This window comes from Schistosoma haematobium, chromosome ZW (assembly GCF_000699445.3).
Source record: "Schistosoma haematobium chromosome ZW, whole genome shotgun sequence".
NCBI classification, from domain to species: domain Eukaryota; kingdom Metazoa; phylum Platyhelminthes; class Trematoda; order Strigeidida; family Schistosomatidae; genus Schistosoma; species Schistosoma haematobium.
The window spans coordinates 10,295,757-10,367,845 of NC_067195.1; the positions used below are offsets into that span (position 1 = coordinate 10,295,757).

The 72,089-nt window shown below is 32.7% G+C and overlaps 1 protein-coding gene across 1 annotated transcript; it reads right to left on the reverse strand.

The window, feature by feature from the left end:
- Positions 1–25,654: 25,654 nt before the first annotated feature.
- On the reverse strand, positions 25,655–51,192 carry PDE5A_2 (cGMP-specific 3',5'-cyclic phosphodiesterase). The gene is made up of 6 exons (XM_035733587.2): positions 49,716–51,192; positions 48,143–48,340; positions 46,114–46,380; positions 45,114–45,188; positions 39,632–39,715; positions 25,655–25,763 (listed from the first exon to the last, which is right to left on the reverse strand). The coding sequence occupies exons 1-6, from the start codon at positions 49,827–49,829 to the stop codon at positions 25,674–25,676; spliced, it is 828 nt and encodes a 275-aa protein (XP_035588919.2). The 5' UTR covers positions 49,830–51,192; the 3' UTR covers positions 25,655–25,673.
- Positions 51,193–72,089: the final 20,897 nt, after the last annotated feature.

Sequence of the window (72,089 nt, forward strand, 5' to 3'; positions counted from 1 at the left end):
AAATTAGTAGATGAAGAATCGGGTAACCTATCGTTCATTTGAACAACCACTATTTATTTGCAGTTAAATAACAAATAGGTACCGGCTGTATTCAAAGTTATTCCTCAGTTTTCATTGGTCTTGCAATTAGGACACATCGAAATGTTCTCACTATTGAGTTGTAGCTTCACAATTAGAGGTTTCTCTGAAACCCTGTTTACAATATATAAGCCTCTTCAAAATACCACGAATGTAGCCCACTTCAACCAATAATTTATGTACAAGGTCTAGTTCTTGATTTAGTGCACCGTTCAAAAATAATTTTGCTTAGATAGACTTGTAAACCAACTTATCATATTTCTCTTTTAACAAGTTAATAGAAAAAGATATGTGTATAAATATACAATTTAGCTTTTTATATACATACTATCCCAATTTCCTGTAGGAATATAACATACTATCGCCACATTCATTCTCACAAGAGTTAGTTATTGGAAAATGTATATCGTAAGGTTACCGTAAAAGGTTTTCTTTACTGAACTTCTGATTGACATCAGTACGACGATTGTATAAATCAAGCATCTGTTTAATCTTGAGAAGTATATTTTCCAATTACGGGTGGAAAAATCAACTGACATATAAACTAAAGATGACTTTACTGTTAATCCATAAGTTTGTCTAAAATAAATGTTACTGGAAAGAAACTAAACGTAAATGGCTATTTGGAGTCAGCTCTCACAATATGCACCAGGACGTACAAACTGATCAAAATTTAGTTAATGATATCAACAACGGAACGATTCAAACCTTTTCTGATAATTATACTAGATGCCACTTTTTCAAATTCATATCTTCTTCTATGAAACTGAAGCCAAAAATATCTTTAACCTTAGTACTTTTTACCAATTTACCTAAAGCTTCCAAGATACCGGAAAAGCTGTTTTAAAGTTTTATGGTTTAAAAGATTATACACATATATTATATACATACTTAAAATAGACTATAGAGTTTGTAGTGCGTTCATTACTTTCAGCAGGTTCAACTGAATCATGAATAGCTGATGTAATAGTTTCTATGGGACTTCTAAGCAGTGAACATCCACGATCCCGACTAGTGCGATTCAAAACCTGGACCTATCGCGTGAACACTTAATATCTAGACCACTGAGCCAGCATTCAACAGTGTTAATGTCTAACTTTAACTAATCCACGAAATTGAGCCACCGTCCACCATTGTCTTCAGTGAGTTCCCACCTCACGACAGATCTGGTTGAACTCCAATGGTCACGTCTTTTCACTAGAACTCCAGGAAATAACTCCTGGAGACCGTCACTAGTGAGCATATTATGATTATATCAGAATGAGTTTTGTGGATATTATAGTGATTTAATAGTTGACTATTATTTATTTTTTATGATTATGATCATTATGTTTGTCGTTGTTTCTTCATATCTGTCAATTAGACAATCATCTGACCCGTAAATTTTTTTCATCCTCATATTCCTTCCTTACTCCTTGATTACGGCGTAACGTTATTTGATAATAATAGTCTTGAATCAATTTATGATGCACTTTTTTTCATATCCTTCTATAGAAATATATTTTTCATATGTCTAGAAATACGAATGTACAGAATAAGTAGACGATTTCATCGAAAACAAAATTGTCTTCACTGAATTCTCTGTTATTGTTATTATTATTATTATTAAATGTGTTTATTACTGTTCATGCCATTCATTTTAAGAAGTTTCAGTAGATTAGACTTGACTCTGGATTCCAATTTTCTAATATTAATATTAGATGGAATGTCCTGCAGGAACTTACTCTGATTGCCAAGTATAGATAACACTTTTTTTCTTTATAGTCACATTTATTAATAACAACCACTCGTGAACCTTTATCAGAAAGAACAATAATTAGATCAAAACGAATAAGAGATCCAATTTTATTATTGAACGTGAACTATCTATTGAAATTATTAAATTTATTTGAACGTTACGAAGTTTATTATTATTGTCAATTTGCAAAATTGACTAATTTAATTAAAGTTTATTTGTATACATAATTATTTATTTTAATATTTTATCTAATCTAATAATAGAAGGGGTTTTTGTGGATATTATAGTAATTTTAATGGTTGAATTCATAGGTTAATTAGAGCTAGACCACCATAGAAAACCTGGAGGCACTAGAAGCACTGTCTCTAAGAGGTATTTCCCGGAGTTCTAGTAAAAAGACATGACCAGTGGAGTTCAACCAGATCTGTTGTGAGATAGTAACTCACTAAAGACAATGCTTGACGGCGGCGCTATTTCGTGGATTAATTGAAGTTAGACATTAACACCATTGGATACTGGCTCAGTGATGTAGAAGTTGAGTGTTCACGCGCGAAACCGATAGGTCCTGTGTTAAAATATTGCGGGGGTCGGAATCGTGGATGCGCACTGCTGAGGAGTTCCATACTTGGACGAAACGGCCATTCAGTGCCGCCAGGCCTTCCATGGTGGTCCAGCCTCAACTATTAATTTATTATAATATCCACAAAAGCCCTGTTTCATTATAATCAAGAAAAATTGTACTATGTAATAATAATAATAATAACTGATTACAGTTTAAAATTACAAAACACTAATTTCAAAAATCAATGATTATCAAATGAAAATTAAAAAAAAAGGAAAAAAAGAACCAAGACATACTACTTATGGGAATTAGGGCCAAGGAAGAATGTGAAGTTGAATGAATTGTTTTTGCACACACACACAATTTATAATCTAATCTATATGAGATTTGTTTGTTTAACTTAGATTTCATAAATGAAAAATAAATAGTTTTCTATTTGAAAGAATAATCACTTCTAATTAAATAACAAATTTAATCGAGTTTTTCACTATTCAATAAAGTTTAATAATATTTTGGAATAAACTACAATGAATCCATTAAGAAAAAAATTTATCTTTCGTACATTTGTTCACTCAAAAAATATTATCGAAACATTACAGTAATTAGATTCACTTGGTATTGTTTGCTTGAATCAACCCATTAATGTTTTGCACTGCAATTGATCAGTCTGTTACTGGCATACGTGCATCCTCTACGGATTGCCTCGATATTGCCTCAATTCACAGGCTTTATAAGCATAGATGGATAGTGGATAGCAGTGAAATCCAGTTTGATGCGTGTTTCGTCCTATTTGGAACTTATCAGCTGGATGTACCTGCATCACAGAGTTGATGTTCACTCTGGAACTCGAACCCAATACCATTCGCTTCAAACGCCATCGTGTTATCCAATTAACTATTGAGTCCTGATAGCCACTTGCTTGTACAATGGGATAGATTTAAATTCACTTGGTATTGTTTGTTTGAATCTTCCCATTGAGGTTTTAAACTGCGATTGATCAGACTGTTATTATCATATGTGCATACTGTGCGTATGCCTTGATATTGCCCTAATTCATAGCAATTAGTTATTAGTAGAATTCTGCTTATTCTTTTTTGTTTTAATAATACTAACTATGAGTAGTTATCTAAACTTTAATCTATTACGCTCATATGATTGTGAGATGATGGAGAAGATTTGTAGCTCAGATTGATGATTGTCACAGAGTTTTCTCACAATCAACTAACATAATTTATGTTATAATCAGATTACTTGATAGTAGTTACCATTAGTCAAGTAAATATTTCTGTGTTTTTAACAAAAAAATTAAATTCTAGACATTATTTCTCAAAAGAACTATGTGTAAGTTGGAATGATTGGTTTCAACATGTAACTGTTTGCTTACAATAAGTGTTTTCACATACTATTATCTAAACGTTTACTATTTTGAGAAACTGAGAGCAGAAACATTCACATTGATGGGATCGGTAACAATGTAACATAATTTGTGAGCATTATATTTGGAATAATCTCAACGATTGAAATTCAAATAATTCCAACGTTTCGTCCAATAAACTTGTCTGGACCTTTTCAGGGTAATGATTCAAGTCATAGTTATTAAACAATATATAACATTTAACAATAAAATAGAAATATATGCTATGCTTATTTAATCATATTCAGAAGTTGACTTGAGTAAGTAGGACAATATGAATCAGTTATATATGAATCATGTGAAAAGTTGATGCTGTGCAAATTAAAAACTTTTTTTGGAACGTCGATGTATATGTAAAGTGGGAACCACGAAATGCATAATTTTAATGATAAAATATTCATATTAATTCTCATCAGAATTACGAGGGATGTGAAATAAACAGGTTGGTTAGTTGAATATCATTTTCTCTGTTCAGGCTGTTCTTATTAGTACATATATACAGCACTTTTGCTGTTAATCTTTCATCATGAGTACCAAAGCATTTATGAAGTATTTTAGTCCTTTTGAAGTTAATCTTGTATTCTGTTTCTAATGCATGTAACGCTATTACTGACCTGTTTCAAGCAATGTTTGTGTTCCTTCAACCACACATTCAATTGTCTAGATGTTTCTCCCACATAAGTTACATCAATCACGACAATTTATTTCATAGACAACATTCTGTTGTCCTCGTTTTGGTAACCTATCATTAACTTTTACTAATGCTGGTATCACTGGCCCGAAAATTTATTCTTTTTTGTGTTTATCTAGAATCTTTCTAATTTATTCTGATCATCAGAAAATTATTCTAAGCACAGTATAGATTTTATTTTATTGTTAAACGTTATATATTCTTTGATAATTTTGATTTTGGTTATTACCCTGAAGACGTCCAGACAATTTGACCGGATGAAACGTTGGAATTATTTGAACTTCAATCGCTCAGATTATTCCATATATAAAGTTCAATAAACAACGTCTTCTCTTTACTCGTTGGCAAATTCCATCAAATTATTCATTCAAATATTGACGAATATTCATATAAAAGTTACTTACTTTACTTACTCCTGTTACCCCCAATGGAACATAAACCGCCGATCAGTATTCTTTGACCAACTCTGTTCTGGGCCTTCCTTTCTAGTTCTATCCAATTGTTGTTCATTCTTCTCATGCCTGTCTCCATTTTTCGGCGTAATGTGTTCTTTGGTCTTCCTATCCTCCCTTGGAAGTGAGGATTCCAAGTGAGGGCTTGCCTTGTGACACAGTTGGGTGCTTTCCTCAATGTGTGTCCTATTCACATCCAGCACTTTTTCCTGATTCCTTCCTCCACTGAAATCTGGTTTGTTCTCTCCCACAGTAAGTTGTTGCTGATAATGTCTGGCCAACGCATGCATAGTATTTTGCACCTGGATGATGGCTGTCGTACTTTTCCAAGTTTCCGTCCCATACAGTAGTACTGTTTTGAAATTTGTATTGAAAATTCTGACATTGGTGTTGATTGACAGTTGTTTTGAGTTCCAGATGTTCTTCAGTTGTAAATATGCTGCCCTTTTGGTGATTTATATCAGAAGGGGTTTTGTGAATTTTAAAAGTTGAGATAATGATTCAGTCGAAGCTAGACCACCATGGAAAACCTGGAAGCACTGGACGTCTGTTTCGCCCTATTATGAGATTCCTCAGCAGTGTGCACCCACGATCATCCCCTCGCGATTTCATTCGATAGCATATGGAATTCGCTAAGTAATAAGATGAAGTCTCCACTAATTAATAAATAAATAAGTAAATAAATAAATTAATTAGTTAATTAATAATTTCTCATTGGAAAGTTAATGCATATAAATCATCCAAAAGGATTTTATACATGACAAATAAATTTTATTATTATCATGTAATTAAAGTTACATCTTTCCATAAACTATTACTTAATAAAAATAATTAATTAATTACATAATCAAATCAAATTCATTTATCCCTAATAATAAAAAATGAATGACAGTTATTAAATAAATTACAATTATATTGATGATTTTGTATATAACTGAAGTTTAATAAAAATAAACTTATGTAACGAAGAATATCGATTTAATGAAATTTTAAATTTAGCTCATTTATTAATAATTATTTTGTAAGAATAAATTTAACACAGACCATATTTATTACTAAGGTAACTATTTGATAATGAAAAAACAACTAAGTAATTGTGTATAGTGAACGAGAATACAAGTGGGGGTAATCAAATATAATTGAATACAAAATTACAGGACATTTCAGTAAAATCTAAGAACCATACAGTGAATATTTCAGTTGAAAATGTCAATCAATCGTTACAGACTTTATTGTTACTCTATGCCTACACTAATCATTCTTTGTTCTCGTTCACTTTTCAATCTTATCAACCTTCCGCCTGCAGACATCTGTCCACATCATTAGCACACACTACAATTGTACCAAAAAATATTTAATATAAATTAACTTTTCGTTATACATTTAAATTAAGTTTTACAATTAGGAATAGAACAAATTTCAATCAAGTTCCAGTTAGTTAAATGCCCCTAAATGCTCTAATACGGTCGAGAGTGGGGAGAGTCAGCTCTTTCTCTCCCTCAAAATGCTCTCACATGCCCAAGCGTATACAGTCACTCTGTCAGGGAAGTCCTACTCACTGCGTTCTCGCGGCCTTACTGTTGTTTACGAAATTGAGAGGAAGATAAGCGAGTGTCCGGCGCTTCAATCGGGTCGGTATATATAAAGGACCCATCTAGTGGAATTGGAAAACCCTGATTCCAAACCAATGGTGCACATGGGCTCCAGTATCCTGCGGGAACAAATGGCGTACGAACTAATCATTTGTCACCGACTGCCATGGGACCGCATCTCCTTACGATGCTCCACTGCCTTGTGGATTAGACCTTTAGGTCGAAGGCTTTGGTTGTGGTCCCCTCAGAAAAGCACAGGCTTCGGTCTGGGCACTCGGGCAGTATCACAAGTCACACACAAATGAAGTGACTTGTGTAGCGCATATGTATTCGGTGCCTCCTTGTAACAATATTTATGTGTTCAAATAAATAAAATAAAATAATTAATTAAATATATTACAAGCTCGAAAGTATATGAATAATAGTGACAATAAATCCCTTGGTGTAGTTTAACTTGTGTATTCCCATTGTTATTTAGGATTGCAATTGATCAGTCTCATGTTGACACATATGCATCATCTACGGATTGTTTCGATACTGCCTCAATTCACAAGCTTTATAAGCATAGATGGATAGTGGATAGCAGTGGAATCCAGTTTGACGCGTGTTTAGTCCTATTTGGAACTTTTCAGCTAGATGTACCTGCATCACAGAGTTGATGTTCACTCTGGAACTCGAACCCAATACTGTTCGTTTCAAACGCCATCGCGTTATCCACTTAGCTATTGAGTTCTGATAGCCACCTGCTGGTACAATGTAGTGAGGTTTTAATTCACTTGTCAACAAGAGACTGATCAATTACAGTCCTAAATAACAATGGGCAGTTACAAGTAAAACAACACCAAGTGGATTATTAAACTTCCGTTGTTTTATGAAAAAAGTTTTTAATACCTTTGTTTATCTAACCTCACTGTCACCATGACTAACAGAAGTTTATTATCAATATTATTATCATCCTGTAAAATAAGTATATATAGTTGCTACTGTACAACGTTAAAAATGAATTCACCGAAAACTGAACTCTTTGCTGAATTAATCTTTCTTGTTTAATACACTTGAAATCAATCAGCTAATTCTTAGCATATCCATTCTATTTATTTGATCAAATAATATTTTCCAATTTATGGTAATATTTTTTCAGATCATGAATTGACAAACGTCGGTTTAAACATTTTGAGATTAAATATTAGAAAAAAAAATAGTGAAAACTTGAAACAAACTAATAGATAGATTAGAAAACAATTCTATGTAATGATAGGTATCTTTTACCATAATAATGAATGTTTGATGTTTCATTCATTAGAAAATTTATATTTGATACCTAAACTACAAAATGCGATAGATTGTTTATTCATTTGAAATTGTCAGTTTTATGTAGAAATTATGAGGGAAGAAAAAGATGGTTACATAAAATTTTCAATCGGTTCTTTTTTTTTTCAATTTAGCTAATCCAAGAAAATCGTGCATCAAATTGTAAGTTTTTTTAATTTGTAAAATATATGCAAATACAAGCAGGTGGCTATCAGTACTCAGTAGTTAAGTGGATGACGCGATGGCGTTTGAAGCGAATGTCACTCGGTTCGAGTTTCAGAGTGAAAATCAACTCTGTGATGCAGGTACATCTAGCTGAAAAGTTCCAAATAGGACTAAACATGCGTCCTGGATTTCACTGCTATCCACTATCCATCTTTGCTTAAATATATGCAGAAATTTTGCCGTGAAGTTCTTGGATTAGTGAATTTTTTTTGAATTTTTAACCTGAGTAAAAATGTATTATAATTTTTTTAAAAAAAAAACAGCAATCATTTCAATTTTTGTCCCATGGGCAAATTGTATTAATTAAACGTTTAAAGGTCCTCATCATATTAAAAGACTAATTTTCGAAATAACAATATTCTTTTCGACAAATTCTCTTCAGGTTCTACACTTCATATATCCAAATTAATAATCCGAAAAATGACCAGGTTTAGGGCAAAATACATCATTTAAAGCATGTGAATTTAGGATTGTGTTAAACAAAATACAATAAAATTGTTAATGTTGATATGACTCAGAATGTTAACTTGAATCTGCGTATATGTTAAGTGAAATTTAAGATCCATGATCAGAATAAATATAGGTCAGAAATAATGGTACAATTACAATTCAGTCAAATGTTTAGTGGAAGGCTATATTGTGTGAAAAATTAGTAAGACGTGTAGTGTCGGTTCTTATGTTAAGTCCATATATCTTATTCTCGCTTTCGGACAGCCCAATCTATTCATTCTGCTTGAGTCACATTTTAACCTTGTTAATTATTTGCTTATCAATCTTGAATGTTTTTATATGACCGCATATGTGTGTGTACTCTACTTATCCGCTACTGACTAACGCGATTTAAGTCGAGGATTATATACGAGGATAGGTGATAACAAACATTCATACGATCTATTTGAAGTCAGATCCTGGACCACTAAAGTGGAGAGCCCTTTCGACAACATCGTTCGATATAAACGACGACAATATAAAGGGCCCCACAGATGCAATAAGGATGGATAAATATAAAGTGAATGAATCATGTATAGGGGAGATCAATAATCATGTTTAACCAATGGTAATAATAATGCACTGCTGAAGAGTCCCACAATAGGACGAAACGGTCGTCCAGTGATTCTGGGTTTTCCATGGTGGTCTAGCTTCAATTTATTCATGATCTGAACTATTGAAATAATACAAAGGTTTGTGGATAAAGATAACAGAGACAATTAAAATTGACTAAAAAATGTAGTCAAATTAGGTCACTCAATAGCTTAGATTACTATTGATTACTTGGCCGTGATGTTGGCCAGAGGAGGAGGAGGAGTGGTCGGAGATATTTCTTCAGTTCACATAGCTCTGGTTTGTTCATCCGAATGGTTACTGTTTCAGGCGTTTGAAGGACTTTAAGTCTGACAGGTTTTGACAAAAATATTCCTTGCCTTATAGTTCAACAAACTGAAATAGATAATTTACTAAATATTTTCAGAAAGAAATGTAATGTACTGTTATGTTCTTATCACAGAGTTACAGATAATAAAAGTTTGAAAAATGATATTTGTCTTCTTTGACAAGACGCAATAAATTTTAAAGCTACTGAAATCTGTGGTTATTCGGGTTTAGTATTTAAGTGGATAACACTTTGACGGTTTAAATTAAAAGACATTCGGTCTGAGTCCCGCTCTGAACGTTAACACGGGTTCAGGTACATCCAGCTTATGAGCAGTATTTAGAACAAAATACAAATCCTGGAACTCTTTTCTGCCTACGACTGAAACCGATTAAAGATACTTGCAACTTAATTTCATTATTAAGGCAATATTTCCAAGATGTTCATATACCATTAGCGACTGATCGATTTCAGTCATTAATGTCAACAATAGTATCTATTTCCGTTATTTAAGTTATATAAAGTGAGATAATTAGACTACAGCTTAGAATGAGTTTATTAGTGTTTACTATTTAAAGGGGACGAAGTTTTTCTAATTTTAGAATAATCCAACTCGACAAACAACCTTTTTCAAAATTCATTAAAAAGAATTTAATAGTTGTTGATTGTTATAGTTTTCATTATGAATTGACTTAATTTAGACAGTCACTGTAAAACAAGAATCATGAGACATCTATTTCATCGTTATATGAGGCCATTCAGTATTATGCATCCACAGTCACACTGACGACTGAACTTTCTAACTTAAAGTTTTGCAGTGACCACCTCACTTCTAAATCATTGGATCAATACCAAGTGTATTAAACTTCTAACTTTAATTAACTCGCAATATTATAAATGGGCCAGATTGTTTAGCAGCCCCAAACCAAGACAAAACAGCTATCCAATGCTCTCTAGTTTTCAATAACTGTATAACTATGGTTGATTTGTCATATAAATATTATTAACTATATTAAAATAGTAAAAAAAAATACTCTTCTGTTATTCATTTCAAAGATAGTTGAACCATCTAAAGTACAAATTATAATCAAGATAAACTTGTGATAAAAATAATTAATCTATAGATAAGGTCAAAGTACAATGAAATATATGCTGACTATTTAATCAAATTGATAGTAAGTTTATCTTTAAATAAATCTAAATAAAGGTCTTGACCATAAATCACATTTAATCTCCACAATTGAACTTTCGAGTTTATTTTAAAAAAATTATTTGTGTTGTTTTGATTTTGTTTTAATTTTAGTAAACATTTTAAAACTTCTGTAAATATTTGTATAAGATATTACTGACTTATTTATTTACGCCTGTTACCCTTCCTGGAGGAGGATAGATCGCCCACCACCACTCTCCATCTAACTCTGTCCCGAGCAATCCTTTCCACTTGTTCCCAGTTGTTATTCATCCTTTTCAAATATACTTCCATTTCCCAACGTAGTGTGTTCTTCGGACTTCATCATTTCCACTTTCCTTCAGGATTCCAAGTTAGGGCTTGTCTCGTGATGCAGTTTGATGATCTCCTCAATATGTATCCTATCCACTTCCAACATCTTTTTCAAAAGTCCTTTTCAGATGGAAGTTGGTTTGTTCTCTCCCACAGTAGGTTGTTACTGATGATATCTGGTCAACGGATGTTGAGTATCTCACGGAGACAACTGTTTATAAATACTTGTACGTATTTGATGATAGCTGTATCAATTATCCACGTTTCCGTTCCGTACATCTGAACCGTCTTGACGTTCGTATTGAAGATTTTGACTTTGATATTGGTTGACAGTCGTTTTGAGTTCCATATGTTCTTCAGTTGTAGGAATGCGTCCCTTGCTCTGCTAATCCGTATAAAGTATACTTTTATAAAATTGTTTATTAAAGTTGTTAATATTTATCTAATAATTAACATAGTTGAATTCACCTGTTCATTACTTCTCTCTAAAACTTCCAAATTACAGTTTAACTTTTTTAGAGGGGTCTATTTTCAAGCAAAGATGGATAGTGGCTAGCAGTGGAATTCAGTTTAACGCGGATTTCGTCCTATTTGGAACTCGACAGCTGGATGTACTTGCATCGCAGATTTGATTTTCGCTCCGGGACTCGAATCCAGTACTGTTCGCTTCAAACGCCATTAATAATCGTTTGATTGTTTTCACCTTTTTGGATTATGCCTCATGTATTTTGGATCCGATTCCCAGCCTTATTCCATTGATTAAATTACATATGCAATTACAAAGTTTATTGTTTATACGATTTTCTATGAATAGTACAAATTTCCATGGATTTTTCAACATAGAAACTATTGAAGTGTAAAATTTTATATTTAATTTTTTTGTTATTATACAGATTAGAAATATTTACAAAGTTTTACACTCCGTTTGTTTTGTTTTCACAGTGTCTTTTTTAGTATCATATAATACATCAATCAATATTTTGTTTCCTAGTAAATGAATGGAGAGGGAGAGAGAGTATTGTTTTACATTGAAAATGTGTTGTTACAATCTAGATTGATGGTATATTTTATTCTAAGAGGAATAAATCATAAGACTACAATCTTCTTAATCATCTTATATTGCTAAGGAGAGAAAGGATGTTTGTTTACACTAGTTAAGAAGAAAACTATGCTAATATATATATTCTTAGTCAAATTGTAATGTGGATTACTTATATCCACATAAGTAGTATGTGAAGGTGGTCAGGAATAGAATGTATTTCAGTAGAAGATCGATATGGAAAGAACAGAAAGGAAACACAACTCCTATGAAAATGCATGAAAAGTGAAATCTGAGACGATGAAGTAATATTTACAAAAGAAACAGTCAAGTTTGAGACAATGGATTGATATTTTGTAAATTAAGTATTTACTGTATGGTAAATGATATACACACATCAAATTACTGGTCAACGAATGTTAACCACTGATCATTCAATACAATCACACTTGTCGAACGACTAGATTTTTAAAAATAATATATAATTCATTATTATTTTTAATGTAATAATAATAATTAATAATGAAGTCAGTGATTGGTGAATAAACAAGTCTTCATATGTAGACTTGTTTTCTTTCTTAAATCATGATTCCTTTGTAATAAACACTAGGTAATAGTTATTCCACGATCAAAACAACAAGTGTACCAGTAGCAGTAATCAATAATTCATTCATGTCACAACAGAACTGATAGTAAAAAAACGGAACAAAAAATAATAAGCTCATGAATTTTATTAAAACAACATTAAATCATTATTATATGCTTAAAAGATATGACTAAAATACTAGACATATAGATCAGTGACAGAAAATTGTAACATTATGGGCTACATATAGTTCAATGCTTTAATATCAGTCAAATATTTCCAACTAAATTCTATAGATGTAGCTAAAATATGAGATAAACACCATGAATGTTTGAGTACTTGAGAATTCCTATATACAAATAATCATACAGAGATTAAGTTAGAATCAATAAATATTTTATGAGGCTAACTGGAAAAATGACTGACTCAACTTACATGTTTTTATCAAATCAAATCAAAATCAAATAATATATCTGGAAAGGGTTTTGTGTATATTATAGTAGCTTAATAGTTGAGTTCATGAGTTTATTGAAGCTAGACCACCATGTAAGGATTGGATGGTCGTGTCGTTCTAGTATGTGACTCCTCAGCAGTGAGCATCCACGATCCCGCTCACGGGATTCGAACCCTGGACATACTCAATCCCACTTTCAGACGAACCAGGCTTAAACTTTATAACCCGAGCAGTACAGCTCAACCCCGCTCCATAGGAGAACCAGACAGCATATAGGCTTTAACGCTACACTCTGAATAGTACAGCTTAGGTACCCGGAATACTGGTGGACCAGGGAAAAATTAGTGCCTATTTTCCAGGTACAGTTAACGTTTGATCAAAATTAACTGCTTTATCGAAAATTGAAAACTAGCTTTCTGGTTCAATAAACTTTAGGGCAAGTAAAAATACGTTAAAATATATAACATTTTAAAATTACCATTCACATATGTTATACCCTTACTTTTTATAATTTCATAGAATGAGCTTCATTATTACAGATTTATTAAGCATTCTTGAATAGATTTTTTAGTCTTAAAAATAAGGAGCTGATGATGGATAACAATAATCGGTATAAAATGAATTCATATACTATAAATTTAACAAAATTCAATGAGATTGCAGCTGAGTGATCATTTTCTGCTAAACATGAATAATACATCTTTCAGTAACCAAATATTGGTGATTAATAAGATATATGAGACTATCATCAGTCACTCCGGACAGAATTAACAATCCGAAAACAATGTGGTGTATGCTACATATGCTGACAGATATAATTAGCGTCAACTGTGAGTTGAATGCCTACTAGTATAAGATTGAATTGAAGAGAGCAGAAAGGAGAGCGGAGAGTAATCTGAATAACAACAGAATTGGAAGAACCATGAAATATGTAAAGGACAACTGAAGTAGGATATACAAATAATGTATTTAATGTATGATTTTCATATTTTATGAAGCCACTGTGTAATTCCATAGAAAACACAATAAATTGGAATTCCCCATCTCAGTTTTCTTTCACTACAATAGAACGATATCATTTATCACAGATTAAGCAATTAAGATATCTAAGGTCAGATGGTTCATTAGTTTCTAAATGAATTGTCTCCTGATGCAGGAAAACGAGTATGATATCGCTTTAGAATAGCGTTACTTTTTTGCTCTATAAGAACCTATCTTCCAAACAATATATCTTAGGATACCATATGAGTTAAATAAAACAATAACTAAGTTAAACAATAATTTATTTATTCAGAATTGCAATTGCAATTACAGTTATATTGTGGTGGATGCTACTGATGTCGACAGATATAAGTAATACGCATCATCAATCAAAAGTGAAATGCCTGGAGACGGAAGGTTAAGAAGATCGAAGAAAAGAGAACTAGAACAGTGAATGATTGCTGTAGAAAAAAAATGAACAATGTCGTCTGAGACGATTGATTGACATTTGCAAATGAAGTAATTACTGAATGGTTCTCAGATTTTACCAAAATATTCTGTAATTTTGTATTCATTTACATTCGATTATCCCCACTTGTGTTCTCGTTCACAGAACTATCTCAAAAATGTATCATACAGTTTTCGTGTATCTAAAATAAACTTATCTGTACTCAAAATAAATCTATTTGAAATTTATCATAATACAAACTAAAAACTGACTAATATTTGAGGAGTCCCACAATAGGACGAAACGGCCGTCCAATGCTTCCAGTCTTTTCATTGTGGTCTAGCTTCAACTGACTCAGGATCTCAACTATTAAAATTACTGTAATATTCACAAAAACTCCTGATATAAAATCTTAAATTTTAGCTGCTTTCCGTAGTTCATTGACATTATTTTTTTCATAGAAAATGATAAATAAATTCTTTATTATTATCATCATCATCAGCAAGGGGTTTTGTGGAGATTTTAGTGATTAAAAAGTTGAAATAATGAGTCATGATTGGTGGATGCGCACTGCTGATGAGTCTCATATTAGGACGAAACGGCCATCCAGTGTTTCCAGGTTTTCTATGGTGGTTTAGCCTTAATTGACTTATGAATTCAACTATTAAACTCTTAACCTGAATTAAAACTACTTATGAAGTTTATTACTTAATTTCATATTCAAAATGTATGATATTTGTTATTCACTTTGTGTAAAATGAAATTGTCAACCATATTCAAATAAACGTTGAGTAAATAAGCTGGTATCTAATTTAAGTATGTTTATATTATAATAAATTAACTTAAAGATTCATAGTAAAGAAGATTAAGGGGAGATTTGTAAGACTGATGAACATTATTCATCACTTATTATATGCAAAACTTTATTTCAATGTGTATTTTGTATTTAAAATTATGTCAGTTATAGATTGGACTGATATTAACATTTCGCGTAACAATCAGTATATGCTAGATCAATCCCAAAGAGTAAATAACAGGTATTGATGAATCAATGTTACCGGTCAAGATTTGGCTCAATTATTAGAGATACACATGTGGATTCATGGATGTGTTTGTGTTCATAATGGATTCTATCAGCCAATATAGCTTCCTATTTGTTCTTTATCATCTCACTCTAGTAACAGGTTGAGCTCACATATAGGAAGTTTGGAAATCGTTTACAGAATCAAGTGGCTGCTCAACATAACACTATAATTAGAAGGAATGACATGACTAACAAGACGTATCACGCCAATCTTATATCATAAATTAGTTTCTGTAATGATGCGATTCAAATCGCAATGTCTTTTCGGTAGCTGTCTATATCCTTTATTACAAACAGCACTTACCTCAATAATTCTCCAACACCTAGTCATCATATTTCGTCTCAGGTTCATATCCAATAGTAACGAAAATGGAAATAATGAACTTCGTTAGATTTCTCAATATTATTGTCAATATACTCACACTTCAAGAGTTCCCATAATATTATTATAGTAAGTCCTTGCTTGATTTATGTTTCAACAATATAGTGATTAGAGGGAGTCGACAGGAAACCTTGACTTAGGCTGTGTGCTATTTGATGCTTATCATGAAGATGTATCTGTAATCTTGAGCAAACTGATATACTTTTGCAGATTGAACAACGTGTCACCCAGCATCCCAATTACAGACATAACAACTGCACGCGATGTCGAACCACTTAGACTAATGACTACATTACAACTTGATCGATAGAAATCGGTCGGCACTATGAATGACTTGAAATACACGATATTAGTCATTACTCAACAATCAACTGATTCTAACTTATGCTTCTACAAGTTTGACGATAAAACTGTTCTGCTCTCTTATGAAGCATATTTTATTGTTACCGAAACAGATCGATAATATAGTATTGTTTAAAGTGAGTAAAAGGTAGAGCCATTCAGTTGAATTCATGACGTAATACTATTATCCATAATTTGTAATCAGGTTTTGTTTGACTCGTATCAATCGACAGTTAACTATGTGTACAAAATTATTTGAGCGAATTCATTTTCAAACTGGTCAATTTAGTGAAAAAATGACGATAATTAGTTGAAATAGCAAAATCTGATGCACAATGTTCTCCTTCAAAAGAAGCCAACAAGTTACTACAAGATTAATACTGATTATAATTGTAGCCAGTAATTATGACTGTCGTGATGTTCTTTCCCATTTAATTGACGATTTAATAGCAATAAAATTGAATATGTCCTGCACACAACCTCTGTTTATTTAGGCCCAAGTTAATATCGTTTCAGTCTTAGACCCAAAAGTATTCCTCCTTCATTTTAATTTACGTTCTGTTTCAAGACATTCCTCTTATCGTTAATTATACTTTCATCTCTCTGATTTTATACAAACCTTTAATTATTAATCCCTACCAATCGTTATTATTAATTTTAATACCATCATTATTATTGCAGTTATAACTATTATTGTCACAATGAATACGACTCAACATCTATTTTTTACATTTTAAGTCACGAATCAATCCTTAGCTAAACCACCATTAAGGACTTAGAGGCACTAGATGGCCACATGACTTAGCATGAAACTCCATAACGGTGCTCGTTCACGACCGCTCATTGGGGTACCAAACCCTATGGAATACAATTTGTGTCTAACATGGAACAGTTATACACCACAAAAAATGGATAAGGGTTGCTCATTATCGTGAATTGGTTGAAGGCGGCTTGCTTGAATATCTGGGCTACCTGTTTCTGGCATCAACATATCTCAACAAGTTACCTGTCTTTTGTTTGTTTTAACACATCCTTATGTCTATTAATCGCACAACCTATTTAGGCGCGTTTATTAAAGGTTTAAGATCTTTCGCTGTACAAGTTATAAAAAAGTACAATCATCAGCGACATCATGGTGTCTGGCAATATGTACCGAAAAGAGTGAAGATTACTCAGATATCGATTCCTGAACTGCTAACACCTAACTGGTGATCACTCAATATTTATCGTCCGGATAGGTGCAGAAATAAAAAAACTTATTGAAGTACTTTGCGCTGAGAATTCTATATTTACCGAAAATATAATATTGAATAAAGTCATTAATAGTAAAAATAAACAAATAAACAAAAGTTATACTTTAACATCTTTAGATGCCAGCCCGGTGGTCTAGAGACTAAGTGTTCGCGCGCGAGGCTGAAGTTCTTGCGTTTGATTCCTTTTGAATGGGTCGTGGGTGGGCACTAGTGAGAAGTCACATACTAGGATGAAACAGCTGTCCAGTATTTCCAGTTTTCAATTATGGTCTATATAAGATTGGTTCGTAACTTAAACAGTGAAAATTTCTGTTTCATATCAATATTTTTTATATGATTCTAACTTAATGATTAGAATTCATCACCTAATTAAGGCATATGGTTTTCCGTATCCTTCATGTATAACCCTTTCTTAACATTATCAATGACGTTATTTTGTTTTGTTAGTGTTTTTCAATGTTTAAGGCTCAACTGACGTAAAACGTATCATTTCCAATCTGTAAAATTGATTCACTTTAATATTTCTTAACGATAATATAATAATTCTGGATTTATCACTGTAGACCCTGAACGGAAAAGATCTTTCATTCTATTATCCTCGTGCTGTTTTGTCCTTGAATAAGGAATGTAACGGGATTATGTAGATACACAAAAGAAATGAAAGCAACTAATCTGAGTTCAACCCACTTCCTAAGACTATCCACAACCCTTTTTTAATCACTCATTCTGTCCTGCTCATCACTTTCGTTTATCTTTCAGACCACTTATGGAATGAGTTCTGTATTTTTGGGTGTAATTTTTATTTAAGATTTTATTATGTACATCATATGGAGTTGTACTTTATTACATATATTCATAGAAGATTGTAGCAGGTTGCTCCAGCTTGTTAAAACTTTATCAATAAAGCAATGAAAAATACGTTACTTTCTATTATATTTATATTGATTTCATGTTAAAAACGCACAATAACAGTGATTTTTATAAAACCCAGTTATAAAACTCACTATACTTGTCATTTCAAATGTTTTGGAAAACGTTAATTTTATCTCTTGTGTACACTTGAATTTATAGGATTGTTCTTGTAAATGCTTGTTAACTTTTCATGTATTGTACTTCCAGAAAATCAACAGGGAATCTTTTTAAAATCCCTGTCGGTCATCTATAGTTGATTCTTCATGTGTATATGAATATGTATGAAGATTTAATAAAATACGTGAGATAACTAGCTTCTTTAGGTCTAACTTGATTAACAATATCCTTATGATTTTTAAGTTTTAGTGTTCAATGTTTTTTAACTGTAGTGATCATCTTTAGGTGATCAGTGTTTTCAATATATGTATCATTAAAGTAACAAAATGATATCCATTGATGGTGGTCTAGCTTCAATTGACTCATGATCTCAACTATTGAAATTACTGTAATATCCACAAAACCCCTTCTGATATCAATCAACATATGCTCACTAGTGACTGGCTTCAAGATATATATCCTGGAGTTCTAGAGAGAAGCAGTGATCAGTGGAGTTCAACCAGGTCTGTTGTGAGATAGTAATTCACTGATGACGATGGTGGATATATCGCTCAATATCGTGAATTGGTTGAAGCTAGACATTAACACCGTTGGACGCCAGCCGGCTCAGTGGTCTGGTGGTTAAGTGCTCGCACGCGAGACTGATAGGTCCTGGTTTCGAATCTCGCGGAATGGGATCGTGGATGCTCACTGCTGAGAAGTCCCACAATGGGATGGGACAGCCGTCCAGTGCTTCCAGGTTTTCCATGGTGGTCTAGCTTCAACTGACTCATGATCGCAACAATTGATATCCACTGAGCCATTAAACCAAATATGGACATTTCAAAAGTTATAATTCTTTTTTTACTGATATCATTCATTAAAGTTTTATAAATACAACTGTTTTATACACTGAATGTTTTATCGAGGAAATTCCATGCATCGAACATAAGTTGCGTAATATTACAAGAAGTAATAAAATGAAAATAATGTACATTGATTACGTATGAAAGATAATTGTACGCAATGAAAATCTGTGAATGAGGAATTCGGACAACGATAAAATAAAGAATTGAAAATGATATTTATTCTATGACTAGAGTAGCATAGTCTGGAGGTTTGTTTATTTTAACAATATTTTACACTTTCGATCAACATAATACTGATTTTCTCATTTCAGTAAATTAATTTATAAATATAAAATTAATATATCGTCAAGTGTTATAGATTATTATTGGCTTTATTCAGTATAGTATTTTTGGTACAATATAGAATTCTCAGCGCAAAGTATTTCAACAAGCTTCCTTTTCCTTGTTTCTTGATCGATCCTGACGATAAGTATTAAGCGAGCGCCAGTTAGATGTTAGCAGTTCAGGAATCGACGTCTGAATAATGTACTTTACTTAAGCCCTCGCTCTGAGACCTAAAATTCTCAAGTTTGACCACTAATATGATAGTGGATGCCCGTTATTAAGCATTTTCATAATAATGAAAAATACTTATTAAGTGCTTACAATGATTGTCTGATTAAAGCCAGTCCGTAATATGAAAATTTAAACAACGTGCTCTGTTATACTATTCATGAATAAATGGTAACATATCAGTTTGATGTAAACAACTGAAATTTCTTCGTTATTCAATTTTACCAGTAATATATTTAAACTGTCCCCAAATGCCCTGGTACGGCCGAGAGTGGGGAGAGTTCGCCCTCCCTCTCGAAATCCTCTCACATGGCCACGCGTATATACTAGGGAAGTCTTACTCACTGCCTTCTCTCACGAAGGGTATTGTTTACGAAAATGAGAGGACGAAAAGCGAATGTCCGGCGCTTTAACCGGATCCCAAACCAAATCAATGGTGCACATGGGCTCCAGTATCCTGCGGGAACAAATGGCGTATGAACCAATCGTTGGTCACCGGCCTCCATGGGACTGCATCTCCTTACGATGCCCAACTGCCACGTGGATCAAACCTTTAGGTCGAAGGCTCGGGGAGTGGCCCCCTAAGTAAACCACCTACTTCGGTTTGGGCACCCGGGCAGTTTCACGGCCCTCACACATATCGAATGAGATTAGCTTGGCGCATATGTATTTGGTGCCTCCTTGTACCAATATCTATGTGTTAAAATAAATAAATAAATATTTAAACTGACTATTTGTTTATGATTTTATACTACAGTGGGTATCAATAACAACAAGTCAATAAGTAATCTTATTCTCCGATTCTTTCTCAATGAAAAGTGATAGTGTATTGTTATCATGTTGAATAAATCACGTAATATTGGTATACACAGGTTAGAAATGATAATGACTGACTATTTGTGGTTGGTTTCGATTTCCAAACATCGAAAATGTCATTAGAATGAGGATTATTTTAACACAAATTAAAATGTTAATCATTTATATGAAAATTTTTTTAAATTGTCTTTAGAGGATTAGGTGGTATCGTTGAAGATTAGCATGGGAGATATTGGTTCAAGCCTTATTCGTTTCCTACTATTTCAAATCATTATGTTTAGTGCTAAAATGAACGGACACCCCTAGGTAACTGTCATATTTTATCAGCTATGGATAAGCCACATAAAGTATGATATATGAAATAAATTTGATATTTAATAATGGCAGTTAATGGCTTTTGATGTGTTTGTCACAAAGTATCTAAAATTTATTGTTCAATTATTTCTAACTGAATTTCGAAGTAACATTCCATGATACAGATTCTACTGATTTACAATAACCTATCAGATGTGTTTCTTTATTGGCCTTTAATCCGACTGTAATTGGGTGGTTTCTGATTGCTATCGAAACATACATGTCGCCAATCCTCGTATATAATCACCGACTTAAGTCGCGTTGGTGAATAACCCAAATAAAAGAACAGATTTTTGAATATGTATATTACGTTGATCGGAATGTGAAACAAAACGAAATGACGCGCAGTGAAGAGAGTGAGTCACCTCGATTTAACCAAGCGTGAATCAATATTTATAGTCAGACCAAAAATAAATAACAAAACACGTGTTGAGTAAGATAAGAAATGGACACATCCTCAGATAAAATCAGTCAAGGTTGATAAGCGAAAAAGTGAAAAGGTCAGAATGAATAGATTGATCTTTCCAAAGGCTGAAAATAACCTATGTGGGCTTAATATAGTACTAAACCTACAGTTTTTTCTCAATTATGTATCCTAAAATTATCTAGTTATACTATCCTATAAACTACTTAAGAAAAACTATTAAGTCATTCGGGATTTGAGCTTGTATCTTATTTAACAAATTATCATGCAGAATAATATCGTTATATCATAACTCATTCCAGATTCCATGCTACGAATTTCTAGTTTCAATTATTAGTTTACCTTAATTTTACGCTTATATTCTTGTTAATTGTTGTCAATCACTATCTCCATTATATGTGTTTTTCATGTGCTTACTGAGTCGTCAGTTCAATCCTTTCTCTTATTTTATTCTCTTCGAGAGTTTCTCCTATACGTTTTCTCATATACACTCCATCAGCACTCAGAGTACCTTCAGGCTAGACACAAGCATAGCAAAGGCTTATTGTTACAGTGTAAACAATAACTATGAGCTATTTCATAAGTGGGTTGTTAGAGTCTTTACGCAAATGTATTCCTTTCTGAACAAATAAAAAAATGCCTGGTTAGTAAATACATTTCCGATCCCATCAATCATTCTTACCAATTCTCGAATGAGTGATTTATTGCTTATACAAACGTTCATTTTCTATTATTTATGTATTAACCTTTATTTATGTTCATATAATTATTTATTGGACTAAACATATAGGATCATGTAAACTCATTCACTGATTCATCCACTGACTGATTCAAATAATAAATGATTTGTCTACCAAATCAAATTCACATAGTGAATGATTCAAACTCAGTAGCTATTTTAACAGTTGGTCTGTTTGCAGATTAGCGTGTATGAAATTTGGCATTCTCAATATATCACATATTAGACTTCCATTACTGTATTGATATCTCACTAGCCTGGAAACTGTGTCATTTTACTACTATATAAAATAGGGAACCAGTAAACTACTGAGTCCAATACAGTTTTAGGGTAATCCAACAGATACAGGCTGAGATTGGTTGTTTACATTCTATTCTAAGGAAATCTTAATGAACAGAACCCATGAATAAACATACTGATTTCAATCAAATCCTCCACTCGGCTTGATTAAATATACAGTTATAAACTATTATACAAAACATCAAACATTACTGACACTCTTTCAGATCTTGACGACAAAACATTGATTTGATATCTGTTATTAACGTCTGAAGTTATAAGCCATGGAAGGCTACATAACTAATTTATTATATTTTTGATTGAGATCATGAACCGATTGATGTTAGACCACCATTAGAAACCTGGAAGCATTGGATGGCCGTTTCTCCCTATTGTTGGACTCCTCAGCAGTGAGCATCCACGATCCCATTCCGCGAGATTCGAAACCAGGACCTATCAGTCTCGCGTGCGAGAGCCTAACCACTAGACTACTGAGCCAGCATCCAACGGTGTTAATGTCTAACCTCAACCAATCCACGAAATTTTGTGACCATCTTCCATTGTACTGAGGTAGATACCTGTCTCTATCCGACACGGATTAATCCCACTGGTCATGTCTTTTCACTAGAACTCCAGGTTCTCAATGGTGGTCTAACATCAATCGGTTCATGATGTCAATCAAAAACGTATTGATCTCCACAACCCCATACTGATAATTTATTATAATTTTAAAAACCACAATGAACAGCTACAAATCAACATGAGTTAGAACTTGTAGCATATATGACAACTTCAGAATACTAAGTAGACATTTAACAGTTCAAATTGTTCAACTATAATCAATATGATAAACGAGTTGTTTTTTGACAAGAGAAGTTAGTAATGAAAATGCGATTATTGTTATTATTATTATTATTATTATTAAATGGATATTATGTAAAATACATTAACTATTTTCAAATTCACTTGGTATTGTTTTACTTGATGTTTTGGACTGTAATCAACCAGTCTCTTATTGGCATATATGCATACTATGCGTATTGCCTCGATATTGCCTTAGGTCACAAGCATTCTAAGCAAAGATGAATAGTGGCTAGAAGTGGAATCCAGGACGCGCATTTCGTCCTATATGGGATTCGTCAGCTGGATGTACTAGCAACTCAGAGTTGATATCCAATTTAGGACTCAAACCCAGTATCGTTCGCTTAAAACTCCATCGCGTTATCCACTTAGCTACAATTTACACCTGAATTTTGTGCCGAAAATGCCATTCAGAAGAACGATGAAAGCTCCAAGACCAAACCATCCAGTTCAACGAACAAAATTCTATCAAAGTTAACCGAGAGATATTTTACTGTAAATGCAATAATAAATCGATAAAAACAATTTTCTAGAGATAATCAAGGAAAATTCACTAATTATTCAGACAAAATCATCTACATAGTAGTCATTATTGGTTATGAAAAAAAAGAATAAATTAAACAAACTGACTGTCGAGTAAATAAAACAGTATTTTATATGGAATTTATTGATTACTTGTTCAAATAATTGATGGTAGAGTTCAAAGTGATTCTGATTAATACAGTTTTAACTGGTTGTAATAAATGATCATCATTCAGTATCACAAGTTGAATGAATTCGAATGTATAAACATCAGTTTATCATAGTCAAGCTGTTTGAAAGTGTGCATAAGAATATCTTTCGTTAAGGTTTGAGGTTTCATACTGAATAAGAATTAAAAACAAAGATGAAACAGTTGTCTAGTATACGCTGAATCTCACTGATTCACTCACTAAATGTAGCTAGTTGATAATACTTAAATATCGTTGATTTAAGCCACAAAGTATTCATTAAATTTGAATATTTTACCGTAATCAGTATCAAATGATTCAACAATATCAGATTGGATTGGATACCACCTCAATTGTCTCGACATTTAATGTTCTCCAAAAGGTTTGAAGACAGTTGATTTGAACAACGATGGTGCTATACTTAGGAGTCTCATACCATGACGAGACAGCTGTTTAATGTAGCTTATATTTCAATGGTTGTTTGATATTCTTAATGACATTTAATAATCTCCGTAATCTTTGTATACTGACATTTTGAGATTTAATAAATAAAGACTATTTTAAGATTTGCGTTTTGTTTTCCAAATTCTAATTACAAAACTTAATATGAATATGTTGGTTTTATAATAATTATTATTATTATCAGCTTTATTCAATATTATATTTTTGGTACAATATAGAATTCTCAGCGTAAAGTATTTCAACAAGTTTCCGTTTCTTTCTTCTTGGTCGGTCCTGGCGATAAATATTGACTGATCGCCAGTTAGTTGTTAGCAGTTCACTAAATGAACATCTGAATAATGTGCATTCTTTTCACTGTATATTGCCAGCAACCACATTGTCTCTTATTGAGTTTTTTGCAACTTTGACAACGAAAGGTTGTACACTTTTCAGAAACGCAGCAGAATAGGTTATGCGATTAATAAACATAATGATATATTAAAACAAACAAAAATAGATAACGTGCTGAAATATCTAGATGGCAGGAGCAGGTAGCCCAGATGCTCAAGCAGGCGAAACATGAATTGCAGGTCTTACAATCAAATTACAGTCTTGATAGAAACGTATGATACGAGGTGATTTATCATAAATATTTACATAAATAAAATTTTCTTTTAAATATCATTTGGTTTATATTAATTTGTTACTCATTCTTGTCAAACATAAAACTAACATTTGGTGATTACAGACAGTCGACAGATCTTGGACGTTAAATTTCATTTTGTTTAACCTCCATCAGCAAATCATACCTGTGATAATCAGGGAAATGGTACACCTTGGTTTGTTCCACAGAGCAGTAACTAACTTTACAGTCTAAAGCTTTATTGTAATAAACGAAGAGTTGGTGAGGATAACCAATTTATTATCTAACACAAAATTACAGAGTTCTTTGTTAAAATATGAAAACCATACATTAAATACTTCATTTGTAAATCTCCCATCAATCGTCCTTTACATCCTTCATGATTCTTCTACTTCTCAATTCTTTTCTGCTTGCTTCAGTTCAATCTTCTCAACTTCCTTTTGATAGGCCTTCCGCTTGTGATTGGTGTTACCTACTACTTATATCTGTCAATATAAGTATCATGCACCAGATTACCATTGAAATTAATACTCTCCTGTTTTACCATAATAATTTTATCTTTCATCTTAAAAACAAAAAAAACATCACTGAAAATGATACATTTAATCATAATTATTCAAAATAAAGGTTATCAATTCTTTTATTTGTTTATCTATTATCATCATAATCATATTTCGTTGAATTGAAGGCGATAAAAAAGATTAAGATGCCATTTTCTTTTCATTTCAATTTTATTTCCTTTTTGTTTTGTTTTGCACTTGGTTCCATTTATTTATTTTTCCTTCTTTTTCTTTCCACTCCCTTCGCTTGAAATCAACTCTTCATTTGTTTCTGCTTAATTTTGTAGAGGTGGGAGAGAATGGTTAGGGAAGAAATTGATTGTAACTTATTTAGTTCAAAACATTTTCTTCTCATATTCATTTTTTTAATTGTTCGAAGTGAATCACATTAATCTTATTAACATAATAATCATATGAAATAAAGTAGAAAATGTTCAATGTTTCGCATTTTTACTTCATTTGGTACGGAACTTTTAGTTTGTTTATATATCTTTTTAAGAAGAATCTCAAGATAATAATAATAGCCACTGTGGGGTTATTGCCGATCCCAAGCCCGGATAAAGGAGGAGGGTTGGGTATGGGGATAGCGACCCGATCCCGTGTTGATGATATCGTAAGCAATGACTTAATCTATTGGAGTATGAATGACGTATGAACTTGATTTTTTTTACGGTCATCTATGACATGTAATCACGTCTAGAAGAGTGATGATATGGTTTAGTCATCTAGTTATATCTGTTGATGGTGAATGCTTAATTTCATTGAAATCATGAACCAATCATGATTCAAAACCTGGAAGCACTGGACTGCCATCCTGTCCAAGTATGGGGCTTTTCAGAAGTGAAAATCGAAGGTCCAGCACGCGGCAATCAAAGCTAAGACCTTCGATCTCAAGGGAGAATTTATAACCTCTAGACCTCTGAGTCGGCATCCAGCAGTGTAAATGTATAACTTAAATCAGTCCACGGCATTATGCATTCATGTTTGATTGTCTCAAGTGACGTAATGGAGATATGAAATTTTTGTTCATTGTTCTTGCTGAGAGCATTAATCAAGGTTTCCTTCATGCTGATATTTTCCTTTACACTTGTTGTGTTTTGAGAAACTAATCAATGTCATATGCTACATTCATTGATCGGAATTCCGACTATAATTTTCTTTATCTCGCGTCTGCTATTTCCTTTATAGTCTGGGCTCCTAGACTTGACCAAGTGCATTTCTTACCCGCACAGTTAACCATGAACCGACGCAAGCTGAGCTCCTATCGTCCACCATTTGTAAGCTTTTCTCTATCCGCCCAGAGTTCAAAGAAGAATCAACAGACAGCTTCTACTACTTTATATACAAATATACTGGATCACATTACAACACAAAATGAAAATTCACAATTTTACATAGACAAGCTAAATGTGGTTCTGCATAGGGCAACCTGTAAATAACTGATTTGCAACAACAGTAATAATAAGGAACGTAATTGCAGTTAATGAGTTGAACTCACGCTCATGATAAACGGAATATATAAACATAGTAATAGTAATTCTATATTAAGAATATAAATAATGGTGACAATAATTCGTAAAACGATTCCAACGGTTCTAACTTTTATAATAATTGTTCCTTTATAAAAGCACTACCGCTGATTGCTTTAGTTAGTTTAAATAAAATCTATCCAGACCAACAGACGACAAAACAGTTTAACGTATATATGACAACAAACCTATCGTGACAATTTTTAATGTTGGTGTTTTACCCTATCTATTTTCGCTTTCTTCTCTCTATTTGTAGATGACCGTAAGTACCCTGTAGGGACTATCAAATTACTTTTTGATTGGCGATGCAACATGACGGTCTAGTCCCACAATAGGAAGAAATGACCATCCAGTGCTTTCAGGTTTACCACGGTGGTCTAGCTTCAATTGACTTATGATCTCAACTATTGAAATTACTGTAATATCCACAAAACCCCTTCTGATATCAATCAACATATGCTCACTAGTGACTGGCTTCAAGATATATATCCTGGAGTTCTAGAGAGAAGCAGTGATCAGTGGAGTTCAACCAGGTCTGTTGTGAGATAGTAATTCACTGATGACGATGGTGGATATATCGCTCAATATCGTGAATTGGTTGAAGCTAGACATTAACACCGTTGGACGCCAGCCGGCTCAGTGGTCTGGTGGTTAAGTGCTCGCACGCGAGACTGATAGGTCCTGGTTTCGAATCTCGCGGAATGGGATCGTGGATGTTCACTGCTGAGGAGTCCAACAATAGGGAGAAACGGCCATCCAATGCTTCCAGGTTTCTAATGGTGGTCTAACATCAATCGGTTCATGATCTCAACTATTAAAATAATGTAATTACAAGTTAGGTAAAATGCCTTGTGGATAACTAAATAATGTATGCGATGATATGAATTCAGTAAGGAATGGTAAAGTAGGATTTATGCTAATCAAATTCAAAAGGACCTTACGTTAATAAAGAATTAGGTAGAAGAAAATGGTTTAAAATTCAACTTATCTATATGTTACTTTGTGAACACCCAACTACATATCTACCTATTTTCCCCTTATCATTTCTATTTATCTATTACTTTTATATTTTTGTTTATTTATGTCGTTTATACAATTAATTAAGTTAATTACTAAAATTTTCTTCAGATCATTGTCTTCTCTTCGTTCCTGTATATATTTTAATTTTAGAATCTCTACATTGCAACCAATCACTCATTGTGTGATAACTGATAATTCCAGAAAACTACACTGCTCTAATATAAACGTATTCATTTAAACTCAAGATTAACAAACACAAAAAGTAACTGTTGAGTACACTAGGACAATTGTAATCCAGTATCTAGACTACTTTCCGTTCAGAGGCACCAAAAACCTGAAACCTTACTATAATACCAAGATGTTACCGGGGTTACAAATAAGCTCGGCACAAAGATATCGGATATTGGATATCAGTAAACAAATGACCATTACTCTATGATGACAATGTCTAGTTTAGTCGTGACAGAAGTGATAATTATTTTTACAAGGTAGATGCAATGAAAGACTAAAATTCCGATAATTTGTAATATTATATAAATGATCTCCCCAGAGATTACTTGAATTTTAGTAGTTAATACAAGTTTGAATATCAGACATTACGGAAGTATAAAGGTATGATAATATCATACTTGTCTAAGGTTGGTATTTGTGGTGTGCATTTTATTTTTATTTGTGTAAATATTGCTAGATTTGGGCACATTTAAAATTCTTAGTTTGATTAAGTTATTTGCCTGATAAATTAAGGAATTTTCATTGTGAGTTAAACTGTGACCATTGTGCATTACAGAACAAGATGTGATTAAAAATACTTTTCCAATTAGATCATTATAGAAAGCTGCATATTTTATGACGGTTGAGTTCTAAATAGTTCACAAGTACGTCTCTGATTATGACAATAAATGTAAAGAGTTCGCGTACTTTACATCTCATGAATTCCTGGTTAACCCCTTGTCATCTAACAAAGAACTTGGACCCACTAGATCCTACCGACTACTTCAAACTATCTTACTCCTCATTGGCTATACTTAACACATATATACGTGATCTAAACAAACGGTATAGATTTTACACTTGTTACTTATCAAGAAAATAAGCAATACTTCTAAGTAAATTTGGATAGCACTATTAAATTGTTACTCTTTTTAGATCTTGAAACTTAACTTACTCTTTATACTTTTAAAACGCCAAATAGCATCGATTTATCGTAAATTAATTAAATTCTTTTTCAAGTATCAAACTGAATATTCTATTATCACTCTTTTTAGTTTATTCATTAATACTTAATAAAAGCGCTTCAAAAATTAACAATTCCAGAGACCTGTATATTTTACTAAAACAACTGTATTGAGATCCTTCATCTAGAGAAGATATGTATAAAAAATGGTAATTAAAGTGGACTTAGACCAATTAAAATCTTGAATTATATCTGCAATAAATCAATTAATTCATCACAATGTATTGATTACCTTTCACATGACTATAAACTAGTTTATAGATCTAAGGAACGATGTTAAAATATTGACGAAATAGTATCTTTTCATTACAGCATGGTTCCTTAATCTATTCATTCTTATTCAACTTTCCCATCGATGATATTCTGGAAACAGCTTTGATTGGAGTAGATAGTGGTGATATGAAAGACTTTTCGATCAAAAATATTCAAATCATACTGTCTTGCTTTGCAATGATACAGTCTATGCAATCTATACTTAATCAGTCGGTAATCTGTATCCGTTTGTGTAGCATGTACTTTACACTGAAGGACAAAGTATTTCTACACGTTTGAGTGAAGCCTGTGACTGCACTCATACTTGGGGGTGAGCCGTAAGGAGTAGTCGAGAAGTTTGTACATCTAGACATCTGTGTCAGTGCTTAATGTAGCGTGAGTGATCAGATCAGTCTACATATGGTAGATGTCAGAATAGCTTATGACAACCTTAGCCATCTTCAGCGCTATCATCTAGCCGCAAAAGACCGAATTTAAAAAGTATCAATCAAAGGAGTCTTGTTCTGTTTGGGAAACCTGGTCTCTTCGAGTTGAGAATGTTTAATGACTCTGTGTTTGGACATCGTTGTAATCAAAGAATTGTTAAAATTCAGTGGCAACAATATGTTAGTGATGCTGAGACTCTGCAATCTGTGTTCCAGGACAGCGGATATGATTCATTTGTTATCATCATCTTGGAACACTGCCTCTGGTGCTTAGACATCTACCACAAATCTCATCCGAGCAACTTCCACATCTTGCTTTATTTCCTGACATTGGAAATAGCTGGAAAAAGAAAAGATGTGGTCAGTTTATAATACGGGAGAACACTGCACAGAACTGGCATCTAATGGTACATCACGACTTGCTGGTTGTGGTCTTAGAGATGAGCACCCCATTGGCTTGAGACTTTATCAGACATGGCTCAGAATAGAAGCAGATGACAATCCTGCTATACTTTTCTCTCCTTTCTCCTAATAGTGAGAGAATGAGGAAGGTTTTATTCTTCCTAATCAAAGTATTTCAGATACAGATAAGAGAGAATAATATATTTAGATCCATTAGAAATATTGAAATTACTCGATTAAATTAATAATATTTATTTGCATTACAGATCTATCAATGTAGAACTGTTAGGACCTATGGAAATGTGTCTGTTTTTGCTTTGGAAACTCTAGAAAATCCATATGAGGTAAACTCAGGACCATCAGGTATATCAACACTAACGATATTGTCCAATCGCTTATTCAACGGGCAATAATTTTACCCAACCGATTTCTATCTAGTTTTGAAATGTATTCATCAAGATTCTAGTGTTACACTATTCTAAAATAACTCAAAAACCTGTAAGACCATTTAAGTGAATAGAGCTCGATTATCATTAATGACTGAATTTGATGTAGATGCTGTGCTCTTAAGAACCGATATAGACTATGAATGTGAACAGATACTCATAAATTAAATTAAGTAATATTCCTGATATAATATTGTTTGACGCAAATGGAAAATGTACACCAGTGGATTCTGACTGGAATGCTTTATGATCACCTCCCCACTGGCTGGTTCATCACTCTTGAAGTCAGTATAGTACTTTGTTGGAGTTATACACTATGGAGGAACTCTTAATGTTTGTTCGTATAACTTTAATTTTCAAAATTTCACTCAACTAGTTTCCTGCTAGGGTTTGAGAGGAAATCTCAGTACTGGTATGAGTAATAGAGAAAAAACTCCAAGGACGATAAATTTCACACAAATTCCTATTAAGTGATCTATTTACCAATAACTATGGATAACTCGTAAACGCCGACAGCTGAATTCTCTTAGGGATATTCTTCTCAAAAACTGCCTTAATAAGAGCATTACTCTCTCACTGAAAGCACTTCAAGGATATTTCTGAAGACAAAAGAACAACTGTTCTTTACTGGCTGTATTTCATTAAAGTGAAATTAAGAGCTCTAGACACTCATGCATAAAATAAGTCAATCCTTCATGAATGTTATAGAAATTTGGGATTTGTTCCTCTTACATCATATTGAAATGGTCAACTGAAATTTGTGCAAATTGAAATATACTACTTAAGTAAACACTTTCATTATAAGAAAATGTTCTTATACACGAGAAAGGGCTAAGAAATTATTGATAAATTTGGGGTAGACAATTTGAAAGAACAAAAGTATGATTACGTTACATTAATGAGGTTTTTAGTAATTACAGATTTCCTCTAGGAATGTCAACCTCCCTCATATTTATTATAGTTGGTCGAAATATCTCAGTTTGTGATGCAGACAGAATTTTACTGGTCAATGAAATAAAAATTTCCACTGACATAGTTTAGGGAGTTCATAATAACTTCATCTGGCCGACAATATGGCAGAATTATATTCTTTATAAGTTATGGATATTCAGTATAAAGAATGTTCACATTCCCAAGTAGATTGGATCATAATCATTGTACGTATTGTGTTTAAAATTCCGTTGTTTTTCCCTATGTACTATATCTTCCAGCATTTCATTTCAACACAGACAATTGATTGCATTTCACATACGATAATAGTAAAACTCAGAAACCATGATCAAACTAGTAGGTATAGAAATGAGATCAGGTCGAATTTAGTTAAACATAAAATCAGATGAATCAATGATGATGTAATAGTTGTTATTATATATTGGAATGAGTAAATCTACTCCTTTATTTCAGGGATAATGTTTTAGTCGCTATTTTTGTCTATCTTATGCATTACAAAAATAGATTTACTCAATACGTTCAAAATCGGTACATGAGATTCTTTAAGTCCAGTGTTCGATCATTTACTGTGGTATCTACTTGAATGTATGCATGAAAACTTTACTACTGTTTCACAAAAGATCCACATGGAATGGTAAAAATAGTTGGAACAAAGAACGTGTTATTCTAAGGAAATATATACGTTAAACAGAGATGGATCGTGACTAGCACTGGAATCCAAGATGTGCGTTTCGACCCATTTGGAACTCGTCGCTGTATGCATTTGGATCCTAGGGTTGATATTCACCCCAGGACTCCAAGCCAGTACCGTTCGCTTCAAACTCGATCGCGTTACCCATTTAGCTACTGAGCCCAGATAGCCACTGGCTTGATCTTTCTATTAACTTAAAGGTATATTTAACTAAATAGTCCCAAATAGGGAGAAAGGCGCGCCCTGCATTACAATGCTAACCACCACCCATCTTTGCTTAAAATGCTAGCAACTTAATAATAACATTGAGGCAGTCCTCACAAGATTCACATATACCAAAAGACACTGATCAATGGGAAGCTCTAAACAACCAATATATATAAATTAAAAAGTATATCCATTATGATTCTTTGTTTTTTGAACTGCAAGACAAAATATTTACCACATTGAAAATATATTGATAATGGACTACCAAATGTAAAAAAAACGGATCACTTTCGAATACTGAATAGCGCAATATAGTAAAATATATGGCTTTCTGGTAAAAATTTCTTTTTCATTATCAAATATCAAGATAAACTAGGCAATTCAGTCTAACAAAATTAACAAATCAATATTGCAAACTATAACTAACAACTGATAATCGTTAATTAAATAAGTAAATCCTGTAACCTATTTAATAATAGCTGAATGCTTTAAGTGACCGCGCGTAAACATTCATACAAACCAAAATATATTCAACTGATAAAGTCCAAATGAAACGAAACACGTTTAAGATACCATTGTTTATCACTAGTATAAATGATAAACTACTATTTCTTCTCATAGTTCATACAGATTTGTGCCTGGCAGTGGAATTCTGGTTACGTTATTCATCCTATTTCGAACTCGTCAGTTAGAGATAACTGCATTCCAGTGATTTTCCCACAGTTATATATATATATATATATATATAATTAAAATTTAATTATCTAAATATGGATATTTAGTCAATAATCTCAGGTTTTGAAAAAGTAACCATTTCAATTCATCAGTCAATCATTTACTGTATTCATGTTATCTAGAAAACAAATTCACTATAAATATGCAACAGATACATTTTATAAACTGTGACTAAATATACAAAATGTCTATGATATTCACATGATAATAACTGAAGTAATCCTTATTTCACGCAAATTTAATATTTTACACCTACATACAATCATTCATACAATACAATAACAATGAAAATACAAGGATAACCACCCATTTTTTAAAATGTTCAAAAAAGTGTAATATTCAACATTTTTCTATTCATTTATTAAGTGAGTGTTGCACATAACAGTAAGATTTTCACTTCACTAGTCACTGTGTCTCACTAGAACTCTCAGAAATCATCTTGAAGTCAATCACTAGTGAGCACATGATGATTATGATCAGAATGGGGTATGTGGAGATTTCAATAGTTGGATTCATGAGTCAATATAAACTAGATCACTATTCATGACCTGGAAGAATTTGACGGCCGTTTTATCTTAGTATCGGACTCCTGAACAGTACGCAACCATTCATGGGTCGATTGGAGTTAGACATCAACACCATCGGATGCCGACTCATTAGTCTAGAGGTTAAGCATTTACGCGCAAGAACGAAAATCCCGGGTCCAATTGATCGCAGAAATTTGGATTCTCATTTAAGTTGTGGCGGATGTGATGCTTGTATGGACTAATGACTTCCTTGGACTTGTTGACTGCCTGATTTCGAATTTTAAATACAATACGTTCGTTCGCGTTTATCTAGTACTTCTTGGTTAAATTGCGTTATTTCTGGAATTCTCAGTTTGTATTAGAATTCAAATATTTCAAACTATCACACTAACTTATACAGGAAATTATCACTCTGGATATTTTTGTGTACATGATACTAATTATTGATCTATACATATACCCTAATTTCGTGTAGAGATCTACATCAAATCTACTATTTAATCAATAACTATTTTAAATAGTTGAGATCATGAGTCAATTGAAGCTAGACAACCGTGAAAAACTCGAAAGCACTGGTTCCATCCTATTGTGGGACTCCTCAGTAGTGCGCACGAACGATCCCGCCTCGCGAGATTCGAACCCAGGACCTTCAGTCTCGAGTGCGAACGATTACCCTCTAGTGATAAGCAGTGACTAGTGGAATTAAACCAGGTCTATTGTGAGATAGTAACTCACTGATGACAATGGTGGATATGTTGCTCGATTTTGTGGATTTGTTAAAGTCAGACATTAACACCGTTGGATGCCGGTCGCATCAGTGGTCCGGTTTTCCGTGGTTGTCTTGCTTCAATCGACTTATAATCCCAACTATTAAAGTATAAATAAAGCAGGAACAAGGTTTGCAGAATCACATGAATTCCTTATATTTCAAGTTTTCGCATCAGATACAGTGTAAAATCAGATAAGTAATATTGTTTCAAAGTTTTACATATCGTAATCAATGCAATCTAATTTTTATAACAAAGCTACTGATGTAAATTTAGGCCATTTTCAGCTTACAAGTAGCCTTGAAACTAAAAATTTCTTTACGTTAACAAATAGAATAATGTTATGGTTTTAGTAATTTTTACATCAATGAAATCCTCCGATTAATCCATTCACAAATACATTTAACTTGTGAATGTTGTATATGTTTGTTCAACGTTTTCTATTTCGAAGAGTATAATATTTTCTTTTAGAATTTAGGCATGAAGTATGTTAGTAAATTGTTATATGTCTATTTAATTTCGTAACAACTACTAGGTCACTTTCAATATGAAATATTTAAATGTATATCACATTTTCTAGAATTTATGACCACTAGAGTAAGGAAACTACAAGATATGAAAAAAGAAACTAGTTAGCCAGTTTTTAAGGTGAAGGACAAAAAAGATTTAACAAATTTGTCGTTAATATCTACTGCTTGTCAGTTCATAGAAATTGTTTTATTTCGACTAAAATAATTCATCAAATGAAAAAAAAATTCTGAATAAATCAGTTACCTGATAACTTATCGATTTACCTGTCAGTGAGTTAATTGCAATTATCAACGATAAACATTAAAAATAACACATAGGCCATTTTAAGTAATTGCTAACATTTAAATAGTGAAATATGTTATTAGCTACATATAATTGTTAAGTTCTTCTAGGATTAGATCACAAAGCGTCGTTGATAGTAGTTCCGTTTTATGCCTATGGAAGTTGAACTTCCTAGGCTGAGGATATTCAGCGACTTTCAATTTGATTATCGTTGTCGACAAAAATGTGCTGATATCCGGAGGCAACACGATGTTAGTAATGCCGAGGTTTGAATATGTATATTCGGGAGTATTGGCGATAACTGAATTTGTGTCACCACCTTGAAACATTGGTTCAGTGGTTTGGAGGCATTTTACTGATGTCATATCAGCGTCTTCCGTATCAAGTATTTAATGATGATACTAGGACAGCGTACAGAAGAAGAGGTTGTCATTTTATGACATGGTGATGTGATATGGAAAAAAGCTATATATAACTAGTGTCTGTCAACTTATTATGAATCGCTGATTGTGGTCCTGGAGGTGGTGCCACCCAATGGTTTCGAACGTTATCAGAAATATCTCGAAATAGAGGACAGTTTGAACCCTGCTGTAGCCTAATTTAAATTCTCCACAAAAGTGAGGAGGACACCGTCGAGTAAACCAGCTCTTTCTTAGTTGTATTTCCAACTGAATTATATTTCATGTTCTTGTTTACTCATTTTTTGGATAGTCTCTTTCTCTCCTTTATTTTCTCATAATATCTCTTTATTTAGTGTGGTGCATACTACTTTTGGTCACAAGTTGTACAAGTTTTTATGTATGCTAAGTATAAAACTATCAAAACACATTAAGAATAAACTCTTACACCAAGGTACAGTTTAAATCTCCAGCACTGAATATGTAAGAAATACACATTAACATCAGAAGTTATTTTAGCTGATGAATAGTATCAGTGGGAACCAAACATGTGAATCTGTTGTTGTAATAAAAAAAGAAGTTATATTTTTCAATCCTGTCTCATTAAAAAGATACACACATTAAATGTTTACATTTGTATAGACGTCCATCACTAAAAATTAGTTATATATACCATAGGTAAACGGGAAAATAATCACAGCCTTTAATAACAAATAATGCAAGAAGAAAATAGTACTTACACTAACGAAAAATAAATAAATAAACAAACAGTTTAAACAATCATAATGAGGAATGAAAAGAAGACAAATTTGAAAACTGTATGGTGAAGGATAAAATTAACTAAGATGAGGACAATAACAATAACAACAACCAAAAAGAATTGTTCCTTCATGGCACAAACAAACAAATACATTAATTTTACATAATTCATTTCAGTAGAGAGCAAAAATACTAGACCGAATACCTTGTAAACATACTAAAATAATACTGGTATTCATAATACATTATTATGATGTAAAAAGAATACAGTGCTGACTGTGCAGTAAAACAATACATAATCACGCAATTTAGACTGAATGTAAAGGTCGTAGAGTTAATGCTATTCTTTGTATTTCATTTAAACTAAGAACAACATTTTGTTCAACAACACAAAAACGAAAAAAATAAAATGAATAAATAAATAATTAAATAAGAAAAGAATGCTGTTTCAACAAACGGTACGCACACACACACACATGCATGTATACATTCAGAGATTTGTCGTCATGGCAAAAACAGATAGATAGATTAGGTTGTAAAACAGAAACACAAGGTCTAACAACAAAAGGCATAATTAAAGGTGAGAAATCAATAAACTATCTGAATTACGTCATAGAATATCAATAAAAATAAAGAAAAAAAATGAGAAAATAAAACGTAATTGGAAAGTGAAGTGATCATTAATTACATTTGCTGTACAGACAAGCTATACATTGAGAGATCTCGCTCTCTCTCACAGACATACAAATATACCCTCACCCCTTCCCTCTCTACAAATATGTACTATTAGTAAAAGAAATACATATTTAATCTATTCAGTGGTGACAGTGCATTCTATTATCCACTAATAACTTTCTTATATTATTCTCCGTGTTTATGAATAACACAAAAGACAGATGTGAAAATAAAAGCGGATAAACATCAACGCACATGCACGCGCACATTTATAAACACACACAAACACACCTGAAAGACAGTATACTGGAATAAGTCGATTCATGTGAATCGGTAAAACAAAATGTGTGTAGTATATATGAATATGTATGCAAGTGTATGTATCAATGCATTATTTGGATTCAACAGATGATTGACATTGTATCGGTGGTTCCTGACCCCCAACTGTAGTCATTGATGATACAGAAGCTCTACGAATATTTGATGATGTAAATGGTTTACTTTTTGCAATACGTTCAGCTGAATCTGGATTCAATGTACCTAATGATGTAATAATACCAGATGTGGATGTGTTTACATTTTCTAGGTGTGTTGATTCTTCCGTTGTTGTTGTTGTGATCGATTTTCCCGTAGTTCCAACTAATGTTCCTGGTGTAGTCTCTGATTCATCATTTAATCCATATAATGAATGATCAACTTCACCATTTTCAGATAGAATAAGCCAACATGTACGATTACGTTTACAGCCTTTTAGTAATGGTTCGAAATTTGGAGAAACTTGTACAATAGCCTGTTTTTCCAAAAAAAAATTTTGGACATAATTTTGATTTGAAAAAACGAGCAAAACAAATAAACAACATTACTGTTGTACGTTGTATGGAATTGAACACTTTTATTATAATATAGCTTAATAAATAAGGTTGTAATATCATATAATCAATCCCTTTATTTATTATGAAACTGGTATAGATTAGAAGTGAAAATCAGAATACAATGGTATATGATATTATTTTATTCAATATTATTTAGATATTTTCAGTTTACAATAATAAAAAAACATAAACAGTACTCAGTAGATTGGAAAAAATGTAGAGATGACCAAAATAACGTTTGTCATCAGATTATGAAGTTATAGACTGTGAGACTAAGATGTATAAGACAGATCATAGACTGTCTGGTCGGAATCAATGACATTGTTATGAAAAATGATTGGATATTTCCAATAACATTCTTTGGAACCGATCACAATGGTATGGATGATAATTACCCTTGAGTCTTGAATCTTAAAGTTGTCTCATTTCTTTTTTTATATCATACTTTCTATGTCTATCAGTGATACTACTATTAATCTTACTATTCAGGGATTTGTTTTTACAATTTTATGTTTCAATGCTGATAAAGTGTGACAACTTAACCTGATGACATTAACACCGTCGGATGCCGGCTCAGCGGTCTGGAAGTTAAGCGTTCGCGTACGAAGCCGACAGGTTCTGGGTTCGAGTCTCGCGGGACAGGATCGTGCGTGTGCACTTCTGAAGAGTCCCGTACCAGGGCAAAACGGCCGTCCAGTGCTTTCAGGTTTTCTATGCTGATCTAGCTTTATTGACTCATGAACTGAACTAAAAAATTACTAAAATCTCCACGAAACCGCCTTCTGATGAATATTTGTTCAAAGTTCTATGTTGCTTAAAATTGACTGATTAGACAATATTGTGGTTCTCAAGGCAATATTACCTAGACATTGACTTATTTCGACAATACATTTTAGACTTATCACAATCTTAATTACATTCAAACGGTTAACTCGACTGGTTTTAATTCATGATAAATATAATCAAATAATTATAGACTAAATCAGTTTATTAAAATTTTTCGAACGAACGTTCACTTCAGATCATGTTTATACAAGGATTAAGTCAAATTATAATTATATCAAAATGATTAATGGAAACATAAAATTAATGATGGAATGTAACTATATAAGAAATACTTTTTAATAAACAAAAAAGTCAAACATTTACCTCGTAAATCGGCATACAAATTGAGTCGATGAAGCTGACTTGTAGTTTTGGAAGTTCATTACTACGTTCACGATCCATTAATGCCTTGATATTAAAGTAGAAGGTGAAAGAGTACACTAACAGTATCACAAAAAAACTTAATAATCATACTATTTCGGAAAATTAAACATTATTTAGAATGAGGGAATTGAGGCTACCGATAGAATTCAGGAGGTGCGTTTCCTCCTATTTACGACTCATTAGCTAGATGTATCTGCAATTCAAAGTTGATGTTCACAATAGGACTCGAACGAAGTAACTTTCATACCAAACGCTAAAAGCTTTATTCACTGAACTATTAATTCTGGACGGCCATTGACTTGACCAACCAATAGGACGTTTTTATATCATAAAAATAATTTAGGATTGTTTTAACAGATACTAATGTTGTTTTCTATCTATCAATGTGACTGTTAATTTATCTGATCTATTTTAAATTTATCTAAATTTTTGTTGAATGTCACAACGTAAATTTCTCACAAGTTTGTCTGTGCTTTTACCTTCACGTTTGGTTATTTGACAGCTTATGTTTCTGAGTATATAATAAAGACAAACTTGTTTAATATAAACAAACTGAAATTGAAGATAGTTTTTGTCACTGAATAACATAAACAAGAATAACACAACAAAATAAAGAAGGATTGGACAGCTGGTTCGTTGTAGCACGTAACTTTTCACCAGTTTACTAGAAGGAAAGAACGGAAACAGAAAGAGGTTAGTATGGAAATACAGGGACACTGAGACGATTGACTGATATTTGCAAATGGAACAGTTTGAGATACTTGACTGACATTTTGCAAATCAGGTATTCACTGTGTGGTTCTCAGATTTTACAAGATGTTCTGTAATTTTGTGTTCAAATACATTTGGTTGTCCCCACTAGTTTTTGCGTTCACTACACTAGTATACAAAACAAAGCATGTGATTTCTTAAAGTTATCGTTTTCTTTTAACATTCAGTCTCTCTCATGAAAGTCTATCTCTGATAAGCTAACTCATAATTAATTGTTTTTATTTACTAAGATGGTATTTTCTTGAAGACTTTTTTCGAATTGGATAGGTTTTTCAAAACGGAATGACATCGGTTAGAGGACTAGTAAAGGCTAAAATTCACTGAACAACTCAATTTACAAGTGGCATTACATATCCCAAAAGGAGTGAAGATAACCGGAATCAGTGCATTAGAATACAACTTATTCTCATAGTGGATTTCATTGAGTTTTCAACATTCTAATGTAAAATCGTTAGGATGTATTGATGAAGCGTATCAGACTAAAATGAACCAATTATTTTTCTCCTTGGATTTTTGTGGTCTGTCTCCTAACTTTAAGCAATCTTCAGTGAAAATCAATCTATCAATGAGCGAATGTAGAAAAACAACCTTCAAAAGAAAAAAACCACCATTCAATCTATTTAGACACTTAACGAAGTTAACTGATTCCTTATAGTAAATTTTTTATAAAGTATTTGGTTGAATTTACAGACTGAAATAATACGTAAACGGGATATAAATGGTAATTAACAAAACAAATCAAATTTATGGTAAATAGTACGCAACATTGGATTGAAGCCAAATCTTCGAAAAAAAAGCTTAAAACTGTTATTAATTACCAATAAACAACAAGTTTCCAAATAATCCAATTCAAGGGAACAAGAGTATCCGTAATTATATATATAAGAAATTATTTGTACAGGAACAAAATAAGGCAAAATAAGTTAGTGACGTGATCCATTGAATAAACCACGCATTATTAACTAGTAACAAGGCGTAAATAAGCTGATGAAATTGATTAAACATTACCTACAAATAACAATGGTGAAGTAACCATAACCACGGTAACTATAATAATAATAGTGATAATAATAAGTCAATGTAATACGAAAAATACATGGAAACGTGCATCATTATTACTGTTAAGAGTTTTTAACGTATTGAAAAATTATAAATAACCAAAAAATATAACTGAATTGAATAATAAACATGATTATGTAATTCAATGAGAAATAAGAATACTTGCAAAGAGTATGAATACAAAAAAACGAACAAAATGTTGAAAATAAAGTATGGTTGGATTAGGAAGGATGAAATAGTTATTCAGTGCTCATTGATCTTATACGGTACCCCTTAACTGATATCATTTGGAGGTGAAAACTTCGAATTATTTAGACTTGATTTATGTATACAAAGAACTAAATCAAAGATGTAATTATTCGTTTATTAGTGACCAGCTTCAAAATAGGTTCACAAGCTTCTATTGATTGACAAATTCCTGTCATTTCGAGTATAAGATAATTGTCATTGGTCGACTGTCGAAGATATCACGAAGTAACTGTGTTAAGTTTTTCGCTATCCGATCTAGATACCCTTATTTCGGACACTTAATCTCACTTGATCAGTCTCCAAAATCATAGTTTGTGATGAAAATTTGCTAAAAATCTAGCCTAGTTTCAACTAACGTTAACTAATTCATTAAGGAGTAAAATACAAATATTTTAGCGTATATAATTTGAGTGGTCGTCAAGCCATCACCACTATCTATACAAAATGTAACAACTAATCATTATTTTGTCAATTTACTACTCAAATGATATACTTGGATCTAGTCAACAAAACATATAACTACCATTTGATACAGTTTGAAATCTTCTTTATGTACTTGCAAATGACACTTTCTAAATTCCATAATAATAATAATAAATAATCTATTTTGCATTATTCTAGTAAGAAAGTTAATTTTTTAAATGATGTATTACAATGAAACATTACCAAACCAATAACGAAATATCAATCATAACTGTAAATGAAAATACTACTTTTTATAACAAAAACTAACAAAAAAAAAAACAAAGTTAGTTCTATAACAGTAGAACAATTCACTAGAATTGTTTTAAAAAAAGAAAAAAAAATCATATTTTCCACTAAACAACATAATCCCAGCTAAAATTCTTTCACAAAACATGGTACAATAAATCGTTGAATTTGATCAATTACAAGTTTTATCACATTTACCGATCAGTGAATCTTTCTAGTAAATAAATGTTCCCTCCTTTTTTCTCTCATGTATTTAACTAAAACACATGTGACAATTCAATATCTGATAAGTCTCTATAAATAATATTTATTGTTGTTGTGAATAACGAGCTATCTTTGTTCTTTTGTGCACAAAATCAAAATGAAACTACATGTGATTACTATTTATTAGAATCAATAATACTTATGCGGTGTATGCTACTAATGTTGACAGATATAAGTAGTATGTGGCACCGATCGGAAGTGCCTGGGAGCAGAGGATCCCAATGAAGATAACAGGAAGGAAATTCGAGAGAAATCGAAATAACAACAGAATTAGAGGAATAATGGAATATGTAAAGAACAACTGAAGATAGATGTGCGAATGATGTGTTTGATGTATGATTTTTATCCACTGTGTAATTTTGCGTTAAACAATAAAAGGGTTATCCCCACCAAGACTTTATTCACTTCATGTCGTCATAAAAATAATTTATTTACAAGGTACAGATTCGTGTACTTGGTTTCAAGCTAAATTAAACTTGTAAGAATTAGTGATATTATTTTATTGCCTAAACTAAAGTAGGTGGGGTAAAGTTTGAAAATGGATATTGGTGACCAAAATGTGAACAGTTTAATCAGTTGGCTACCGCTCCACTCGGCATTTTCCACAAGCATAAATGATATATGATTCCTAAAGAAGATCACCTAAAAATGACAAACTATTTGTTACACCAAGAATTAATTCTTATTTGGTTGTTACAAATCACACAGAAAGAAAACGATTGCAGCATTAGTAAACAGAAGTTTTACTATACCAGTTAATTCCACACACACTGAAGGTATTATTTACATACAAATTGTTGACGAAAGATTTCGTGTTTACTTTTTACATAGCCAGTGAAAACATTTTCCGTGAAATTTAATGGACAAGATGTTGACGATTACTATCGAAAAAAATCTCAAAAAATAACATTTAAGCATAATTTTTTAAAGAGAGCAAGAAGAAAGGTTGGTGGAGTGTTGTTATCTTAAAGTGATGTAGCTCAAATTTAAATATTAATGATACCAATATCGTAACCATACAGACGTTTAGTGTATTAGAATATTAGAATGTCGAGATTGATAAACTTTATAGTTTAAGTCACCGTCTGAGTTTATTTAGACAACCATTAAAAATCAGGGAAATATCAGAAATATAATTTTCCCACTCATTGGGATATAGCAAAATTACATTTATCATTAACTTTCTACCCAATGTTCAATTTATATGAAATTGTAAAAATTGTTGAATTTCATCAAAATCATGAATTGCTTAGTGTTTCTTGACAGACAGTTCCCATTTAAACATTAAAAATTAAAAACACGAAGTTCAGAGAAGGGATCTCTTTTCAACGAATTTATTATCAAGCTGTACAATCGTGATCAAAGCAGTTAGAAGTTCTATACTTGAACACCTAATCGACTGTAAACATTCTACGGATCCACAGTTTGATTTTAAGGTTGTTTATATGATTCGTTTAACTCCTAAAAATAGCCGAACCTTTTACCATCCATGAGCTCAAATCAGAAATATGCGCACAAAAGAAGTACGTCTTACCGTTAGCGTTACCTTGACCTTAATTAATATTATTATTATTTGATCATTATTATCACTGCATTCCCCTTTACTTAAGTCTTATATTCTCATTATTTTAATCATAAATACTCATCATATCACCTTATTTATTTTTATACCTCTATGACCTTTAATTATTGTGACAAAAACTTTTAATCATTTTAATCACCTTATTACATCCACTAAATCTATTGTTATTATTCGTATTACGTACGTATTATAATCTTCCTATTACATTATCTTGGTTATTTGTGCTCACATTTCTTCACGAAATTAGTACTTTAACAAAAAATTCTCATATCTATATACGATTGTACAGCTTGATAATAAATTCGTTGAAAAGAGATCCCTTCCCTGAACTTCTTGTTTGTAATTTTTAATGATCAGTATTAGACAACCATTAAAAACCTGAAAACACTAGAAGGCCGTTTAGTCTTAGTATGGAACTACTAAGAAGTGTGCATTCATGACCGTGCACACGAAAAACGAACCAAATGATTTTCATTCTTAACCTCTAGATGACTGAGACGGCATCCAAAGGTATGAATATATAAATTCAAACAATCCACGATATTGTGCGGCCATTGACCGGATTAAAATTCCTCTTGAAAGTCATTAGAAAATATTAATATTTGGATAGAAAAGTAAAAGATCTCATTGTCATTCTTTTCAGAAATCATATCACTAAATTATGACTAGTAGACAATTAACTTAAATTTTTTGTCCGGAACAATATTGATAAAAGCGGAGAGTAAGTGAAGAGAAAAACGTTTTTTCATGAAGTACAAAAAGAAACAAACGAAAAATACAACCTACAGCTGGTGTTACGTTCAGTCGTTCTTTTTCCAAATCACCTTGTTCAAAAAATTCATTGGCAACCATTTCAGCTGTCTGTTTATTAATCAAAATGAAAACAATAGAAAACATCATAGGAATAATATTAAGAGGAAAAAAATACGATATATAAGACGGTTAAATGTAGAATAGAAAATGAAAGTTTATATGTAAAGTTGATTACTAGTTGGACCATAGTTAGAAGAGTATATTTGGAAGACTCAGTGAATTGATATTTGTTAGGAGATTCAAATTAATATGAACTTTAGATGTGGGACTACGTGCTAATTCCCTCCACTATCTAGAATGAAACTAAACGTGAAATGTTATGTCAAGCTATCTAATCCAAAGATCATATCGATAAATTGATAGATAAAATATGAATAGAACTATAACAGTGAATATTGCATAGTGACCAACTTGCATATATGTATATATATGTTTTAAATTTCTCGGTAAAAATTACGATCCTACGTACAGTTGTACTCATAATCATTTCTAATGAATCAGGATCAATTGATGAAGAGATTCAACTTCGAATTGCCACATAGTGTCATCCTATTCTACTGTCAACATAGTTGGTTTTATTCATTAGAGCGTCGCAGTGGAAAATAAGGCAGTACACATCGAAAGGAATTAATGATGAGCAAGCAAATGCTTAGCTAAAAGCGCGGCTGAATAGCTATTTCTAACCTAATTTTATGAAAAGTATGTAAAAAGAGAACAGGTACATAATTTCTAAACTAGTAATGTGTTTAGGAATTTCGAAGTAAACATTAGTACATTTAGAAGGAATTTACAAATTAAAATTAGGTGAAACTAGATTATATTCATCGTAATCACACGGATCAGTAATCGGATATTAAAATGACGAAGACAGTAAGAGCTATCTAGCTATTATAACAGTAAACATTTTCAAAATTAATTGATTACTTCAACACGACAAGAATTAAAAGTATACACACACAATATATACACTTACCAATTTTTGTACTGGCCATGGTTTTGTTATGGCTGAAACATCACAAGCTGTCATAAACATACAACCAAGTAATAAACGTTGTTCGCGATCATTTCGCCATAAATTTGTAGAATGATCATTAATTTCTTTCAAATTATGCAAAGTTTGTTGAAATTTCGGTAGTCTAGCAAAATATCTTGATAGATCCGTAGCCAATATAGCTTCTCTAATTAATTTCACAACAGTATCATATTCTGATCTGTTTAGATTGCATAAAAAGTTATTACCCTAGTAAAAAATCATGCAACAGGATTGTAATTACTGCAAATTTGTAAAACTATTTTCATTATGAATAGAACAATAGTCACTTTGGTATCTACTTCATAATAGAGTATTTGGATATAGATATTGCATTACATAACTATATCATTACCTATTTTAGAAAGACGAAAGTCGGTTAATTATAAACAACATAAAATATGATCCAAATGGATCTATATCTGTGGTCATTTCCGAGTCATTTCTTCGGTCACCTAATAGGACCAAACAAACGGTCTACACATGTCAATATACACGGTTCACGTAAACAACAGATAAATTTACGAAATCAAGTCATGTACTTAAATAGGCACATCTAGGGTCATTTAAACTTACTCTATAAATAACTGTCAAATTAGACAGTTGCTGAACATCTATAACACAACTTCTAGCTTTTTTAGTCAGTGGACGTTCAGAATATCACCAAATAATCTTGCCAAATTTACTTAGAACTTTATTCGTAACATTAAAGTTGCCTACTTGATGGTTACATCATATACACACAATAAGTCAAAAGCATTTATGATCGAATTACAATCAAAAGACCACAATTCACAGCTATAAAAATACATAATGAAATAACTGAATGGTAGATAGAAACAAAACCATATGTTTTTCGAAAGGTTTGTTTCATTATTTAACCAACTGGCTTTGAATCAAATAATGGTCTGTCTTCACCTGTAATAGTCAAGTTATATATAACAATTTTATCGCCACATCTTATTGACAAATTGTCTATCATCACTAACTTCTATCGACGTCTACCACTGTTATTGATACGTTTACAGAGTTTAAGTCAATCTACATTCGATAGGGATTTAAACCATAATTTGGTTAAGCTCGTAACAGGATATTTATTTAATCTTTTCTTAATATTTTGTTGATAGTTATTAGCGGTCAGAATAAAAAATCACTATTTGATTTAATAAGTGACTAGCAGTTTCTTGTCTTAAATAAATGTAATGATCAATTCGAATTGTGACTATATTTAAGCAACTTACAGCTTTCCCTACAACTTACCCACTTATAACATTCCAACGTATGTAACGGTAACAGTGTGTACTCATTCTTTTATAATGGTACTCACTAGGAAACCGAGTATAAAAATGATTAATCTTATTGATTTGTATGTTTAAACAGTGCTAACAGAATAGCGTTATCATGTACATAGCCCACTAATAAGTAAATAGATTATTCTTTTTCGCCAACAACAAATTTACACACACAAAGGACTTTTAATGTGTCCTGCCAGTGACAGCTAGCAAGAATATGACTTAAGTTAGAAAAAAATCTTTTGTTAAGAGCACTTAAATAAAACTTTGACTATCATGGAGATAATTTTCATAATCGACAGATGGGAAGCGATCGGATGAAATCCACGCGGTTTTACAGTATGGATCAGCCATAACCTTTAAAGCCAACCATTTCATAAGTGAAACATTAATCAACGGTATTGCATGATCGCTGACTTCTACCACGAATCGATGACAGGTTCGAACCATTGAATCGTTGGTCATAAAGGTATATTCCTCGCTACAAGCTTTGCATTTGCGAAGTTCTCCCTTGTGTGCAGTCGTCGGCAGATATTACTGACAAATATCATTATTACGGTTGTACAGTACTCGTTGATCTCCAGTAATATATCGGCTAATATCAATTTATAATGGGAAAGCATTTCCAGAAACATAATATCATAAAAATTAACATGAACTGGAAAAATTAATCGACTAACCTTTATGGTTAGTATCATCATGAACTGATTGAAATGGTGATGTTCAAGAACCGATGTAGAATATAGTTTAGCTAATGGAGACATTGTTTTAATTTGAAACTGATTATCTGTGCCACGATGATCGATATCATGAGATAGACAAGCAGTTAACAACGCTAAACACTCAAGATCTGTAAATACTGACTGAAAATCACCTTTCTGAAAGGAAAAAAAGAGATAAGACAGTTCGATGCAGAGAAGGAAGGAGGTAGAAAACAGAGGAGAAACAAATGAGATGAAACAATGATTGACAATAATACCAAATAAAAATAATAATTAGTATTGGTAGTAGTAATAATAGTAGTAGTAGTAGTCTCGTAATTCATTAAATAAAATAAATTATACACGTATATATACGTCATATTTTATGCATGAAATGAGCCTTTCTCCCTTCTTTCCGTTTTGAGAAAAATAATTCAAACAGAAATTATGTTTTGACGCTAGAACAGTCAGTCAATCACGCAAACTATATATATATATATATATATATATATAAGGAAAGAAAAACAAACTTAACAACAAATATTTCTAGACATTGATCAGATTTTCTTCCTTTTTTATTCAAAACCTTTCATTCAACAATAATTGGTATTAATTATATATATATATATATATATATATATATATATATATATATATATGAAAGTAGCGAGGAGAAGTTGAAGTTAACATTGCATGGTTGATTAATGATTTAGACGTTGCTAATCGATTCCCTTATTATTCTTTTTCATTCTCTCATCTTTATGAAGATTGTCTTTAAATATAGACAGTGCGCGACTGATTTTATTTTGAAGTACCATTGAACAATGCTTCAGGCTAATTGGAATCAATAACACATTTGTGATAGCAGAATGTTTCAGACATATACACTTTACTTCTCCATCCCTTTTTTCACAGTAAAACATCAGAATACCGTTCAGTAAACTGTAAAATAATTCAAAAGTTAATCAGTATTAATAAGGAAATACCACTCAATTCATACAAACTAAATTTATGTATCACTTAAGACTTACTATTATCTATGGATATGGTAGGTGTTAGGTGACATAACTAAGGAGATTTCATTGTGATTCTGAGAAAAATCTTTCAGTGCCTACTTCATATAAGAAGCAGTGGCTCAATTAATTTAGTCTAAAATTAATTTTGATTTATTTTGTTTACAATTTATCTTAAATTATAACACGAAACAGGCTACAGCTTTTACTCACAAAAAATAGAAACTTAGATCAGCAGTGCAATCGAAAAAAGAAAAAAAACTCCTGTAAATGCACATAATACATAGGTAAGTTAAAAAATGATCTATTTAATCTAGACGCAATTACAAAAAGGAAAGTGTTATATGATGCGGTGAACAATTGAAAAAAAGCATTCAATAATGTTGACATTTTAATGACTTAAACTTAAATCTAAATTAAGTATAAGAAAAAACTGATCAAAGACAAAATAAGAAATGAGAAATTTCAGTCACAAACTTCAAAAAAATTATATTGGTCAAGAAAAAGATAACGGTATTGAAAACCTTTTAATCCCTTACAAAATATTGACGAAGATTTACATAGAATGGATGGAATATGGCTGACAGTGGAATCTGTTCTATTTGAGGCTCGTCAGATGAGTATACTTGCATCCCTATGTTGATGTCCACCATACGACTTGAACCCAATACCTTTCGTTTTCAACCCCATCAGTATGAACAACCATTGCAAAATCAAACTTGTTGACGGAGATATTCAAGAACATATTTCACTTTGAGGAGTAGTTCATATACTTTTGAAGACTTTCACAGAACCAGCTAGGTGACAAATATACATGACTGTAAAAAAACCAATAGTACATATCAATAAAAGTTTTACTTAGTTCCCTTTTATAAGCAGGGATTAGCCGCTTGAATACAAAGTTGTCATTCATATCTTCATCATAGATTGAAACATTAGAAAAAACTGAATTTTCACGAATGATCATAGTATCTGACTTCCTGCCCTCTATACTGAGATGCAAATGATATTTATAGTCAATTTAGTTAAGCAATCCATCTACGCATCGTCAGCAGGTGAATTTAATATTTTTTTCATAAAGATTCATCTTGACAATAATATACATAAATTCTATGAGCAAAACATTAAAATCCAGTATACCAATGTCACGAAAAATGTTTAAGTGAATATCTATGCTAATTAGCGTTTAAAGAATTTAATGAGTAAATTTTATCTACTAGCCAACAATGCAAAATAAGCACATGTAGTGAAAATTTCATGAGATCATATACAGTCACAAATTGGCTAATGATATAAGTATTTATATGTTTGTGTGTCACGTAACTTAATTATTTTGTGACTCGGTGTAAGCTCATGCAATGATTCATATAGATTGATCGATTCCACAATCCATTCAATACCAACCTATATTCGTACATCTCATTTTGTTGGTCTGATATACAAGTGTTTTAAATATATGTATCCTTAACACTTTCATGCTTGAATATTCTTGATATTACCGCTCTTAAAAACGTCTCAAGTCGAACGAATAGATTAGGATTTAAATGGGATCAATATTTTATCGGAGACACGGAATTCAATACATCTATCGAATCCGAAGAAAATGATCCAGCCTATCTTTAGTGCCCCGAGATCTGACTGCAGATAAGTCCTATGTATGATTGTTATTGCAAGATTGCTGTCAAAATATACATCCTGGCTACCTTCGTATTTAATTATCGACTTATATCGCATTAGTGAATATCGGAATTAAATAAGTCATATACGAGAATGGATTTCGAGTACGTGTATTTTATACAGTCACTAATCCAGACAAACGACCGAAGAAACGAAGCAAAGAAAGCGAAGAGAAAGGAGCGAAGTGAAATTGTAGTGAAGGAGAACACAAGTGGGAACAATCGAATGTATCTGAATACAAAATTACCGAGTCTCTTAATAAAATCTGAGAACCATACAGTAAATACTTCACTTGCAAAGTATCAGTTAATTGCCTCAGACTTCATTGCTCCTTCGTTTCCACACCAATCATTCTATGTTCTCGTTCTCTTTCCCTCGATCTTCTTAACATTCTGCCACCAAACATTTCACTTTCGAATGGTGATATATACTAATTATATCTGTCGACATTAATAGCACACACCACAAAACGAAGCACAAGTGGGGAAGGCTTGTGGGCCAACTCAGATTGATCAAGCATGAATCGATATTTACAGTGAGACAAAAATAAGTTACAGACGTGATGAGTAAGATAAGAAGTGCACACGCATACGCTCATATAAAAACAGTCAAGGTTGATAAGCGAATAATTAACAAGGTCAAAATATGACTCAAGATGGATGAATAAATTGGCTTGTCCGGAAGCTACAATAAGCTATGTGAGCTTATCATAGCAACCGACACTACGTGTCACAATTTTGACGCACATATACAATACACCTAGTTCCAAAGTTGAAAAAAACATAACGCGACCCTCCCCACGGAGTCACATTCTGACGTTATCATGGAAATCAGCCTACAAGCATCGATTCTTCAAAATCAACGTAACATACTACAAAACAACTATATTTAATAGTCTACTTTTCACTGTTTTTACACGAATGCATGGAACGATGAAGAAACATAAAGGGCTCTTTACAGTGATTACATATAATAAGTATGGTTGTGTTAAAGAAATTCATGGTTATGATACTGTTAATTAATTTTAGAAATGTTATTGAATATTGATGAGCAGTCGAGAAAACTTTCCTAACATTAGTTTATTTTTTACAAGCGTTCATTGAAAAGATACCTTGACAATTTTCATGAAATATTTTGTCCGCTTCAGGTCTTTAAATGTTGTTAAATATAACTTCAATTATTATTGAGTACTGAGTTAAAGGGTATATAAAAACTAATTTTTACAATTACAGACAATATTGTCTGTTTGATTCCCTCAAGTGAATCCAAACAAAAAAACTACAAGCTTTCATTAAACTTGAATAAAAGGTAATAGTGGAATTCAAAAGACGTGTTTTATTTTGTTTATGACTCGTCAGTTGAATGTGACTGTATCCCAATGCTGATATTCAAATCAAAGTGTTATCCACTGAGCGATCAAAACTGGGAAATCTACATTAATAAATACATTTTTACATGAAAAGCTAACTTAGAGGATTAGGCAGAGCATCATCTATCAATAGATTATAGTTTTAATTAACTATAAATTAACAAAATGAATTTTAACTTTATAGTTTTAAAGATGTCCAATATTTTATCAACTCACAAAACATTTATGACGTACATATATATTCAGTCAGTCAGTCAGTCAGCTACAACGTAGGACCAGGCACATATGTGCATCGGTCCAGGTTGCCATACCTCGTTAGCACAGCAAGATGAACACCGGATTCATAGCAGTGGTTAGGTCAAAGGTGGTAATATATAGGAGAAAGAGTGCATATAAGGATATAGTATAGGAAGAAAGAATTAGTTCGTAGAAAGAAAGATATGAAGTGATTTTAATCTCTTAGTTTAAGGGAAGACAGGTAGTGTATACACCTACGCCATTGTGATAGATTCTGAGCCATATCACCAAGAGTCTCCAACCATTGGTTACGATAGTCACGCGGACCCCAACCAAGTAGTCTGCATCTACCAACATGGCTCAGATTAGAAGTTAGTGACTTCAACCACTGATGCCACGTTTTGGTTTGGCCGCCCCTTTCTTACAACCAACTCCAACACCGGTTAGCATTGCACGTCGTGGTAATCGGTGTTCAGGCATACGTAACACGTGGCCCAACCATCTCAGTCGATGAAGATTCACAACCTCATCAACTGATTTACCATCATTCCCTAATACCCTGCGTCTAACCTCACTATTACTTACCCGGTGATCCCAACAGACACCAGCAATATTTCTGAGACATCTGTGGTCAAATACTAGTAGCTTACGAGTGTCTTCTACTCTTAATGGCCATGTTTCGCTGCCGTGAATTAAAACAGAACTCACTGCCGTGCAGTATACTCGTCCTTTTATTGATAGACAGATATCTCGCCTTCGCCATATGTGACGTAAGTTAGCAAAAGACAAGCGAGCTTTTCGAATCCGTGGAGATTTCGTCAGACACCAACCCATTAGGGTTGATCAGACTTCCAAGATAAGTGAAGTTGTCAACGCGTTCGACTACTTCACTGCCTATCCTTAGTTCAGGTGTTGACGCAGACCAGTCCTGAAGCAACAGCTTGCATTTGGAGGGAGAGAAGCGCATTCCAAACATTCTGGCATTGCTGCTTAGTGCTACCAAAAGACTGCATTTTATCAGCGTCTTCACCAAACAGGACTATGTCATCTGCATATTCTAAGTCGATAAGTGGACCTACTGGTAGGAGATCAATACCCGAGAATTCAGTCGACGAGAATGTTATTTCTATCAATAGGTCTATGATGAAGTTAAACAAAAATGGAGAAAGTGGACAGCCTTGACGGACACCGCTTGAGGTTGCAAAAGTAGATGACAGTTCGCCATAAGCCCTGACTCGACTAGTAGTGTTCGAGTAAAGAGCCTTTACAAGGTTTATGTACTTCTGGGGTACGCCTTTCAATGACAGACACTGCCACAGAATCTCGCGGTCTACAGAGTCAAATGCTGCTTTTAAGTCAAGAAAGACCACCATTGTCGGACGCCGATAAGTATGCCTGCGTTCTAGATACATATATATTGTCCATAATCAAATAATATAAGTGGATGAATTACAATTAAATTAAAAGTTTACTTTGCTTATGATGTAAAAAATAAATACTGGTCATAAAAGAAAAGAACTTGAAAAAGAAAATGTTGAAAAGAAAAAGATTTTCCTTGCATATAAACGTCACTACTTTCATTTACAATGAATTGCTAGAAATAAAATAAGCAATTGAAAGAAATTATTTTCATTTTGATGAAAACAAAAATACACGCTTAGAACAATTAGATTATTAAATGTGTTGGTAATCATCTAAAATGGTTTTGAAAAAAGATAATAATAAGTGGTAATGTAATAATTCAAATTGTAAAGTTATTTGACATCATAAATTGACTTTAAATGAACGAACATTAAAGCAATTCATGATGAAACGACATGGTGATATGGAGTTATCAGGCTTTTAATAGCTGTCTAACTAAAGCCTTTCTTTAATGAGTACTAAAGATTGAAAAATATGCACAATCCTACTACTCTAATAATAAGTGATTGACTCACTAGCGAATAGGCTTGACAATAATTATTGGAACTCTAATGAGAGATCAAAGCGGATGCAGTTCAACAATGAAGAAGGATTTCATCGATAATAATGTATGATTGCAGCGCAAAATCGTTCATGGGTTGAAGTTGAAAAAGTGGGAAATGGGATACCAACCAAGTGGTCTCAAGTTAACGCCCTGATTACGACAACTCAAATGCCTTAGGCTAGATCTCTAGTGATATCATAAGTGCTCACTACCATGAAATCAGATTCTAAAATGAAACAGCTATTTGATGTTTCTTGGTTTTAGATGGTTGTTTAGCTGAAATCAGTCTATAGAGTATACTAACCACGGATTGAACAATATTCACAAACTTAACATATTAACTAACTTTTACTGATTAAAATACTAACATGATATAAATAGATAGAATTTGATGTGGCTTAATAATATAGCAAAACAAGTCCATATGTAATTCAATTTAACACTAAACACAGATTTGTTCTTATTAATATTTTAGCCCTTACCAATCCGAAAAATAAATCTTTTTCTGAAAGATTCATTGAGAACACCGAAAGAAAATTGATTTAAATAAACAGTTTTGTTGTTCATAAATATACTTTACGATATCCTTGTAAAAAGAGCAAAATACTCAAAATAACCAAACATAACGAACCAGCAATATTAAAAAAATTGTTTTGCCCGTGGGGAAAGATGTTTGCTCAGGAGAATTCTCGATAGATTAAGATGAAAATCTAAATTCGTGAAGAAATTCCATAAAATTGTGAATGAAATATTATAAGTATGTCCCAAACTGAAGATGATCAAATTCATACTGAGATATTTAAATAACAATGATATTGAATAATGAGACATTAACTTGACTAAAGTTTGCTCCGATCAAGTGATTTACCTGTATCACCTATTTTGAAAGAAATGAAAATCCGATGTTTATTGAATAGTGAAAAGAACAAGATACAAAATAGGTAGAACTCGTCGTTCACAGCTTGATAGTTCCAAAAATATTTTTCTTAGTAATACACAAGTGATTGATCATCAAGTGATGATCAATGATATGTTTGCCTACTCCTTTAGTATTACTCGAATTCTATCGATCAAGTTGTAATGAGACCACTAATCTAAATGATTCGACAGAGCATGCAGAATTTTGAGATGTAAGGAAACCTTGGACCTGGGTACGGCCGCTAAGCAAGTAGCCTAATGATAACGTCTCAAACTGTGAAGCTAGATGACGCGTGTTTAAATCTTCCAGAAGGCATCAGTTTCATCAAGATTGCAAGTACATCTTAATGACAATTGCAAACTATATTACGGAACATATGTTTAGCTTTTTATGTTGACAACTACCAACAATAGGCTAAAGACAGTAAAGTCTTTATGTTTACATTAGCATTCTAGACCTTGAGAAAATGGAAAAATGAAGCGCAGTTGAGCGCTACAGTTAACTACAATACCGTTTTGAACGTTAAGATTATTATCGACTGAGCCAAGATGGAGTACAAACTTTCCTGAACGTCAAAAGTAACTTTAAACAATAGATCCACGTTTATACTAACTAATCAAAGAATAGTTACCAATGTCATATTGTCTAGTTTTTAGTATTTATTGAGTGCTAATGATCGATTTGCAATGTGACCATTAATTTATGTGACTCAACATCATAGTTTAGTTCGTTTGATATTGGGTGATGCTAGAGTTAACCGATGCAAATTCTCCAATAATTAGTACAATAAGTTTCTGGTGATTACAAAACTTCATAGTTTATGACAGGAACTAAGCATATTTATTAAAAACGATGGAGTATTGCGCCTTTCAGGACAATTTCATATGTATTAGAACATTTTATTAAAGAAATTCTGTGATCAGAAATTAATCAAAGCAATATGCAGGATAACAGGTTCTTTATAGAACTCTTTAGTCATTAAGCTTGCACCCTAGCTATCATCCAAGAGTGACGGTTGCTGAATATCGGTCGCCAGAGGTGTCTCGCACCAAAGCGTTGCGGCCTACGTGTCACACACTAAATAATATGATGAGCGTGCTACATCCAGATGCGAGTCATGGATTTAGATAGAATGGTAGAGCTACAGACATGGCTCAAGCGATCACCATCCTCTCCGGGCAGACACAGGGGCCCATCGACGAGACTATCCCCAAGATTCAACCATAAATACTGACGCCGCGTAGTGCTCTTGAGTTAACACTATATTGTGTAGGGGATAAGAGCTTTTAAACACCACTATTCGGTCATTGTGTTCAAACCTTAGTTAACACAATTTCTATCTATCAAAATACCTACTTTTAAAATGTTTTTGTATGAAATTTTACATAGCCTACATGAGATATAACATTCATCGGTCGAATAACATTAGGTGTCTTTAGAAATTTTAAAGCAAATGATTTAGCGGTTTGAAATTCTTATTCTATTTAGAAATGTCACGTTTCCCAAGGTCGTCTTATCTATCTGTGTTTAAACAGTTTGATACAAGAGTTACCTTGGGAACAACAAGGGTAACTTATGGCTCGATGTACATTAACCTTTCTTTATAAACGAAAACATTTACAAGGAATTTTCATATTTGAACAACTAATATATATACATAATTTGAAGGTTACGTATCCGACTCCACAGATAATCGATGGTAAATACATTTAAAAACCATAAAACTAGTAGTGTGACGATTGCTTATAAACAACACTGAATGATAATTAATTAATATATAACAAATTTAATAGTTGAATTCATGAATCAATTTAAGCTAGACCACCATCGAAAACATGGAGTTACTGGACGGTCATTTCTTCTTAATATGGGACTCCTCAGCAGTGTGCACCGACGACCCCGCCCGTGGGACTCGAACCAGGGACCCATCGACCTCGCGCGCAAACGCCTAACTTCTAGGCCACGTAGCCGGCATCCAACAGTGTTAATGTTTAACTTCAATCAATAAACGAAATTGCGCCACCTCTAACCATTGTCTTCAGTGAGTAACTGCCTCACAACAAACACGGTTGAACTCCACTGGTCATAGCTTCTCATGAGAACTTCAGGAAATATATCTTGAAGCCATTTACTAGTGAGCACATGATTATTATTATCAGAATGGGAGTTTGATTGTAGTTCCAAGATTAAATCTTGTATACGTTTTAAGTATGGAGTTTTTCGAAGATCCGATCATTATCAAAATATTACCAGGGATATAGATTTATATACTTGTCTTAGAGCCAGAAATTAAGTGTGAGTGCTAGTGATACTACATTGAAGTTGCTGAAGCTGATTTTGAACTGATAACTTTGAGATTGAAAGTTAAGCAAACTAACCATTGTGTTATCGCTTCACAAATACAAACTAGTTGTTAACGCATGTGTTACTCTAAAACTGAAATCAGTCCACTATGAAAATATTCCAAATAATATAATTTTTTTTACTGAAAACGCTAATATGATACTTTATCTACGACAGAAAATTGGAAGAAAGATGGGAAAAAACGCCAGAGAAAAGTATTTTTGGAGAAAATGACCCACATATGAACATGTAAAAACAAGCATACAAACTTAAGACATCTGCTTGAATACATATGAAATATGCATACATACATAAAAACCGAACACATGTGTATAAATACATGTGTAAAGTAAATTTATGACATAGAGTATAAGAATAAGCATGTATTACTTACTAGTAATATACAAAACATTGTCTGAGTCACATTGAATGCATGACGCCAATTGTGATAAGTAACTTCACGATAATTTTTACGTACAGATAATAGCCAACGAGCAAATGATAACTGATCGAAATGTATTGATTTCATAAAATTCATTTCCTGAAACATTCGTATACATGCTTTCAGAGTATCTTCATCTGATAATCTATATATTTCGTGTTTTTTTTTTAAAATTAAAAAAGCAGTGAAACAATAAAAGTATTTTTTTAATAAATATAAGTTACAATATCTAATCTAAAAACCATTGAAATATTCTATTCTTAGAGATGGTAGTATTCATTGTGTTTATAATTCAGGAAGATATTAAAACAATGCGACAATACACTACAAAGTCGATTTTGGGAAAATTTCAAAATATGAAAATAAATTGAATAATGAACAATGGTAAATAAAAATTAATTAGAATTGTATTGGACGGTTTATACGTATCGTACTCGCTTTAAGGCTCCTACATCTGCAGGTCGATCCCGTATAAGTTGGCGGATGCACCGTTATGAGAAATCTCAAATGGGAATTATAAGATAAATCAGTTCTCAATGGTTCTCCAAGTAATGATAACTCGTAAAAAATATATATACTGAGTCTAACTTTGATTCAAAACTGGTTTCCTCCATGATAATGTGGATATACACAATTATTTTTGAGAGCATTTTCGAAATAAATTGAGAAGTCATTCTGGTAGGACTTAAACATAATCAGTAATTGATTAAAGACCGTTCAAGTTTGGTCAAAGAATATTACCACCTCAGTTTAAAAGCAATTACAAGACTAGTTATGAATCAGAAGATACTACAATTTGTTGGGTATTTAATCCCTTCATGAAGTATATACTTGTAAAAATGAGTGGATTATAAGATTATAGCTAACAACTAATTGACAAAGAACACAATGGAAATTTTTTTGATTGAGATCATGAACCGATTGATGTTAGACCATCACAATTGAAAACCTGGAAGCACTGGACGGCCGTTTCGTCCTATTGTCGGACTCCTCACCAGTGCGCATCCACGATCCCGCGAGCGGGATTCGAACCCAGGGCCCTCGGTCTCGCGCGCGAACGCTTAACCAACTGGACCACTGAGCCGGCACCCAATGGTGACAGTTTCTAACATCAACCAATCCACGGAATTGCGCGACCAACTTCCGTTGTACTGAGGTAGATACCTGTCTCTACCCGACGAGGATTAGCTTCACTGATCACGGCTTCTCACTAGAACTCCGAGAATTCCCTCACGAAGCTAGTCACTAGTGAGCACATGTTGATTGTTTTAAATACAGCATCAAAACTATCGAAAACGTTTAATTTATCCAATATTTGAATAACATTGAGGACATGAGCTTATTACATGTAAAACATTTCCTGAAGATTGATAGAAATCTGAAAGTAAAATAAAGTAAAGGGTCCTGACCAACGATCTTTACATGAACAGTTATAGCAGACATATATCACATTGACGAAGTTGAAAATGAATATCAGTCTTAATGTAGCGTAAATGCATATGAAACTCAGATTCGTAAAATCAAAACCATCGCATTCATACCTGTTTCACAAGAGAATGACTATCTGGACTCCGTAGGTCAGTAAATAACGTACTGGGTGTCTAAAACGTAAGGTACCGTGCAACAGTTTTAGCGCGAACATCAACATGATAGAACGGCTGCATAAAAATATTTTTGTTTTCACGGTATACTACTACTGTAATATGATAACACGACCTCTGACTCAGATTATTCTAACACAAGACTGGATACTCGATCAAAACGCCATAAACGAACTGGGTCACGTTGAACCAGATACACGATATATGACTAAATATAAATAATCAGAGGTTAGGCAAGGAAATACTTAATCTAGCACGCTTATAAACGGTTTACCCTTAATGGGCGCAGAATAGAAACCAAACATAGGAAAAAATCATATGTTGAACAGTCAGAAAGATAAGTGTTTGTCAGTTCACATCAGAATACAGACATCTCTAATTGATGAGCTGCCAGTCTATTTTACTTCACAGACTTTTTTATCCCTTCCGAGGTTTTGCGTTATTGAAACAATTGATACGATGTCAATAGGCTTGTTCAATAAAAAAGCCATGACCAGTGGAGCCCGATCAACGTTGGAGGCGATATAGTTATCCGCCTCAGGCAATAGATCAAGGGTTGAGCAAGATCATAGACTGATTGAAGTTAGACATCAATACAGTTGGGTTCCGGCTCAGTGATCGCGAGGCTAAGCATTCGCGTAAAGGACGTAGGTTCGAGGTTTACGTGCGGGATCGCGGATACGCACAAATGACTCTCAGATTAGGACGAAACGGCCGTCCAGTGATTCCAAGTTTTCAATGGTGGTCTAACACTGATCGGTTCGTGATTTCAATGAAACTAAACAACCTCCATAATCCCTACAAGATAGAAATAGTTCTGAAAAAATGTATCAACAACCTACCGTACATCAGTAAATGAAAATTTATCTAAATGATAAAATCTCATAGTCGGTATTAGTGATGTAGCTAGGCGTTTAGCCTCAGATGTCGGCGCTGTAGCATGATATGACAGAACATCCATGATAACTTTTTGTTTTGCTGAACTCCTTATAGCTCTTTCATACAGTTGACTATTTGAAATACCCAAACCAACAAATAAAGCAAATGCTTCAAATAGAAATTCATCCGAATAAGTAAATATTCCAGACCAATTGTTAATTGATGAAGACATCGTAATGGGTTCTTTAGATGATAAATTATCATTTGATGAATATTGAGTGCTATCTGTAACTGGTTTGAAATCAAATTGATGCTTAACTTGTTGACTGAAATTATTATTATTGATTCTCAAATCAACAGTTGATTTATTTGTTATTATGCATACAGCTAATACTTTACCATCGGAATGTTTAATTGGCATACAGAGAACAGAACGACTTCTCCAAACTGGATCTAAATCTTCTTCAAGCTAATTTATTGCATATGTTGTTTGGTATAGTTTTGAGGGAAGGAAAAGAGAAAACGACAACAGATGTGAGGAAAGACGGTTGTGTAATAGTAGAATTTTATATAATCCTATGAATGAGACTGTTGAATTTTATAGTTTACATTACGAACTGATTGTAGTTACACAAACTTTGAAAGCCAGCGTAGGATTTCTCAGCAGTACACATTTACGAACCAACTACCTGAAGTCTTGCGCGTGAGCACTTAACCTCTAGACCAACTCGTAATATTGTATAGTCATCTTCTATTTCCATCAATGAGCAAGTGTCCCAGACCTGAAATGGTTGAGGTTTACCGGTCATCGATATCTAATGCTACCTGGTTTCCAATGGTTGCCTTTTGAAGTCAGTTTATGATGTCAACTACAAAAATCCAATAATCTCCACCCGTACACACCAACAAGTAGTCATATTGTCAAATAGTTTGATCCCTGTTTATCATCTTTCAAATAAATAAAAGTCAACAATTCTTCTCTCAATATTCCATTAAAAAGGAAAACAAACAAAACATTATGTTGCTCTCTTCTCTGTATATTTATATTACAAAAAACCAACTCAATCAAGCAGGTCAAAATCAGATGATGATGGATAACAATTATCAGTCATCATCATCATTATATCTATGACTAATATCAACTAGCAAGTTGAAGTAAACAAGGAGGAATAACCCTAACAAAGATTGGTATTTTTTTATGATAAAGACTTACCGTTTTGTCAATTTTCCTATATTCATTATTGTTATTATTGTTATTGTTATTCGAACTAGTAGTGGTACCATTTATATTGACATGAAGAGACTAAATTAGGAAATAAAAAACACAAATACACACATATACATGTACAAACATATTTATACAAATAAACAATAAAGCATAGAAGAGAATCGACAAACATAGAAATAAGTATACACATACATATATTGGCGTAAGAGTGGAACTCGAAGCAGATTGACGATAAAAATGGAACTACAATTATTATCAATGTTATTATGCGACTGCGATGATGATATTCAGTGGACTACTACTACTACTGATTCCATTCCATCAATCATCAGCAGTGCGCCTTGATCAGATTTGTTGTTAAACTTTGACTGTAAAATGCAATGTAACTTGGATAGGGATAGAGAATCAAAACTGAGAGAGAATATATTATAGGGAGAACATGAAGCAATATAACTAGGAGAGAAAAATTAATATGTTCATAATTGGAATGATTTGTGTTAATTATTGTTGTTTTCCTAATAATAGTAAGAATAACAGTAGTAACGACAGTGAAACTGGAGATTACTGCATTTGGGAATTTCACTACATAAAACATGGAACATTGATAGAATAAAAACTAAATACAACATCAGCAAAATTAAGTTTAATAACCGGTCACCGGATATAGAATTTTACGGTATGTTAACTGAGTAGAAAAATTGTTAAAGATTACCTGTTTTTGAAAAATCGATTGTATCATTTATTAGATTATATGGTAGTAGTAGTAGTAGTAGTAGTAGTAGTAGTAGTAGTAGTAGTAGTAGTAGTAGTAGTAGTAGTAGTAGTAGTAGTAGTAGTAGTAGTAGTAGTAGTAGTAGTAGTAGTAGTAGTAGTAGTAGTAGTAGTAGTAGTAGTAGTAGTAGTAGTAGTAGTAGTAGTAGTAGTAGTAGTAGTAGTAGTAGTAGTAGTAGTAGTAGTAGTAGTAGTAGTAGTAGTAGTAGTAGTAGTAGTAGTAGTAGTAGTAGTAGTAGTAGTAGTAGTAGTAGTAGTAGTAGTAGTAGTAGTAGTAGTAGTAGTAGTAGTAGTAGTAGTAGTAGTAGTAGTAGTAGTAGTAGTAGTAGTAGTAGTAGTAGTAGTAGTAGTAGTAGTAGTAGTAGTAGTAGTAGTAGTAGTAGTAGTAGTAGTAGTAGTAGTAGTAGTAGTAGTAGTAGTAGTAGTAGTAGTAGTAGTAGTAGTAGTAGTAGTAGTAGTAGTAGTAGTAGTAGTAGTAGTAGTAGTAGTAGTAGTAGTAGTAGTAGTAGTAGTAGTAGTAGTAGTAGTAGTAGTAGTAGTAGTAGTAGTAGTAGTAGTAGTAGTAGTAGTAGTAGTAGTAGTAGTAGTAGTAGTAGTAGTAGTAGTAGTAGTAGTAGTAGTAGTAGTAGTAGTAGTAGTAGTAGTAGTAGTAGTAGTAGTAGTAGTAGTAGTAGTAGTAGTAGTAGTAGTAGTAGTAGTAGTAGTAGTAGTAGTAGTAGTAGTAGTAGTAGTAGTAGTAGTAGTAGTAGTAGTAGTAGTAGTAGTAGTAGTAGTAGTAGTAGTAGTAGTAGTAGTAGTAGTAGTAGTAGTAGTAGTAGTAGTAGTAGTAGTAGTAGTAGTAGTAGTAGTAGTAGTAGTAGTAGTAGTAGTAGTAGTAGTAGTAGTAGTAGTAGTAGTAGTAGTAGTAGTAGTAGTAGTAGTAGTAGTAGTAGTAGTAGTAGTAGTAGTAGTAGTAGTAGTAGTAGTAGTAGTAGTAGTAGTAGTAGTAGTAGTAGTAGTAGTAGTAGTAGTAGTAGTAGTAGTAGTAGTAGTAGTAGTAGTAGTAGTAGTAGTAGTAGTAGTAGTAGTAGTAGTAGTAGTAGTAGTAGTAGTAGTAGTAGTAGTAGTAGTAGTAGTAGTAGTAGTAGTAGTAGTAGTAGTAGTAGTAGTAGTAGTAGTAGTAGTAGTAGTAGTAGTAGTAGTAGTAGTAGTAGTAGTAGTAGTAGTAGTAGTAGTAGTAGTAGTAGTAGTAGTAGTAGTAGTAGTAGTAGTAGTAGTAGTAGTAGTAGTAGTAGTAGTAGTAGTAGTAGTAGTAGTAGTAGTAGTAGTAGTAGTAGTAGTAGTAGTAGTAGTAGTAGTAGTAGTAGTAGTAGTAGTAGTAGTAGTAGTAGTAGTAGTAGTAGTAGTAGTAGTAGTAGTAGTAGTAGTAGTAGTAGTAGTAGTAGTAGTAGTAGTAGTAGTAGTAGTAGTAGTAGTAGTAGTAGTAGTAGTAGTAGTAGTAGTAGTAGTAGTAGTAGTAGTAGTAGTAGTAGTAGTAGTAGTAGTAGTAGTAGTAGTAGTAGTAGTAGTAGTAGTAGTAGTAGTAGTAGTAGTAGTAGTAGTAGTAGTAGTAGTAGTAGTAGTAGTAGTAGTAGTAGTAGTAGTAGTAGTAGTAGTAGTAGTAGTAGTAGTAGTAGTAGTAGTAGTAGTAGTAGTAGTAGTAGTAGTAGTAGTAGTAGTAGTAGTAGTAGTAGTAGTAGTAGTAGTAGTAGTAGTAGTAGTAGTAGTAGTAGTAGTAGTAGTAGTAGTAGTAGTAGTAGTAGTAGTAGTAGTAGTAGTAGTAGTAGTAGTAGTAGTAGTAGTAGTAGTAGTAGTAGTAGTAGTAGTAGTAGTAGTAGTAGTAGTAGTAGTAGTAGTAGTAGTAGTAGTAGTAGTAGTAGTAGTAGTAGTAGTAGTAGTAGTAGTAGTAGTAGTAGTAGTAGTAGTAGTAGTAGTAGTAGTAGTAGTAGTAGTAGTAGTAGTAGTAGTAGTAGTAGTAGTAGTAGTAGTAGTAGTAGTAGTAGTAGTAGTAGTAGTAGTAGTAGTAGTAGTAGTAGTAGTAGTAGTAGTAGTAGTAGTAGTAGTAGTAGTAGTAGTAGTAGTAGTAGTAGTAGTAGTAGTAGTAGTAGTAGTAGTAGTAGTAGTAGTAGTAGTAGTAGTAGTAGTAGTAGTAGTAGTAGTAGTAGTAGTAGTAGTAGTAGTAGTAGTAGTAGTAGTAGTAGTAGTAGTAGTAGTAGTAGTAGTAGTAGTAGTAGTAGTAGTAGTAGTAGTAGTAGTAGTAGTAGTAGTAGTAGTAGTAGTAGTAGTAGTAGTAGTAGTAGTAGTAGTAGTAGTAGTAGTAGTAGTAGTAGTAGTAGTAGTAGTAGTAGTAGTAGTAGTAGTAGTAGTAGTAGTAGTAGTAGTAGTAGTAGTAGTAGTAGTAGTAGTAGTAGTAGTAGTAGTAGTAGTAGTAGTAGTAGTAGTAGTAGTAGTAGTAGTAGTAGTAGTAGTAGTAGTAGTAGTAGTAGTAGTAGTAGTAGTAGTAGTAGTAGTAGTAGTAGTAGTAGTAGTAGTAGTAGTAGTAGTAGTAGTAGTAGTAGTAGTAGTAGTAGTAGTAGTAGTAGTAGTAGTAGTAGTAGTAGTAGTAGTAGTAGTAGTAGTAGTAGTAGTAGTAGTAGTAGTAGTAGTAGTAGTAGTAGTAGTAGTAGTAGTAGTAGTAGTAGTAGTAGTAGTAGTAGTAGTAGTAGTAGTAGTAGTAGTAGTAGTAGTAGTAGTAGTAGTAGTAGTAGTAGTAGTAGTAGTAGTAGTAGTAGTAGTAGTAGTAGTAGTAGTAGTAGTAGTAGTAGTAGTAGTAGTAGTAGTAGTAGTAGTAGTAGTAGTAGTAGTAGTAGTAGTAGTAGTAGTAGTAGTAGTAGTAGTAGTAGTAGTAGTAGTAGTAGTAGTAGTAGTAGTAGTAGTAGTAGTAGTAGTAGTAGTAGTAGTAGTAGTAGTAGTAGTAGTAGTAGTAGTAGTAGTAGTAGTAGTAGTAGTAGTAGTAGTAGTAGTAGTAGTAGTAGTAGTAGTAGTAGTAGTAGTAGTAGTAGTAGTAGTAGTAGTAGTAGTAGTAGTAGTAGTAGTAGTAGTAGTAGTAGTAGTAGTAGTAGTAGTAGTAGTAGTAGTAGTAGTAGTAGTAGTAGTAGTAGTAGTAGTAGTAGTAGTAGTAGTAGTAGTAGTAGTAGTAGTAGTAGTAGTAGTAGTAGTAGTAGTAGTAGTAGTAGTAGTAGTAGTAGTAGTAGTAGTAGTAGTAGTAGTAGTAGTAGTAGTAGTAGTAGTAGTAGTAGTAGTAGTAGTAGTAGTAGTAGTAGTAGTAGTAGTAGTAGTAGTAGTAGTAGTAGTAGTAGTAGTAGTAGTAGTAGTAGTAGTAGTAGTAGTAGTAGTAGTAGTAGTAGTAGTAGTAGTAGTAGTAGTAGTAGTAGTAGTAGTAGTAGTAGTAGTAGTAGTAGTAGTAGTAGTAGTAGTAGTAGTAGTAGTAGTAGTAGTAGTAGTAGTAGTAGTAGTAGTAGTAGTAGTAGTAGTAGTAGTAGTAGTAGTAGTAGTAGTAGTAGTAGTAGTAGTAGTAGTAGTAGTAGTAGTAGTAGTAGTAGTAGTAGTAGTAGTAGTAGTAGTAGTAGTAGTAGTAGTAGTAGTAGTAGTAGTAGTAGTAGTAGTAGTAGTAGTAGTAGTAGTAGTAGTAGTAGTAGTAGTAGTAGTAGTAGTAGTAGTAGTAGTAGTAGTAGTAGTAGTAGTAGTAGTAGTAGTAGTAGTAGTAGTAGTAGTAGTAGTAGTAGTAGTAGTAGTAGTAGTAGTAGTAGTAGTAGTAGTAGTAGTAGTAGTAGTAGTAGTAGTAGTAGTAGTAGTAGTAGTAGTAGTAGTAGTAGTAGTAGTAGTAGTAGTAGTAGTAGTAGTAGTAGTAGTAGTAGTAGTAGTAGTAGTAGTAGTAGTAGTAGTAGTAGTAGTAGTAGTAGTAGTAGTAGTAGTAGTAGTAGTAGTAGTAGTAGTAGTAGTAGTAGTAGTAGTAGTAGTAGTAGTAGTAGTAGTAGTAGTAGTAGTAGTAGTAGTAGTAGTAGTAGTAGTAGTAGTAGTAGTAGTAGTAGTAGTAGTAGTAGTAGTAGTAGTAGTAGTAGTAGTAGTAGTAGTAGTAGTAGTAGTAGTAGTAGTAGTAGTAGTAGTAGTAGTAGTAGTAGTAGTAGTAGTAGTAGTAGTAGTAGTAGTAGTAGTAGTAGTAGTAGTAGTAGTAGTAGTAGTAGTAGTAGTAGTAGTAGTAGTAGTAGTAGTAGTAGTAGTAGTAGTAGTAGTAGTAGTAGTAGTAGTAGTAGTAGTAGTAGTAGTAGTAGTAGTAGTAGTAGTAGTAGTAGTAGTAGTAGTAGTAGTAGTAGTAGTAGTAGTAGTAGTAGTAGTAGTAGTAGTAGTAGTAGTAGTAGTAGTAGTAGTAGTAGTAGTAGTAGTAGTAGTAGTAGTAGTAGTAGTAGTAGTAGTAGTAGTAGTAGTAGTAGTAGTAGTAGTAGTAGTAGTAGTAGTAGTAGTAGTAGTAGTAGTAGTAGTAGTAGTAGTAGTAGTAGTAGTAGTAGTAGTAGTAGTAGTAGTAGTAGTAGTAGTAGTAGTAGTAGTAGTAGTAGTAGTAGTAGTAGTAGTAGTAGTAGTAGTAGTAGTAGTAGTAGTAGTAGTAGTAGTAGTAGTAGTAGTAGTAGTAGTAGTAGTAGTAGTAGTAGTAGTAGTAGTAGTAGTAGTAGTAGTAGTAGTAGTAGTAGTAGTAGTAGTAGTAGTAGTAGTAGTAGTAGTAGTAGTAGTAGTAGTAGTAGTAGTAGTAGTAGTAGTAGTAGTAGTAGTAGTAGTAGTAGTAGTAGTAGTAGTAGTAGTAGTAGTAGTAGTAGTAGTAGTAGTAGTAGTAGTAGTAGTAGTAGTAGTAGTAGTAGTAGTAGTAGTAGTAGTAGTAGTAGTAGTAGTAGTAGTAGTAGTAGTAGTAGTAGTAGTAGTAGTAGTAGTAGTAGTAGTAGTAGTAGTAGTAGTAGTAGTAGTAGTAGTAGTAGTAGTAGTAGTAGTAGTAGTAGTAGTAGTAGTAGTAGTAGTAGTAGTAGTAGTAGTAGTAGTAGTAGTAGTAGTAGTAGTAGTAGTAGTAGTAGTAGTAGTAGTAGTAGTAGTAGTAGTAGTAGTAGTAGTAGTAGTAGTAGTAGTAGTAGTAGTAGTAGTAGTAGTAGTAGTAGTAGTAGTAGTAGTAGTAGTAGTAGTAGTAGTAGTAGTAGTAGTAGTAGTAGTAGTAGTAGTAGTAGTAGTAGTAGTAGTAGTAGTAGTAGTAGTAGTAGTAGTAGTAGTAGTAGTAGTAGTAGTAGTAGTAGTAGTAGTAGTAGTAGTAGTAGTAGTAGTAGTAGTAGTAGTAGTAGTAGTAGTAGTAGTAGTAGTAGTAGTAGTAGTAGTAGTAGTAGTAGTAGTAGTAGTAGTAGTAGTAGTAGTAGTAGTAGTAGTAGTAGTAGTAGTAGTAGTAGTAGTAGTAGTAGTAGTAGTAGTAGTAGTAGTAGTAGTAGTAGTAGTAGTAGTAGTAGTAGTAGTAGTAGTAGTAGTAGTAGTAGTAGTAGTAGTAGTAGTAGTAGTAGTAGTAGTAGTAGTAGTAGTAGTAGTAGTAGTAGTAGTAGTAGTAGTAGTAGTAGTAGTAGTAGTAGTAGTAGTAGTAGTAGTAGTAGTAGTAGTAGTAGTAGTAGTAGTAGTAGTAGTAGTAGTAGTAGTAGTAGTAGTAGTAGTAGTAGTAGTAGTAGTAGTAGTAGTAGTAGTAGTAGTAGTAGTAGTAGTAGTAGTAGTAGTAGTAGTAGTAGTAGTAGTAGTAGTAGTAGTAGTAGTAGTAGTAGTAGTAGTAGTAGTAGTAGTAGTAGTAGTAGTAGTAGTAGTAGTAGTAGTAGTAGTAGTAGTAGTAGTAGTAGTAGTAGTAGTAGTAGTAGTAGTAGTAGTAGTAGTAGTAGTAGTAGTAGTAGTAGTAGTAGTAGTAGTAGTAGTAGTAGTAGTAGTAGTAGTAGTAGTAGTAGTAGTAGTAGTAGTAGTAGTAGTAGTAGTAGTAGTAGTAGTAGTAGTAGTAGTAGTAGTAGTAGTAGTAGTAGTAGTAGTAGTAGTAGTAGTAGTAGTAGTAGTAGTAGTAGTAGTAGTAGTAGTAGTAGTAGTAGTAGTAGTAGTAGTAGTAGTAGTAGTAGTAGTAGTAGTAGTAGTAGTAGTAGTAGTAGTAGTAGTAGTAGTAGTAGTAGTAGTAGTAGTAGTAGTAGTAGTAGTAGTAGTAGTAGTAGTAGTAGTAGTAGTAGTAGTAGTAGTAGTAGTAGTAGTAGTAGTAGTAGTAGTAGTAGTAGTAGTAGTAGTAGTAGTAGTAGTAGTAGTAGTAGTAGTAGTAGTAGTAGTAGTAGTAGTAGTAGTAGTAGTAGTAGTAGTAGTAGTAGTAGTAGTAGTAGTAGTAGTAGTAGTAGTAGTAGTAGTAGTAGTAGTAGTAGTAGTAGTAGTAGTAGTAGTAGTAGTAGTAGTAGTAGTAGTAGTAGTAGTAGTAGTAGTAGTAGTAGTAGTAGTAGTAGTAGTAGTAGTAGTAGTAGTAGTAGTAGTAGTAGTAGTAGTAGTAGTAGTAGTAGTAGTAGTAGTAGTAGTAGTAGTAGTAGTAGTAGTAGTAGTAGTAGTAGTAGTAGTAGTAGTAGTAGTAGTAGTAGTAGTAGTAGTAGTAGTAGTAGTAGTAGTAGTAGTAGTAGTAGTAGTAGTAGTAGTAGTAGTAGTAGTAGTAGTAGTAGTAGTAGTAAGTAGTAGTAGTAGTAGTAGTAGTAGTAGTAGTAGTAGTAGTAGTAGTAGTAGTAGTAGTAGTAGTAGTAGTAGTAGTAGTAGTAGTAGTAGTAGTAGTAGTAGTAGTAGTAGTAGTAGTAGTAGTAGTAGTAGTAGTAGTAGTAGTAGTAGTAGTAGTAGTAGTAGTAGTAGTAGTAGTAGTAGTAGTAGTAGTAGTAGTAGTAGTAGTAGTAGTAGTAGTAGTAGTAGTAGTAGTAGTAGTAGTAGTAGTAGTAGTAGTAGTAGTAGTAGTAGTAGTAGTAGTAGTAGTAGTAGTAGTAGTAGTAGTAGTAGTAGTAGTAGTAGTAGTAGTAGTAGTAGTAGTAGTAGTAGTAGTAGTAGTAGTAGTAGTAGTAGTAGTAGTAGTAGTAGTAGTAGTAGTAGTAGTAGTAGTAGTAGTAGTAGTAGTAGTAGTAGTAGTAGTAGTAGTAGTAGTAGTAGTAGTAGTAGTAGTAGTAGTAGTAGTAGTAGTAGTAGTAGTAGTAGTAGTAGTAGTAGTAGTAGTAGTAGTAGTAGTAGTAGTAGTAGTAGTAGTAGTAGTAGTAGTAGTAGTAGTAGTAGTAGTAGTAGTAGTAGTAGTAGTAGTAGTAGTAGTAGTAGTAGTAGTAGTAGTAGTAGTAGTAGTAGTAGTAGTAGTAGTAGTAGTAGTAGTAGTAGTAGTAGTAGTAGTAGTAGTAGTAGTAGTAGTAGTAGTAGTAGTAGTAGTAGTAGTAGTAGTAGTAGTAGTAGTAGTAGTAGTAGTAGTAGTAGTAGTAGTAGTAGTAGTAGTAGTAGTAGTAGTAGTAGTAGTAGTAGTAGTAGTAGTAGTAGTAGTAGTAGTAGTAGTAGTAGTAGTAGTAGTAGTAGTAGTAGTAGTAGTAGTAGTAGTAGTAGTAGTAGTAGTAGTAGTAGTAGTAGTAGTAGTAGTAGTAGTAGTAGTAGTAGTAGTAGTAGTAGTAGTAGTAGTAGTAGTAGTAGTAGTAGTAGTAGTAGTAGTAGTAGTAGTAGTAGTAGTAGTAGTAGTAGTAGTAGTAGTAGTAGTAGTAGTAGTAGTAGTAGTAGTAGTAGTAGTAGTAGTAGTAGTAGTAGTAGTAGTAGTAGTAGTAGTAGTAGTAGTAGTAGTAGTAGTAGTAGTAGTAGTAGTAGTAGTAGTAGTAGTAGTAGTAGTAGTAGTAGTAGTAGTAGTAGTAGTAGTAGTAGTAGTAGTAGTAGTAGTAGTAGTAGTAGTAGTAGTAGTAGTAGTAGTAGTAGTAGTAGTAGTAGTAGTAGTAGTAGTAGTAGTAGTAGTAGTAGTAGTAGTAGTAGTAGTAGTAGTAGTAGTAGTAGTAGTAGTAGTAGTAGTAGTAGTAGTAGTAGTAGTAGTAGTAGTAGTAGTAGTAGTAGTAGTAGTAGTAGTAGTAGTAGTAGTAGTAGTAGTAGTAGTAGTAGTAGTAGTAGTAGTAGTAGTAGTAGTAGTAGTAGTAGTAGTAGTAGTAGTAGTAGTAGTAGTAGTAGTAGTAGTAGTAGTAGTAGTAGTAGTAGTAGTAGTAGTAGTAGTAGTAGTAGTAGTAGTAGTAGTAGTAGTAGTAGTAGTAGTAGTAGTAGTAGTAGTAGTAGTAGTAGTAGTAGTAGTAGTAGTAGTAGTAGTAGTAGTAGTAGTAGTAGTAGTAGTAGTAGTAGTAGTAGTAGTAGTAGTAGTAGTAGTAGTAGTAGTAGTAGTAGTAGTAGTAGTAGTAGTAGTAGTAGTAGTAGTAGTAGTAGTAGTAGTAGTAGTAGTAGTAGTAGTAGTAGTAGTAGTAGTAGTAGTAGTAGTAGTAGTAGTAGTAGTAGTAGTAGTAGTAGTAGTAGTAGTAGTAGTAGTAGTAGTAGTAGTAGTAGTAGTAGTAGTAGTAGTAGTAGTAGTAGTAGTAGTAGTAGTAGTAGTAGTAGTAGTAGTAGTAGTAGTAGTAGTAGTAGTAGTAGTAGTAGTAGTAGTAGTAGTAGTAGTAGTAGTAGTAGTAGTAGTAGTAGTAGTAGTAGTAGTAGTAGTAGTAGTAGTAGTAGTAGTAGTAGTAGTAGTAGTAGTAGTAGTAGTAGTAGTAGTAGTAGTAGTAGTAGTAGTAGTAGTAGTAGTAGTAGTAGTAGTAGTAGTAGTAGTAGTAGTAGTAGTAGTAGTAGTAGTAGTAGTAGTAGTAGTAGTAGTAGTAGTAGTAGTAGTAGTAGTAGTAGTAGTAGTAGTAGTAGTAGTAGTAGTAGTAGTAGTAGTAGTAGTAGTAGTAGTAGTAGTAGTAGTAGTAGTAGTAGTAGTATTAGTAGTAGTAGTAGTAGTAGTAGTAGTAGTAGTAGTAGTAGTAGTAGTAGTAGTAGTAGTAGTAGTAGTAGTAGTAGTAGTAGTAGTAGTAGTAGTAGTAGTAGTAGTAGTAGTAGTAGTAGTAGTAGTAGTAGTAGTAGTAGTAGTAGTAGTAGTAGTAGTAGTAGTAGTAGTAGTAGTAGTAGTAGTAGTAGTAGTAGTAGTAGTAGTAGTAGTAGTAGTAGTAGTAGTAGTAGTAGTAGTAGTAGTAGTAGTAGTAGTAGTAGTAGTAGTAGTAGTAGTAGTAGTAGTAGTAGTAGTAGTAGTAGTAGTAGTAGTAGTAGTAGTAGTAGTAGTAGTAGTAGTAGTAGTAGTAGTAGTAGTAGTAGTAGTAGTAGTAGTAGTAGTAGTAGTAGTAGTAGTAGTAGTAGTAGTAGTAGTAGTAGTAGTAGTAGTAGTAGTAGTAGTAGTAGTAGTAGTAGTAGT

Excerpts from the sequence above, each read along its gene's own strand:
- PDE5A_2 (XM_035733587.2), bottom strand. The coding sequence starts at position 49,829 with ATGGTGGACATCAACATAGGGATGCAAGTATACTCATCTGACGAGCCT. Across the intron at positions 45,189-46,113 it reads CATGGCCAGTACAAAAATTG|ACAGCTGAAATGGTTGCCAA; the intron begins GTAAGTGTATAT and ends ATTAATAAACAG. Across the intron at positions 25,764-39,631 it reads TTTGTATGCCGATTTACGAG|ATGAAAGATAAAATTATTAT; the intron begins GTAAATGTTTGA and ends TTTGTTTTTAAG.